The sequence below is a fragment of the Thamnophis sirtalis genome, unplaced genomic scaffold (genome assembly GCF_051295495.1).
Source record: "Thamnophis sirtalis isolate CommonGarterSnake01/CBP01778 unplaced genomic scaffold, rThaSir2_p1.2 scaffold_5, whole genome shotgun sequence".
In the NCBI taxonomy this organism is placed as follows: Eukaryota; Metazoa; Chordata; class Lepidosauria; order Squamata; family Natricidae; genus Thamnophis; species Thamnophis sirtalis.
The window spans coordinates 115663336-115724283 of NW_028261385.1; the positions used below are offsets into that span (position 1 = coordinate 115663336).

Below are 60948 nucleotides of genomic sequence, written 5' to 3' on the forward strand. Positions count from 1 at the left end.
CAATGGCATTGAAAAAAGTGACTGATGACCATTTTCACACTTAGCAACCATTTTCACACGTAGCGACCGTTGCAGCATCCTCATAGTCACGTGATCAAAATTTTGATGTTTGGCAACAGTTACCATTTATATTTGTAAATTGTAGTTATGTTGAAATAAAAAAAATATTGCAATACTATTTTTCTGTTGTATGAAAAATTTTGTTGCTCCGTATAAAATTTTTAATCAAGCCCCCCACCCCCCAGGTCAAAGGTGTCCCTCTTTACCAATCTGAAAATCTGGTCACCTTACAGTAATTGGTAGCATGTAGAGAAACATTTACCGTATTTTTCGGAGTATAAGACGAACCTTTTTTCCTCAAAAAACAGGCTGAAAATCTGGGTGCATCTTATACATCGAATACAGCATTTTTTGCCTCCTGAAGTCCCATCCCTTCACCAAAATGGCTGTGCATACCCTTATGGAGGCTTTCAGAGAGCTCTTGGGGGCTGGGGAGGGCAGAAATAAGCAAAAAATGGGCCATTTTCTGCCCCCCCCAGCTCCCAGCAGCACTCTATAAGCCTCCATAAGCAGTTTTTTTTAACAAAAAATGGGCCTGTTTTTGTGAAAAACAGGTCATTTTTTGCTGATCCCCCACCCGCCTCTCCCCAGGAGCACTCTGCAAGCCCCCCCCCCAAGGCTATTCATGCCTTTTATTTGGAAAAAAGGGGCCCATTTTCATGAAAAACTTTTTGGGAGGTTTCCATAGTGAAAAAACTTTTTTTTCCCTTTTGGAAAGCTCTTTAACTGATTGATGAGAATTACATTGATCAAGTGCTGTGCCAGCAGAAACAAGTCTTATGACAGTGCTAGGAAAACACCAAAAAAATAAAAATTCCCCCCCCCCCCCCAAAAAAAGACTGCCAATGAAACCAGTTTTTTTTCGTAAGCCTAAGAACAGGAAAGACAAAGTCACTGGAATAAAAACCATCAAGGCAATGTGGAAAATTATAAAGGACAGGCACTCACAGAACCATCAACCACCTCAGAATTACCTAAACAACTTGAGTGTTTAAAGTTGCAGGCCCCTGTTCTAGAAGGTGCTGTGCAACTAGATGTCAGTTTCCAGGTGTACATATATAACCATTTGTTGGGTATCTGATAATCTGAAAAATGCAGATTGGTATAACTTTCTTTCTCTTTCTCTGTAACTCTCAACATTTATTCAGTAAAATACCTTTCATCATTTCACCATGGGCTGAACCTACTATTTTAAAAAACTGAAAAATATGCAGTCTTTTGGCTGGCAATACCCTATCATGACAAATATATGACTGCTGAGCAAAGAGAAGTTCAACATATGTATTACAGTCCTCAATTCTAAGTAATTGGGCCTGTGATTTGTTTCTCCTCTGGCCATATCCCCTAGGTTGGGGTACTAGTTCCAATACCTAATGGATTGAGATAATGTTCTGGCACAGAATTTAAAATAAAATCCCTATTTTATTTCACTTTTTATTTTGCATATTATAACCTCTCCATTTAATCCAACATATCCCACACAGTCAGCATAAGCTATTTGTGGGAACCCTTTTCACAATTTTCTAATATACATTTTCTCCTTTATCATCTTAGCAATAGCAATAGCAGTAGACTTATATACCGCTTCATAGGCCTTTCAGGCCTCTCTAAGCGGTTTACAGAGAGTCAGCATATTGCCCCCAACAATCTGGGTCCTCATTTTACCCACCTCGGAAGGATGGAAGGCTGAGTCAACCCTGAGCCGGTGAGATTTGAACCGCTGACCTGCTGATCTAGCAGTAGCCTGCAGTGCTGCATTTAACCACTGCGCCACCTTGGCTCTTCTCAACTTTCGATCTTCCTTCCATATTATTCATCTTTCTCAACTTTCCATCTTCCTTCCATATTATTCTTCTCTTATTCCAATCAATAGATAACATTCCTAATGTTATTTATTTATTGATAACATTTGCTGCCTCCCAACTCTAAGTGACTAGAATATCAGAACTAGAACTAAATGAATGAATATTGAATCCCATCATTTTATGTTTTTTCTGTTCTTTCTACCCATTCATATTCCCATTCTTAGCACTTCTCAACATTTGTAAAGAAAGAGAGAAATCTTACCTTTTGCTCTCTACTTTCTCCAACTGTAGCTTAGCAGACAGGCATTCTGGCAGAGGATCTACTTCTGAAACTGCCTGTGTGAGATCTCTACCAGAAAAATTGAGTTCTATTAAACTGTGTATGCCAACCAATTCCCAAAGACTCTGGGTAGCTCACAAGTAAAAATATTTAAAAGGAGAGAGAGATGAAAGTAAAATAATAAATGTTGGCAAGGATTATGAATACCAGAGGGAAGGAAAAAGAAACCAATCCACCCATGCAATCCAAGAAGGCTTCACACACTCTACCAAACGACTGGATGAAGAGCCAGGTTTTTAAGGCCCTTGGAAACACTGGTAGGAGGGGGAGGGGGGCAGCCAAGGGAAACCTTACTCCAGAGGGCAAGTGCTGCTACAAAAAAGGCATACTTCTGGGGTTGTTTAATTGAATTGGCTGGGCAGATACCATGGGAGACAGGCAGTCCCACAAGTAACCAGGCCAACTGCCATGTACGGCTTTATAGATAACAATTGGCCCTTTGAATTGCACCTAAACACAAATAGGTAACAAGTATTACATGAGCATATTGAAATATTTTAGTATGTTTGTACATCACAAACACAGCAATATATTCAGTACAGATAGGTTTTTATTGTCTTGCAACATAAAAAGCAGCAGCCTATTTAAAATGATAAACATACCAATTCTTCCCCAAATCCCTAAGTGAGAGAATAGGAAAGTAAGAATCTTCCTTAATTATCACCAGTATATTTGCAAGCATCCTGGCTTTCAAGAGAGAAATTCTATTAAATTATTACCGTTAAGTTAAACATTACAACACCAGGGGACAAAGGTAGACTATCGTATTTTCACCCATATAACCCGCGGGTTATATGCGTTTTTTTACACACACAGCACGTCCCCGCGGGGTATAAAAGTGGGCGGGGTATACGAAAAATATTTTACACAGATTAACTACCGGTAAAGGGAGAGCTTGGGACCACCACTTTCCTCGCGGCAGTGGGCTGGCTCGGCGGCTCGGGCTCCTTTTCTCCCTTTTCCTGCTTGGGTTTCGGGACGCCTTCATGAAAACCCCGCCCCTGGCTATGGGCAAAGCGACCAGGAAGAAGCAGGAGGCGAGAGGAAGCGCAGGCGGTGCTCGGTAGCCCGGATTCTGCTTCGCCGCCAGTTCAGCAGCTCCTCGCCTTCTCTGGCTTGGAAGTCCGGGAGGAAGGGAAGGGGAGGCGGCGGCTGGCCTGAAAACGGAGCCACAGCCGTGCCGCCGCCGCCGCCGCCTTCCCTTCCTGCCGGACTTCCAAGCCAGAGAAGGCGAGGGAACGTCCTGAGAGGGACGGGAGGCGGCAACGGAGGAGAAAGCCTGTGCCAGCTGGGGAGGGGTTGGAGGAACGGAGGAGAAGGGAACGTCCTGAGAGGGACGGGAGGCGGCAACGGAGGAGAAAGCCTGTGCCAGCTGGGGAAGGGTTGGAGGAACGGAGGAGAAGGGAACGTCCGGAGAGGGACGGGAGGCGGCAACGGAGGAGAAAGCCTGTGCCAGCTGGGGAGGGGTTGGAGGAAGGGAAATATCTTCCCGATTCCCCCATCTCCTTGCCCGTAGAACTGAAACGAGAGCTGCCCAAATATCTCCCAGCCCTTCAGGGCTGCCGTAGCGTGGAAGAATTCCAGTGCCTGAACTGGATCGAGGAAGGGACTTACGGTGTGGTGTACAGAGCCAAAGACAAAAAAACAGATGAAATTGTGGCCTTGAAGCGATTAAAAATGGAGAAGGAAAAAGAAGGTTTTCCTATTACTTCCTTAAGAGAGATCAACACCATCCTCAAAGCTCAGCACCCAAATATTGTCACTGTTAGGGAGATTGTCGTCGGTAGCAACATGGACAAGATCTACATCGTGATGAACTACGTTGAACATGACCTCAAAAGCTTGATGGAAACCATGAAGCAGCCTTTTCTGCCAGGGGAAGTGAAAACTTTGATGATTCAATTGCTCCGAGGCGTAAAACACCTCCACGACAACTGGATTCTGCACCGGGATTTGAAAACGTCTAACCTGCTCTTGAGTCACGCTGGGATTTTAAAAGTTGGAGATTTTGGACTAGCCAGAGAATACGGTTCTCCCTTAAAGCCGTACACCCCGGTTGTCGTGACGTTATGGTACCGAGCGCCCAAGCTCTTACTCGGAGCTACAGTAATTTTTTATGCTGATTTTTTGGGGAGTGGAAAAAATTTACTTGGGCTGGGATTATACAACTCAGTAACTGCTGTAGGCCAAAATGGGGTTTGCAGTAGAATCTATCACAGGGGTCTCCAAACTTTGCAACTTGGGGACTTGGGGACTTCAACTCCCAGAATTCCTTAGCGGGACATGCTCGCTGGGGAATACTGGAAGTTGAAGTTCACAGGTTTTGAGGTTGCCAGGTTTGAAGACAGATACTGCTGTCAACATGACAATAGGTGCCTCAGGATGTTATTATGAAAAGTTGGATCATCATGCATATAAATTGCATCATTTTCACCCTGTGTCTTTACCCAATCCCATGGACATAAGCAGACAATGGATTTACTTAATGACTGCAATATTTGATTAATGACTGCAGCAGTCACTTGACCGGGTCCATTCTAGTCGTAAGTCAAGGACTACCTGAAGTTGTATTTGTAAGCCCATTATAAGGGTAAGACAATTACATTTTTACATGCTTATCTGATTTTATAGCATCTTGGGGTGAAGTCAACCGATTAGGTGGTAACCTAGTCTCACTACTGCAACGTGCTGTACATGGGGCAGCCCTTGAAGAGCATTCGGAGACTTCAGCTTGTCCAGAATGCAGCCATGCGAGCAATCTTGGGTGCACCTCGGTTTACCCACGTAACACCTATCCTCCGCAAGCTGCACTGGCTGCCTATTGGTCTTCGGATACGCTTCAAGGCGCTAGTCGTCACTTATAAAGCCCTTCATGATATTGGACCTGGGTACTTGAAAGACCGCCTGCTGCCAATTACCTCCAATAGACCGATTAGATCCCACAGATTAGGCCTCCTCCGAATTCCACCCGCCGGCCAATGCCGACTGACGACTACCCGGAGGAGAGCCTTCTCTGTGGCTGCTCCGACCCTCTGGAACGAGCTCCCCGTGGAGATTCGAACCCTCACCACCCTCCAGGCCTTCCGCAAAGCCCTTAAAACCTGGCTGTTCCAACAGGCCTGGGGCCAAAGAGCTTTTGCCCCCCCCTCAAATGGTATGGTTGTTGTGTGCTTTTAAATTATATATTGTTCTTTTCGTCTTTTTTATCCCTTATCTGTACCCCCTTCCCTGACTTGGATTGTGAGCTGCCCTGAGTCCCCTTTGGGGAAAAGGGCGGCATATAAATGCAATAAATTCAATTCAATTGAATTCAATTCAACAATGCTCTTGCTTAGCAACCAAAATTTTGGCCTCCATTGTGGTCATAAGTTGTTTTTCTTTTTTCTTTCTTTTTCTTTCTTTTTTCTTTCTTTTTCTTTCTTTCTTCCCTTCCTTCCTTTTGTCTCTCTCTCCCTTTTTCTTTCTTTCATCTCTCTCTCTCTTTCTTTCTTTCTTTCTTTTTCTTGGGAAGAAAGTTTATTATTTTTCAGTGCACATAAAACTTCAATAGTGCTAAGTCTCTAACTTGAAACCTTTCATACACTCATTTCTCTCAGTATTCTATAGGATCTCTGCTTCGGCTTAAGCTCTGCAAATGGAAGAGAATCACAAATCATAGAAGGAGAAGGAGGAGACGCCTAGAGCACCTGTGGAGGTCCGATAAATCCGAACCGAACCGAGCACTTTTAACAACCTGCACCAAGGATTACATCAGGGCACTTAGGGCAGCAAAGAGATCTTATATTGCCACCTTGGTTGCGTCCGCCGAGTCTCGTCCAGCCGCCCTGTTTAGGATAACCCGCTCCCTCTTAAATAAGAGGGATACGGGGGACCCCTTGCAGGGTAGGGCTGGAGATTATGCCCAGTTCTTGGCGGACAAAGTTGCTCGGTTTCGGTCGGATTTGGACTCCACCTTTGCAGAACCAGCCGAGAACCAGCCGAGGCACGAGAGGACGATTTGGTTGACCATCGCTGGGTTGAGTTTCAGGATGTTACTTCCGGGGACGTGGACAAGGCCATGAGGGCTGTGAGTGCCTCCACCTGTGTACTGGACCCGTGTCCCTCCTGGCTGGTTGCTAACAGCAGGGAGGTGATACGGGGCTGGATCCAAGCGGTTATTACCGCCTCGCTTCGGGAGGGGCACTTCCCCGCCGCACTTAAAACGGCGGTGGTGAGACCCCTCCTGAAGAAACCATCTTTGGATCCAGCCGTACTTAACAACTACCGTCCAGTCTCCAACCTCCCCTTTATTGGGAAGGTTGTTGAGAAGGTGGTGGCCTACCAGCTCCAGCGGTCCTTGGAGGAAGCCGATTACCTGGACCCCTTCCAGTCCGGCTTCAGACCTGGTTACAGCACAGAAACCGCTTTGGTTGCATTGACCGATGATCTCTGGAGAGCCAGGGATGGAGGCCATGCCTCCATCTTGGTTCTCCTCGACCTCTCGGCGGCTTTCGATACCATCGACCATGGTATCCTTCTGCGACGACTGCGGGAGGTGGGGGTGGGAGGCACTGTTTTGCAGTGGTTCTCCTCCTACCTCTCGGACAGGTCGCAGTCGGTGTTGGTCGGGGGTCAGAGATCGACCACGAGGCCCCTATCATATGGGGTGCCGCAGGGGTCGGTCCTGTCCCCCGTACTATTTAACATCTACATGAAACCGCTGGGCGAGATCATTCGGAGGCACGGGATAAGATACCATCAATATGCGGACGATACGCAGCTGTATCTGTCCGCCCCGTGCCAACTCAATGAAGCGGTGGACGTGATGAGCCGGGGTCTTGAAGCCGTTAGGGACTGGATGCGGGCTAACAAGCTTGTACTCAACCCAGAAAAGACCGAGTGGCTGTTGTGTTTCCCTCCCAAAAATTTGGTTAGTGTTCCAACACTCAGGCTGGGGGGTCAAAATTTACACCCCTCAGACAGGGTTCGCAACTTGGGAGTCCTCCTGGATCCACAGCTGACCTTTGATCACCACCTGTCGGCTGTGACCAGGGGGGCATTTGCCCAGGTTCGCCTGGTGCGCCAGTTGCGACCCTACCTGAATCGGGAGGCTCTCACAACAGTCACTCGCGCCCTCGTGACCTCTAGGCTGGAATACTCCAACGTGCTCTACATGGGGCTGCCCTTGAAGAGCATCCGGCGGCTTCAGCTAGTCCAGAATGCGGCCGCGCGAGTGATCGTGGGTGCACCGCGGTTCGCCCACATAACACCTATCCTCCGCGAGCTGCACTGGCTACCTGTTGACCTCCGTGTGCGCTTCAAGGTGCTTCTTACTACCTATAAAGCCCTCCATGGTAGTGGATCTGCGTACTTGGGAGACCGCCTCCTGCCAATTACCTCCTCTCGACCCATAAGATCTCACAGATTAGGCCTCCTCCGAGTGCCATCTGCCAGCCAGTGCCGGCTGGCAACTACGCGGAGGAGAGCCTTTTCTGTAGCAGCTCCGACCCTCTGGAACGATCTCCCCGTGGAGATTCGTACCCTCACCACCCTTCAGACCTTCCGCACAGCCCTCAAGATCTGGCTATCCCGCCAGGCCTGGGGGTAAAGACCATAGTTTGCCCCCGCCCGAATGTTGAATGAATGTTGTTTGATCTTAATTACATACTGTATTTTTATGTTATTGTATGTCTTCCCCTCCCATAAGTTGTTAGCCGCCCTGAGTCCCCTCAGGGAAAAGGGCGGCCTATAAATAAACGCAACTCAACTCATAGAACCTCCGTGCTGGCCCATACGGCTGAAACCCACCCCTGGTATGTATGCATGCATGTATGTTGATCTATTGGAGAACCCCACATGACTCAGGAAAAATAAGCATTCCCTTTAAAAAATGAAAGAAATCCATATTTAAGGAAAGAAGAAAAAAATCATATCACCCGTCATCTTTTAATTTTTCTAAAACCTATACTTTTTATTACTACATATAAAAACTATGCATGAACCAGATCATATTTCCCTAATGCTATTTATATTCCCTAATATAAAATAGCCTATACAAGTATAGAAATTATTGGTTTTTAGCCTAGGTAAATTACACAACTATTTGCACTAAGTCAGGCTGGGGATTAGTCTGAAAGCCAATGTTATTTGGATAATTCCTGTTTATGCAAACAAAGTGTTTATTATATTTTGAATGCTGTATGCAAATATGATCTTTTTGATAATGAACTCAGAGAACTAAGGAAAGCTTGAAAACCAAAATTAAGGACATCAAAGATTACAAACATTTTTAAAATTATTGTTTATTAAAGCAAATCTATGATGAATGAAAAGTCAGAAAACTTGGATCATATATACAAAAGACAAGCATATAAAAAGAATTCATTTTTTTAATAAGGGTCTTAATAAAACCAATTCTTCAAGGGGGAGAGAAATAGTGCACAGCGATGAAATATAGATAAATTGATGAAAGAAAGTAGCAAAAGGAAGTAGGGATATCTTAAGAAATATTAGAAAAAGCAAGAAGGAGAAAAAAAATCTTAGGGTTAGGGTTATGCACAAGTAGGGCATATAAATGACTGGACAGAATAAAGGTGGTTAATGTTTTTCCTCTTATTTCTACTTAAGAGAGGGGAGCTTCAACAGTCAGAAGAACAAAGTTCCACAAGTCTTCAAGACTCCATATTTACATTTTTCCTCAGATGTGTTTGTCTTTGCCAGATAAGGGCTTTTTTCTTCCAAATGTAGCAGAATTTAGAGACACTTTATAAGGAGCAACAACCAACAGGGCAGCAGCAGGTTTTCACTGACTTCTCTCTTCACTGGTTCCTTGGAAAAGAGTCCCTTTGACTGCCTCAAAAAGAACCTCAGACAGACTTCAAGATTGTTACAATGAAGCAGCAAATCCTAAACTATGTCTGTTGGTCATTTCTGCAGCCAGTTCTTTCCTCCCGTTTCTTATTGCCTTTGTTGAGCATTTGCCTGAAAGGGGACTGTCAGGATATAGGGAAGAAAAGCGCCCCAGGGTCCAGACGGGGAAGACATTTCGATAGGAGCTGTAGCTGATAGCACAAGTCTTGTTAAATACACCTGCATTATTCTCCTGTAAGCAAAACAAGAAACAAAATGTAAAGCTTCCCTCTCATCTTTCCTGTGCATTTCATAGCCCAAAAGATCCTGCAGGAACGGAAAATAAAACATGTGAGTCACCTTCACCCAACATACATGACCACATACGGGAAGCTTCTAACAAGTTGACTTGCCTTGTATATCAAAAGAATAAAAAGTCTGCATATTTTGAGGATAATTTAGGAATTCAAAAAGGAGGGACTTGCTGCTGTTGAAATGGACTTAACCAAGAAGGGTATCAGAATAAATCAAAACTGAACTCATGATATTATTGCAAAGTACAAGGCAGTAGTGGCAGATGCTTTTTGTTTTCCATCCATATTTAAGCATTTCATCAACTTCATGAGAGTTTGGGGACAACCCACTTTAATGTATTTTAATTCATATATTAATCATTATTTAGCATATAGTAATAGCTTTGGGGATGGTGTGGTTATCCACTGACTGAGCTGCTTTGTTAGGCAGGGAAAATAGCAATAGATGGAAGCCAGACCATCTGCCTTCCTGCTCAAGAATGGCTGTCCATTAAGATGATGGACAAGGTCAAAGTACCAAGTTCTCAGGAATTCTTCTTGTTCCAAAGATTTTATTTCTTTTAAAAAACACAAATATTTCATCATTCGTCAATCATTAAAACATTGAAGTACAATTTTTTTTGTATGCCCCTCCCTCCACCCCCCCAACCCCCTCCTCCTCCCCACCCCACTTCCCAGAACCCGTACACGGTATGGATTTTTAACTAACACAGTCTAAAATCTATTGAGAAAAAATAAATAAAGAAATCAATGACATTCTACATTGACCTTAGCTTCTTCTTGCTGAACTAACTTTAAACAATTTAAATCATTTCTGATCTTAAGCATAGGCTAACTGGAATTTCTTGGTCCCGTATTTATTTTGTATATAGTCAATCCATTTTTTCCAGTCTCGTTTATATCTCTCATTTGAGTGATCTTTAAGATATGCCGATATTTTAGCCATCTCGGCTAAGTTGGTGACTTTCAATGTCCATTCTTGGATTGTAGGCAAGTCTTCCTTCTTCCAGTATTGCGCCACCAACAGTCTTGCTGCCGTTATTAGGTGCAGAATCAGGTTAGTCTCTACCACTGTAAAATCAGTACATGTACCTAGTAAAAATAACTGAGGAGTAAACTTTATCCTTCTTTTAAAGATATTTTGCATAACCCACCATATTTTTATCCAGAATGCCTTAACCTTTTGGCAGGTCCACCATATATGATAATATGTAGCATCGAGAGAACCACACCTCCAACATTTAGGCTGTACATTCGGATACATAGAAGCCAACTTTTTAGGATCTAAATGCCATCTATAGAACATCTTGTAAAAATTTTCTCTCAGATTTTGAGCTTGTGTAAATTTCACATTTCTTACCCAGATTCTTTCCCATGTCTCCAACATTATTGGTTCTTCAATATTTTGAGCCCATTTTATCATACAATCTTTAACTAATTCTGTTTCCGAATCCATCTGTATTAATACATTATATATCCTCTTTATATGCATTAAGCTTTGATCTCTTATTTGTTTAAACAAATTATCCTCAACTTGGATAAAACCAATTTTTTAATCTATTTTCCACCTAGTCTGTAATTGCCCATACTGGAACCATGTTTGAACTACCTTCTCCTCTTTTAATACCTCTAAGGATTTTAATTGTAATACCCCCCTTTCCGAGGTAAGAAGCTGTCTGTAAATAATTCTATCCTGTTTTTGTGCTATATTCATATTTTCAATTGCGTGTCTAGGAATTGCCCACATGGGTATCTTGTCATTTAATTTATATTGGTATTTTTTCCAGACCTGCAGTAAAGCATTTCTTAAGATATGACTTTTAAAATTCTTATCCAATTTTTTGTTGAATAACAGATAAGCATGCCAACCATATACCAGATCGTGTCCCTCAATATTCAATATTCTATCATTGGTTAAATGAGTCCAATCACTAATTACAGATAATGCCACTGCATCATAATATAGTTTTAAATTAGGTAGTTTCAATCCTCCTCTCTCACGTACATCTTGCATTATTTTCATCTTTACCCTCGGCTTCTTTCCTGCCCATACAAATTTGTTGGTACCCTTCTGCCATTCTAAAAGATTTGCATCTTTTTTAAGTATAGGTAACATTTGGAAAAGAAATAAAAATTTTGGTAAAATGTTCAATTTCACTGCCGCTATCATACCCAGCAAAGATAAGTGCAATTTCTCCCCTTTTTTCATCTCCGTCTGTATACTATGCCAAAGTGGTTCATAATTATGCTTATATAATTTCCCATTTGAAGTTAAAATGTTAACTCCAAGATATTTGACTTTTTTAACTACCTCACATCCTAGCATCACTCCTAATTCTTCCTTTTGTTTAGTATTCATATTTATAGCTAATATTTTTGTTTTTCCTAAATTTATTTTAAAGCCAAACACTTGACCATATTGATTAATCGTATTCATTAAGACCATACTGGATTCCTGCGATTGTTCCAATATTATGACCAAATCATCCGCAAAAGCACAGACTCTATATTCTTGCTGCCTAATCTTGATCCCTTTTAAATCATCCAAGCCCCGTATTTTATTCAACAGTACTTCCAAAGTTATAATAAACAATAATGGGGACAAAGGACAGCCCTGTCTTGTACCTTTTCCAATTTGAAAAGAGTCTGTTAAACTTCCATTGACTATAATTTGTGCTGTTTGCTGTTGGTATATTGCTTTAATTGACTGTAAAAAATTATCTCCTATCTGCATTTTTTGCAATATCTTCAGCAGAAATTGCCAGTTAACTCGATCAAAGGCCTTCTCAGCATCCAAAAATATAAACGCAGCAGGGATCTGGTTGTTCTTTCCCAAATATTCTAATGCATTAATAATTAATCTGACATTACTTTTCATCTGTCTCCCTTGTATAAAACCTGTTTGGTCCGTGTGTATCAATTGTTGAATAACCAACATTAACTTATTTGCTAATATTTTAGTAAAAATTTTATAATCTACATTCAGTAATGAAATAGGTCTATAATTTTTAGGTTGAGTAGTATCTTGATCTTCTTTGGGTATCAAAGATATAAACGCTGTCTTCCAAGATGGAGGCACTTTACCTTCCGTTTGAATCATATTAAATAATTCTCTCAGAGGTTCTACCATTTCTAACTGTAAGTTTTTATAGTAAACCGCTGTCAAGCCATCTGTACCTGATGCTTTCCCTGACTTTAATTGCTTAATTACCTGCAAGATTTCCCCCGAGGTTATTGGTTGATTCAATTTTTGCCTGTGCTCTTCTGTAACTGAAGGTATTTTCTCTTTATCTAAATATTTGTCTATATCTAAACCATTAATTTTATCCCCTTTATACAGTTCTGTAAAAAATTCCCGAAAGGCCTTTTGAATCTCTTCCTGTTGAAACACCTCCTTCCCTCTGTAAATCAGTTTAGATATATTTCGAGTTTTCCTTTTTTTCCTAATCTGATAAGCTAACCATCTGCCAGGTTTGTTTGCATTACAAAAAGTATTGTGTTTTGCATATAATAAATTAGTGGCTACCTGGTCAGAGATCAACATGTCAAATTGAGATTTTAATATGTTAATAGCTTCCTTAACCTTTGTATCATCTGGGTTCATTGTTAACTCCAACTCTTTTCTCTTAATTTCCTCTTCCAGTTCTGTTCGTTTTAACCCTTGTTTATTTCTATGTGTTTTATTTATATTCATCAGCACTCCTCTCATATACGCTTTGCTTGCATCCCATACGAATTCCATAGATGTACCCTTATTCATATTCAAAACAAAATATTCAGATAGTAATTTTTTACAATCATTAATATACTTTTCATATCTAAATAAGTTTTCATTCAATCTCCAAGACCTTCTTGCCTGCACTATCCTTCCCAACTCCATCCAAACTGGGTTATGGTCCGAAAGGACCCTAGCCGCAATCTTTGTCTTCTTGACCCTAGAAAGCAAATCATTAGTGGTTAGTATAAAATCAATCCTTGAAAGGGATTGATGCCTGTCCAAGAAGAAAGTGAAGTCATATTCCTCTGCATTTCTTTCTCGCCAAATATCTCTCAATTCAAAGTCATCCATGATGTCAAAGAAAGGTTTGGGTAACTTTGCTCGCATCTTAGTATTTAGGTGGGAAATCTTCTTATCTCTCTTTGTGTCTATCAGTCCATTCCAGTCACCCAATAGTATACAGGAACTATAGTCCCACTATACTAATTTAGCATGAAGATTTCTATAGAATCTATCTTGCTGTTGATTGGGAGCATAAATTCCCAAAAGTAATGTCTTTTTCCCTTCTAGAATTAAGTCTAAAGCAATATATCTTCCGAAGGGATCTGCTTCTATTAATTCAGCTTTCATATCTTTTCTTAAGTATACAACTATACCATTCTTCTTTTCCATAGCAGAAGCTGCAAAATGTTGACCAAGTTTTGAGTTAATCAAATATTTTTGATCAGTTGACTTGATATGAGTTTCTTGCAAACAAATCACATCATTCTTAAACTGTTTGAGATAATGAAATATTTTCTTCGTCTTCTGTGGAGAATTCAGTCCGTTGACATTCCATGTTAAAATCTTAGTTGTCATCTTTGATTGGCTGAAGCATTTTTAGAGCTTCCTGCATGGCCTGTTTAACCTTAGGTCTAGCTCCTTCCACTGCTTCCAGACTTGTTATTGTAGTTCCTTGTTCGATGGCCGGTGATTGTTGATGCTGTTGCTTTTTAGCTTGTTTCTCCATTCGTCTAGTAGTCATGCGGCTAGGTCTTTGTTCCATAACACCTTGCACTTTTAGAAGAGAGAGATGCTCCATATTATCTGGTGGTTGTGTAGTTTGCTGTCTATCCTGTCCTTCTTGTGGTCTTTCTCCAGGTCCAGATGGTGCAGGGTATCCGGCCTTCAATATATTATAATAAAATCTCGGGCTTTCCATACAGAGATGAGGCGATATCTTTGCTTATCAAATGTAAATATAATGCCAAATGGTGCATCCCATCTATACTGTATCTCACGATTTCTGAGTTCTTCGACCAAAAAAGCGTAGTCTCTCCTGGCTCTTAACATTTGAGGTGGTATCTCTTTCAAAACAATCAGGTCTTGACCGCCAATTTGAAGCTTAGTGTTATAAGATGCTTGCAGTACCATATTTCTAAGCTCTCTTATAGTAAAATATATAACGATGTCTCGGGGAAGCTGCTTCTGCTTTGCCAGCCAAGAATTAACGCGGTAAGCTTTGTCGATTTGCCAGTCAAAGTTGGTCCCTGGTCTTCCCATCAGGCGGTCAAAAGCTTCCGATAGGATCTGTTTCAAGTTCTCCTGTTTCTCCTCACGCAGCCCCCTTACTCTTAATGCAAACTCCATTTGTCGGTACTGTATCATAATAATTTCTTTTTCAGCATTTTCCACTTTTTGTTCCACCACCTCTGTTTTCAATGTCAAGTTAGTATTGGCATCATTAAGAACCTCTAGAGTATCTTCCATTCCAGAAGTATGTTCTGTCAATACAGTTACAAGTCTCAGCATTTCATCTCTAATTTTAACAACCTTAGCGTCGATTTTCTCATACAGCTCCTGTTTAAGTCCTTTTATTTCACTTTTGATTTCTTCTTTCATTTCTTTTATTTCCTCTTTTCTCTCCTGCTTTATCACCTCTCTATTATCTCTAAACTTATTTTCCATTTTAATTGTCAGTGCATTAAGAGCCTCGCTTAGTTTGCTCAGGAAAAATTCTTTCGTTAACACATCCCCAGCAGGGGGCGTAGGAAGCGGAGGCTGCAGCTTTGTGCCAGGCACTGGGGATGTGCCCCTGGAAGTAGAGGGTGACGACTTCAAATTAATATTTAGTTTTGAAGCCATTTCAAAATTTATCTGCCTGCAATTAATAAAACTCTGTTGCCTGAATATGCAGCTTTAAGTAAAGAAGCTGAGTTCCCCTTTTACTTTGAAGTTTAAGGCTTGGCAAAACTTTCAGTGAGTAAACATTGTAACAAGACAGTTCAGCAGATTCATCATCATTTAACTTCCAGATAAGCAAGATTAATGAGGGAGTGAAAATCTTGTAGAAATGAAACTAATTAAAAAGCTTCTGCTGGCCGATTGTGAAACAAATGATAAGCATTCTCCTTTGTTTTGAATTCTTGTAATAGTTAACAAAAAGTGTTCGTTATTACCGGAGAAACCAACCTGCTCGGCGCCATTTTAAAAGCCTCTAAGTAAATAGTTTTTCGGAGGAGAAAAAGAAAAGAAGCTAAACTCTTGATAAACAATTATTGCCTACGTAATACGGATCCAGCTCGTGATAAGATTAAATCAATCAAAACTTTGAACTGAGTGAGGGAGACCTACTTTGTCCCGCACAAGGCAGTTTGAAGTTCCCAGCATGGACAGCCGTTCTGCTTTGGGCTAGCCCCCCTCTCCCTGCAAGCACAAAAGCTGCAAAAATCGAAGCGCATTTGCCAGCAAAACAAATTCTTCTTTCCTTCTTGCTGAAGGATAAGAAAACCTGATAAGACGTCAGATGGAAGATCCTCTAAACAGATACGTAGCCAGGAATTCGGAGGCAGCTTGTTTTTTGCTGCCACCACCAGCAGGCTCCACCCAGGAAGCCTTCTCAGGAATTCTTTTAGTGTAGGAATATTATTGATAAGATAAAAGTCTTAACAAACCTTGTAGGTTTTGTTGAATTATGTTACTTCTGAAATGTATGCATGATGTTACTTTTAACGATTGGTTTACAGTGATGTTTCTTTGACTGGTTCATGGCAATGTATGATTTTCAAACCTGCATAAATGGGATGTGGCCATTTTGGAACTTGCTTCTTGGCAATCTTTTTTTTTTTTTTTAAGTCTTATTGCTTTCCATCTATCTGGTGTGGCTTATTGGCTCTGCACGCCGGATAAAAGGACCTAAGCTGAGAAGAGGACTTTGAGAACTAAGCCTTTTAAGCATTAAAAACTGTTGGCATGGCAGTTCCTCAAGAGTAGCCTAAGAGTGGGAAAGAATATACCACTTAGCTGGTAGGCCGTGCAGAAGATAAGTAAAAACATATCAGTAAATCCTACAGAGCAACAGAAAAGGAACTTTTTTGATGCTGAAAAATCCAGGGAGAAGGATTATAAGGGCTAAGTAATTGAGGCACAATGCTTTTAAGCAAAAGACAGGTAAACTGAAAAAAGAGACATTTTACCTGGGGCCAGTCCCCATTAGGCAGCTGTTTCTCAATCAATAGTTTAATTCCCTTTTCCAGAACTCCAACATCTGGATACCTGCAAAGCAAAATGAACCAATCAGATGTAGTAATTAAGAGGCTGGACAGAAACTAGAAGCTAGTAAGTTCTAGTGCTCCATTAATCATGAAAGCTGGCTAGATGACTCTGGGCCAGTCACTCCCAATCTAATTCATCCCACAGAAGACAAGAGGAGGAGGTCAGAGCATAATGTGTATTGCCTTGAATGCACATTATAAAGGCAGGATAGAAATCACCATCTTCCCCTTCTCCTCCACTTGCTTCCTATAAAACTGCTACAAGCAGATTCAGGGAACTTAACTTGCAGTTAAATTTAGAGAAAGAAAAGATAGCAGAGAAAACATCTATGTTCAGAAAAGCTCTTTTTCCATGTGCTACAGTACCCCAAGCACAAAAATCCAGTCCAATCTCTTGTTAGAATTTCCATCAGAGACCTGTGATTAATTACCCAATTCATGGCAAACATTTAAGGTGGCTGAGGGCATTGCTGAAGGGTCTTGTGGTGTATAATAGGTCTTCAGATAGACTCTATTCACAGCTCAGCACACTTTATTTCAAATGATAGAAAATTGAATGTGGGTGTGAGACTATGGAGAAAATGCTGTTTCGGGAAACATCCTAAGGATACTGTTTTGCACAATCAGTTACAGCACCTATATTGGAAGTGGTTGTGTGGACCAGTGGTGTGTTTCAAAAAAAATTGCTACCTATTTTGTGGGTGTGGCCTATTTTGTGGGTTTGGCTTAGCGGTCATGTGACTGTGTGGGTGTGGCCAACTTGATGTCACTCACCAGGAGATGTCATGGCTTGGGTAAAATGTGGTGAAGCTCACTTAACAACACTCTTACTTAGCAACCAAAATTTTGGGCTCAATTGTAGTCATAAGTCAAGGACTATCTCTGCTTTCCTCTGCATGGCAGCCTTGTCCTAGTAAACTCCTTCTCCTTTCAGGCAATTTTTCTGGCACCAAAATAATCCAAACAATGTAAGGTTTCCTGTTGCAGCAGAGGGTTGGACTAGATTACCTTCTAGCCCTAAATTGCTGTGCTGTTTTCCCTCCCTCCCTCCCTTACTTCTTTCTTTCTCCCTTCCCTCTGTGGGAAGCCACCAACCCCCAAAGGCAGTGGATCCTGCAAGCTCTTACCTAGCAGCCATGAGTCCCAAGAGAGCCCAACAGGTGTTGTGGATCTGCGATGCAATGCTCTGGACATATCTGCGTTGTTCACAAGACTCAAAGTCCTCTCCCCAACCACCATCCTCCATCTGCTTGGAGACTAAGAACTCACAAGCCCGGGACACTGCCTGACAGGCCGCTCTAGGAGGAGAAAGGCAAAAGGATGGAAATTCAGAGCCACCCTTGCCAACCAAAAGAGTGATTGGAAGAGCAAGGAAAAAGATTTTATCCTAAAGTGCTCATGAGAAGTTTCTTCCACTGCCAATCTTTCCTCCTAACCAGAAATGAAAGGAGAAAGGAGGTGACTCACCTGCCACAGTAAGTCTGCTGCATACAAGCATGTGCTTCCAATCCAAACCATGTGCCATAAGTGAAGCACACACCCCAGCTTCTAAAAAGGAGAAGAAATCAGTCAGCCAATGCAGACTGCTCAGGGCAGAAGGGAAGGGAGGGTAAAATACTGGGCTGTCTGTTGTTCATTCTCTGCAGCAATGAGAGAGAGAGGGGGGGAGGGAGGGAGGGAGACGGAGAGAGAGAGAGAGACGGAGAGAGAGAGAGAGACGGAGAGAGAAAGAGATGGAGATGTGCCTGTCAGAAACAGGTCCACAGTGGGTAACCTTCTGCTACAATGACAAAGGGCCACTGAGTGCAAACCAACAAGTGAGCAAAACTTTTTTGAGCATGCTAACAAACCGGGTCGTTGGCTCTCTTATAGACTTCGAAAAGAAAGAGAGAGCAGACGTATAGCTCAACTGCAGAATAGTAAAGGGGAATTAGTAGAAACCAAGGGGGAGAAACAGGAAATTATCCAAGGTTTTTTTCAGCAACTATATAGTAAAGAAGAAGTTTCTGAGGACCAAATTAAGGAATTTTTTGACAATGCAAATCTACCCACGATCTCAAATGAAGCAAAAGCGGTACTGAACCAAAAGATAACAATAGATGAATTAGAAAAGGCAGTCAAAAAAATGGAAAACACAAAACTCCTGGCATGGATGGTTTGCCAGTTGAAATCTATAAATCTTTTTTGGAAATTTTAGGACAAGAGATGATAGTAATATTTAATGCTGTCTTGACGGATTCTATCGCACCGAAATCATTGGCTGAGGCTTATATAACCCTTTTGCCTAAAGCTGGAGCTGACCGCACCCAAATTAAAAACTATAGGCCCATTTCACTTTTGAATGTGGATTATAAAATCTTTGCAGCTATACTGGCAGATAGACTTAAATTCTTCCTTAACAAATTTATACACCCTGATCAGAACGGCTTCCTGCCGTCAAGGCATTTGAAAGATAATGTTAGAATTATTTTGGATGCCTTAGAATATTATGAAGCTCTGCCGGATAAACAAGTGGCCTTTATGTTTCTTGATGCACAAAAGGCTTTTGATCGGGTAAATTGGAACTTTATGTTGTCACAACTAGAAAATATGAAGTTTGGAGAAAACTTCTTAAATGCAATTCGGGCAATTACAATTTATGTACGACAAACCGCGACATTATTGGTAAACGGAGAAGAGGCGGGTGATATTGAGATTGGTAAAGGCACAAGACAAGGATGCCCGGTATCCCCCCTACTGTTTATCCTCACTAGAACCCCTTCTTAGAATAGTGAGAAGTAACACACAAATTAAAGGGTTACGAGCTAAAGCTCAGGAATTTAAGGTCCAGGCTTTCACTGATGACCTTGTTTTTATCCTGGAGGATCCTATGGCTTCTGGGATACAACTTTTACGTAAAATAGAGGAGTACGGTAGGATAGCGGGGCTACGTATAAACAAAGAGAAGACAAAACTGTTAATTAAGAATATGACTCTGAACCAGAAAAGGAAAGTACAAAGCCTGTTAGGGATTAACATGGCCCACAAAGTACAATACTTGGGAATTTGGCTCACGGAGAGATGTTCCTCTATCAAGGTAGATAACTATATGAAATTGCTACAGCAGGTATCTAAAGATATGACTAATTGGAGTGGCAAACAACTGTCTCTGATGGGCAGAATTGCGACAGTCAAGACATATGTATTACCAAAATTTTTGTTTCTGTTTCAAACGGCACCAACTAAATTGGACAAATTTTTTTTAAAATCTTTGGAGACAATAGTGACTTGATTTATATGGCAAGGCAAGAAAGCACGAATTAAAGCCCAAATATTGCAAAAACATAGAGAACTGGGAGGCTTCGGAGTACCCAACTGGGAAGCATACTATAATGCAGCAATTATGACATGGGTGAAAGATTGGGTGATGTTGAGTAGAAGGCGCCTATTGGCTATAGAGGGACATGACCTCCCTCAGGGATGGCATGCCTCCCTCTGGCAAGAAAGAGACACCCCCCATAGGTACTTCATGGGACATTATATTCGGAAGATTTTGATGGGGGTCTGGGAAAAGATGAGGAAAAAATACTATCTTAGGGTTCCATGCTGGTTGGCACCATTAGAGGCCTTAACGCATCCCAGTGTATTTAATTAGACAAGAAACATAACATATAAAGACATCATGACAGAAGATGGCAACATGAAAACAAAGATGGAATTAGAGCAGCAGGGCAGGAATTTGGAATGGTGGGAATATTTACAGGTTAGAAACAGGTTTAAAAGTGATAAGGTACGTTTTGGGATCTACCCAAACCCGCAGGGGCTAGATAAGATTTTGTTTGGTGGAGACAAGAAAATGTTATCGAAGATTTACCAATTTTTGACCTGCCAAGATGCTAATGAAGAGATGGACAAAAGCCTTCTAATAGCATGGGAGAGAAATCTTGGCTATGAAATTGAAATGGGCAAATGGTGGGATCTATGGAGTAAGACCATTAAACTTACAATATCTACAGCATTCAAAGAAAACATATACAAGATGGTTTATAGGTGGCACTTCCCCCCAATGAGGTTAGCCAAGATGTTCCCTGGGTTATCTCCATTGTGTTGGAAATGTGGAAGAAAGAATGGCACATTCTACCATATTTGGTGGTCCTGTACTGAGGCCACGAAATATTGGAAAAGGATTAAAAAATGGCTAAAAGAGGTTACCGGGGCAAACATGGAATGGAGACCCGAGAACCTTCTACTAAGCATTAAACCAGAAAACATAAGCAGTTCAATATGGCATTTGAGCCTACATATAATTGTGGCCGTAAGAATAACTTATGCACAATTTTGGAAATCTACTACCATACCGTCGGAAGATGCTATAATTAAAAAGATCTATGAATGTGCAGAAATGGATAGAATGACGGGTTGGCTGAGGGACAAAGGAGAAACGGAACATTATCTTAGCTGGAACTTATGGTATATGTGGGCGACAAGGAGAACAGCAGGGACTTAAAATGGGGAAAGTTAAAAGTGAACATGGGTATTGTAATAGATCCCTGAACTTTGTAATGCGAAGATGTGGCTTAGAGACCTAACAATGAGGTAGGAAAGAAAAAAGTTGGGCTGTGAATGACTGTCACCGCAGGGGAGGGGGGTTTGTATGTTTAAAATTGTATTTGTATCTGTATGTTTTACGCTTAAAAAAATGTATAACTAATGAATGCCGATACAAAAGGCTGTATATTTACTTTATATTGTTATGTATGTTTTGTCTTTTCTTATGTTGTTGTATTTTTCTTTCTGTTTTAAAGGTAATAATGTTTAATAAAAACTATTTTTTAAAAAGAGAGAAAACAGGATCTGTGAAACAAACCAGAGATCTCACTATTTGCAATGACACATTTTCCAATCCAAAGAAATGTCTGGAATAGACAGCCCTAAAACTGTCAAGCTGTATTTATTTAGAAGATACTCACCCTTCCCATGACCCATCAGCTCTCTGCTTTTTCTGACAATACCTCAAGCCCTTTTGCAGTATCTCTCTAAGTAAAAAGGAGAACACAATGGGAAACCATTTCAACATTTCCATTCTCTGTTCTCTCCTTCTTAAGCTATCAAGATTTTCTCTCCCCTTAAGGAATCATGATCTATTTCCTCCCCTGCCCTGATTCTGCACTTTGTCCTCTAGCAGACTTTCTCAAAAAGAAGGTCCAGTAAAATGAAATAAAATAAAGTAAAATAAAAGTAAACTCTGAAAGAGTCTTTCCTTCTACCTTCACTCGCCTTTGTTTACCTGATTTCCAGGGTTCTGTGTTCCGGGAAGCACTTGTGGAAATGCTTCAGCGCCTGCATCACAGCTGAGGTACATTCCACATATGTATAGTCAACCATGATATCACCTAAACACCACACAGCAACAAGTAGGTCAGAATGATCTGGATGTTGGATGCGGAATATACTATATACCATGTGGTGCCCCACCCACCACCCTTTGGCCTCTGCCTCCAAGCAATTTACCTCCTTGCAGCAAATGGGGGAAATGGGGTTTGCAGAGGCTGCAATAGGCGTGGCAATCCCTGCAGCCTGAAACAGCTGATGATCGGGAGGGTCATGCTTAAACTGAAATTGAAAGTGAAACTTGCTGTTTGCTGCAGGAGGCAAATTGCTGGGAGGCAAAGGCAGATTTTTTTTTCTTGTGCTAATCAGGCTGTTTGCTGCAAGGAGGTAAATCAACAACTATAAATGCCTATAGAATGTTCAAATTATTAGACTTATTTTTTAAAGACTACTTTATTATTGTTCTAGACGACTTAACAAAAAGAAGAACCTTTTTAAAATAAATGCTTGACCTGAAGAGGCCCAATGCTATTGTATCTTTTTTTAAATAGCAGAGAATAATGTATACTTCCAGAAAGCCACATCAATTTTAACAGCGTCTGTAGAAGTATAGTCTGAAATATAACACCACAAACAGTGTATATCGTCTGTACTGTTTGCTGTTTGTTGCAAGGAGGCAAATTGCTGGAAGGCAGAGGAAGATTTTTTCCCCTTGTTTCTCTCCCCAAAAGCTAGGTGCATCTTATACTTCAGAGCATCTTATACTTAGAAAAATACGGTACTTTTCTTTCTTCCAGTGAAATTCTGGCACGTTTTACATGGTGAAGCCATCAAAAGGCAAGAAAACTGCTGAGCAGTGGGAAAGTGAGGGGAGGGCGGTAGATTCAACCCATCTTTATTCTATAAAGGCAACCATCCCTTGGACAGAATAAACCGTAGCAGAGACTGACATGAATTGTGTAGAAAGGGAACCGAAGGCCTTCTAGAGAAAGTAAAGAAGCCATATAAGTTTTCACTCTTACCAAATACCTCTGAAGGATTCAACAACTCCAACAACCAGCCTCCGCGCATAGTTTCATAGGTTGAAAAGCCACCATCCGCATTCTGCATGTTTAGCAGCTAAAGAGAGAGAGAGGACAAAGAACAATCTGACTTGGTCAAAGAGGAGTCCAGGAAGCTGCAAAAAGGTTCAGACTTTATCTGCCTTGAAAATCGTCTCTAATGGAGCCATCACTCCATCTAGATCAGTGGTTCTCACCTTCCTAATGCCGCAACCCTTTAATACAGTTACTCATGTTGTGGTGATCCCCAACCATAAAATTATTTTCATTGCTACTACGTAACTATAATTTTGCTACTGTTATGAACTGTAATGTAAATATCTGATATGCAGGATGTATTTTTATTGCTATAAGTTGAACATAATTAAAGCATAGTGATTAATCACAAAAACAATATGTAATTATATATTGTGAAATATTTATTTCTAATTACAAATAAATGAAATTTTGTCTTGAAGCATGGTGTAGCACAGGGGTAGGCAATCTTAAAACACTCAAAGAGCCAACTCAACATCACTCCCACCCAGTCACATGACATCCCCCCCCCGCCGAAAGGCCTACCCAGGTTTCATGGCTCAGTGTTTTCTGTGGGAATAGGGTCTCTCTCTCTTCTCTCCCCCTCCCTCTCATTTCTGTTTTTCTCTATTTTTCCTCTTCCTTTCTCTTCTTTCTTCCTTTCCTTTCCTTCTTTCTTTTTCTTTCTTTCTCATTGAACATGATAGCAAATCCAAAATAAAGTTATTAATTGTAGGAAATTGCTTCTCGGCATTCTATTCATAGTGAACTCTACGTTGATAAAAACTGGCAAGATTGTACTAATAGCAATAGGATATATATTTTGATTTCTTTTGAGTTTGACAATATAATATGTTATCTAAATTATAAATAATCTTATTTTCAGATGCATTTTTTCGCCTTCTCTTTTGCTTTCTTTAAAAAATATCAGACTTGCTTCCAATTTGTGCCTTCTGGCAAACTGCAGTTTTCTTGGCAAGAGATCTAGCTTGCCATTGCTTTCGTCATAGGTCTGAGAAAGTTAGTCTTTCTTTCTTTCTTTCTTTCTTTCTTTCTTTCTTTTTCTTTCTTTTCTCTTTCTTTTTCTTTCTTTTCTCTTCCTTTCTTTCCCCCTGATTTGTTTCCCTCTCTTTTCCCTCTCCCCCTTCTCCCTCTATTTTCCCTCTTTCCCATTCCCTCCTTCCAGCTCTTTCATTTCTCTCTCTCTCTATCTCTCTCTCTTTCTCCCTTTTTCTCTTTCATCTCTTTCTTGCACGTGCAAGCAAAATACCTTCCTGGGCCGGGATCACGGTGGCGGGGACAGCGACTCCTTCCGCTGCCGCCACTGAGAAGTGAGTAGCTAGTTGTGCTGCGCAGGAGAGCCATGCTGCGCAGGAGACTCCTCAGCGCCAGACTCCTCAGTGCCAGGTCCCCTTCGTGTTGGCTCAGGAAAGAGCCGGAGCAGCCACCTCTGGATGCAGAGAGGGAAGAGTTCCAGGGCTCTGCGCAAGGAGAGCCATGTGCAGCACAGGAGAACTGGAGCTCTTCCCTCCCTGCACCCAACCAGCTGCTGCTGCTCCCCATTCCCCTCCTTCCTGAGCCAACACGAAGGGGACAGCAGCTCACACCGACCTAGTCTGATGCTGGAGTCTCCTGCGCAGCGTGGCTCCCCTGTGCTGTGTACCCAGTTACTCACCTCATTGCGCAGTGTTGTCCCCTCCGCCTTGATCCTGGCCCAGGAGGGTATTTTGCTTGTGCACGCGCTAGAGATGAGCAGCTAACAATTTCCCCCTCGGATCCTGGCGGAACTAAGCAGAGCCAGCTCAGCAGAGCCAGGTCTGTGCCGGGGGCAGGGAAGCGATGTCAGGTGGAAACTCGGCCACCGCCGCAGCCTCTCCTCAGCCGTTACCCTTCTCACTGCCCAAGCCTTCCCCTTTGATGCAGCTCAACCCTGGCGAAGGAGTGCGCCCTGTAGGAGCTCCCTGGCAGGAACACTTGCTGAAAAATGCCTGCTGGGAAGCCTGTCAGTCTTCTGGCACCTCTCCTTCCGCCGTGTGGGGAACCCAAGCCGCTCCTTTCCTTTGGGACAGCTTCTCACTAGCCTCTTTGTGGGAGGCTCCTCGGTGACCCCTGTGAAAAGGTTGTTCGACCCCCAAAGGGGTCGCGACCCACAGGTTGAGAATCGCTGATCTAGATGTATATTCAGCCCCATACTTCCCTGAAAATCACAATTCCTCTGTGAATTCAGTCTAACTTATTGTTTGTGGGCACACCTTGTACTGCTGCTTTTTTTAAAAAAAAATATTTTGTTTCTACAAACTTTACATCTTTGCAACACATTACATTTTTTACCTATCTATGATGTCTGTTTTATCTATACAAATAAATATTTTATAACTATGACTATATATAATATTCTATATGTTCTATGTATAGTAGTTTTTACTACATTTATGTTGTTTTGTATAATCTATATAAATAAAAATGTAATGATTGTTTGTTCAAAATTGCTAATCTCTGAAAGTGCTTCACCGATTGCTTTGAAATTTTGACACAACGTTGCATTCGAATGGCGTATATTATATATGTATATCACATAGATGTCACACCTGTGACAGGTAAAAACATTACTTTTTGTAAAAAATGCTTTTTTGAAAACCAATGCCATCTGGTGGACGTAAAAGAACACACGCTATACTAAATATTTCATTATTCCATTTCAATGTTTCCAGCGCCATCTGATGGATGTAAAAGCAACACACGCTATACCAAATATTTCATAATTCCATTTCAATGTTTCCAGTGCCATCTGGTGGACGTGACAGCAACACATGCTATACTAAATATTTCATGATTCCATTTCAATGTTTCCAGCGCCATCTGGTGGACGTAAAGGCAACACACACTATACTAAATATTTCATGATTCCATTTCAATGTTTCCAATTGCATTGTTATATTGAATTTTCATAGATTTCGATTTATTTTCATTTTGATTTAATTATTTTGTGTGACATTGCATTGGAATTGAGCTGTGTCATTTATCATAGCGTTCATTTAGTGAGTATACTATATTCGGAACAATTCAACCTCTCTCCAGCTTCACCTCGACGGTCCCTTTATAAGTGTTGCTGGGCTGCGGCCACACCCTTTCCCCTTTCCACCCCTCATCTGACGAGCTTTGGCCATTTCCACCAAGGGGAGCCAAAGCCCTTCGGCCTCTGCCTCCCCTCTCTCCCTCCCCTCCCGCCGGGCCTTTGCTGTCTGCAGCGGGGTGCCACCTACACCATCCCTCGGCCGCCTCCCCCCGTCCTTAAGCCAGCCTACCCCAGGCCAGCCCAGTGGAGCTCCAGAGGAGGCGGAGGCGGAGCTAGCTGCACGCACTTTCCACCCCACCTCACAGCGAGCCAGCTACGGCCTCGCCAAGGCAGTTTTGACGGGGCGGTGGCAGCCTAAGGTGAAGTGGGGCTGGGGCAGCCCCTGGGTGCCCCGTGAGGAGGCACACCAAGGACTTCTCCTCCTCCGAGATCCTAGACATCTCACTCTCCTGAGCCACCGACTTGGGGAAGCCTGAGCGCAGCTCCTCCGAGGAGATGCTCAACAACTTCCACAAGGTCGACAGCCCCGGCACTATCTCCCCCAACCAGCCTCGCCCGGCCCAGCAGCCCCAAGTCCTGACCAATGGCAGCACCCACCCGCCACCCCACTACGCCCAAACTGGGTCACAGCAACGCATGGCCGGGTACAGCTAGTATATAATATATTAAATCTTTTATAACTGATTTTATATATTTGTGCATTTACTTTATTTCACACATTTTTTTCATTCTATATGTAATATTCTATATATTCTATGTATAACAGTTTTTACTACATTTACATCATTTTGTGTAATATTTATTTGCTATAGTCTATCTCATATTTCAATCTTTTAATCCTTTTCCGGTTTTGTAGTTGTCTATTGTTTTGTTCATCTTTCTTCCGTTCTTTTTTGCTTTCCTGCTTTTCCCCTCCTTTCCTCTAGCCAATAAATCCCATACGGAGTAATATTCAGATTCGTCTTTCTCTTTTAGTTTTTTCGTGAGCCATCGTTGATATCTGTTATAGCTTTGAAGTCACCAATTAGACATATATCATATTCTATTTCTATTATTTTTTGGTGGATCTTCTTATAAAATTCTTTTTGGTTTTTATTTGGCGCGTATATTGCTGTGAGAAGAATTTTTCTTTGTTCTGTTTCTATTTCTCGCTTCCTTTATATGTTATTTGTTCTTCTCTCACTTTCTTATATACTTCATCTCTTACCGATTTTCTAGTAAAGTGGGAGCCTGTGTCTCCTGGCATAATTTGTGTGGATTTGATACACCTCGTCTATGTCCCTTCCTTCTTGTTTCTTGTTTGCTTTTTTGTAATATGTTCTCAACAATCTCTGTGATTGTTTCCTCTAAATCCTCCTCCTTTTCTTCTACTATATTTTGAAAGCGGAGAAAGAAGCCAGCTTTTTCAAGTTCCAAAAACACTATTTTTTCCCTAATTGTCTATTTAGTGTAGTCAGCTTCTAATCTACAATCTCTATTCTCTTCTCTGTTTTTTCTACCTTTGTTTCTACTTTTTGAATTTTTTGTTCATTTTTTGTTATTTCGCTTTGTATTTTCCCTATTGTATCATCTATTCTAATCTCTCTTCATTTCTCCCATTTCTAGTTTAATTTCTTCATGATTTCTCCTAGTTACTTCGTGATTGCTTGTAATTGATTGTTGTGTTTTTGTAATTGTTTCTTTTGTTTTTGTAATTGTTTCTTGTGTTTTCAGCATTGTTTCTTGTATCATTGCTAATGCATCTTGCGTACACTGAAGGTTCATTGTTGAGCTCGCTTTCTCTAGACCCAGTGTGCTCTCAATTGTATGCTGGTTTGACTTCCTGGGCGGGGCTTACTGATGGAAGCAGCTTAACATAGCTGCTCTCGAGTTCCTGGTCACGTTATCTGTTTAGACGATCGTCTATCAGATGTCTGAAGGTATCTTACTCTTTGGGCAAGAAGGGAAGAAAATTAGTTCTGCTGTGCAAGTGCCTTTTGATCTTTGCAGCTTCTGTGTCTGCGGAGAGAGGGGGCCCAGCCGAAGGCAGAACTGTATCCATGCTGGGAATCTCCGGCTGCCTTGCAGCACGAAGTAAGCATTCTCCCACTCAAAACAAGGCTTGAACTATTTGATTTTAATACGAGCTGAACTCGTATGCGAGAACTTTAATTGTTTATTCAAATCCTAGCTTCATTTTTACAAGATCTTCTTCCGTTAATCTAGCTATTTAAAGAGGCATTTAAAATGGCGATGAGCCTGCTGAATTCTTGCGTAACAATGATTATTTTCTTAATCTCCTTGTTAAGTTCTACGGAGCTTTAAAACTTCAAAGGAAGGGAGTGATTTATTACTTTGCCTCACAGCCGGCCAGCAGAGTTTTACTAATTAGTTTCACTTTTACAAGACTTTCTTTCTTCCGTTAACTCTGCTAATATAGAGACACTTAAAATGGCGATGAGTATGCTGAACTGTTTCGCTACAATGTTTATCTTCTGAAACCTTTTGCAAAGTCCTAGAGAGCCTCATAAATTTCAAAATAAAGGGGAGATTTAGTACCTCTTTCCATAGCTGTACAGTGGGCCAGTAGAGTTTTACTAATTGCTTGAAGATAAAACTTGGAATGGCCTCAAAACCAAATCCTAATTTGAAACCCCCTCCATCAGCCCCCAGAAGCACATCGCCAATACCTAGCACAAAGTCGCAGCCTCTGCTCTCCATGCCCCCTACTGGAGATTTGCTAACGAAAGAATTTTTCTTGAGGGAATTAAATGAGGCTCTCAACACTCAGACAATTAAAGTGGAAGACAAATTTAAAGATTTTAAAGAGGAGATAAAAGAGGAGATAAAAGAGGAGATAAAAGAACTTAAAGAGGAGTTGTATGATAAAATTGATGCCAGCGTTGCTAAAATTAGAGATGATATGCTGGGGCTTGTAACTGTACTGACAGAACATGTTTCCGGAATTGAAGATAGTCTAGAGGATCTTAATGAAACTAATATAAACTTGACATCAAAAACAGAGGTGGTGCAACAAAAAGTTGAAAATGCTGAAAAAGAAATTATGATACAGTACAGGCAAATGGAACTGGCATTAAGAGTAAGGGGGTTGCATGAAGAAAAACAGGAAAACCTGAAACAGATTCTTTCAGAAGCTTTTGATAGTCTGGTGGGAAGACCGGGGGCTAAGTTTGACTGGCAAATCGATAAAGTTTATCGTGTTAACTCTTGGGTCGCAAAGCAGAAGCAGCTCCCTCGAGACATTGTTATATATTTCACTACAAGAGAGCTCAGAAACACGATATTACAAGAGTCTTATAACACTAAGCTCCAAATTGGGGGTCAAGACCTGACTGTTTTGAAAGAGATACCACCTCAAATGCTAAGAGCCAGGAGAGATTATGCTTTTTTAGTTGAAGAACTTAGAAACTGTCAGATACAGTACAGATGGGACGCACTATTTGGCATTATATTTACATTTGATAGGCAAAGATATCGTCTAAACTCCGTATGGAAAGCCCGAGATTTTTACTATAATATTTTGAAGGCTGGACATCCTGCACCATCTGGACCCGGAGAAAGATCACAAGAAGGACAAGACAGACAGCAAACCACACAACTACCAGATAAGATGGATCATCTCTCTCTCCTAGAAGCGCAAGGTGTTATGGAACAAAGACCTAGCCGTATGATTATACTAGACGAATGGAGCAACAAGCTAAAAGGCAACAACCTCAACAATCACCTGCCATCGATCAAGGAGCTACAGCAACAAGTCCAGAAGCAGTGGGAGGAGCTAAGCCAAAGGTTAAACAGGCCATGCAGGAGGCTCTAAAAAAGCTTCAGGTAACCAAAGATGACAACTAAGATTTTAACATGGAATGTCAATGGATTGAATTCTCCACAGAAGAGAAAGAAAATATTTCACTATCTTAAACAGTTTAAGAATGACATAATTTGTTTGCAAGAAACTCATATTAAATCAACCGATCAAAAATATCTGATTAACCCAAGACTTGATCAACATTTTGTAGCTTCTGCTATGGAAAAGAAAAATGGTATAGTTGTATACTTAAGAAAAGATATGAAAGCTGAATTAATTGAAGCAGATCCCTATGGAAGATACATCGCGTTAGATCTAATCCTAGAAGGGAAAAAGACATTGCTTTTGAGAATTTATGCTCCTAATCAACAGCAAGTCGGATTCTATAGAAATCTTCATGCTAAATTAGTACAGTGGGATTATAGGACTTGTATACTATTGGGTGACTGGAATGGCGTTATAGATACCAAGAGAGATAAGAAGATTTCTCGCCCAAATACTAAGATGCGAGCAAAGCTACCTAAATCCTTTTTTGACATGAAGGATGATTTTGAACTGAGAGATATCTGGCAAGAAAGAAATGCAGAGGAATACGATTTTACCTTATTTTCTGATAGACATCAATCCTTTTCTAGGATTGATTTCATACTAATCACTAATGATTTGCTTTCTAGGGTGAAGAAGACAAAGATTGCGGCTAGGGTCCTTTCGCATCATAACCCAGTTTGGATGGAATTGGGAGGGATGGTACACGCAAGAAGGTCTTGGAGATTGAATGAAAACTTATTTCGATATGAAAAGTATATCAATGATTGTAAAAAATTGCTAACCGAATACTTTGTTTTTAATATGAATAAAGGTACACCTATGAAATTCGTATGGGATGCAAGCAAAGCGTATATGAGAGGAGTACTGATAAATATAAATAAAGCACATAGACATAAACAAGGGGTAAAACGAACAGAATTGGAAGAGGAAATTAAGAGGAAAAAACTGCAGTTAACATTGAATCCAGGCGATACAAAGGTCAAGGAAGCAATTGTATGCTGGTTTGAGAGTGAAGACGTTGGTGATGCTGGATTGGATGCTGCCTTCCTATTCATTTTACTAATTGTTGTTGTTGTACTTGTCATTTTTGATTTTAATTTCCTTACAATGTTTTCCCACAATAGCATATACTTCTCTTTGCCCACTGCCTGTTTCCACTCTCTTACCAGCCTCTTCAATCTTTGAACTTTCCCTCTTCCATGTACATTTCAATTCAATATCATTCAATCTTACAATCTAACAATTTAATTTCTATATATTCGGGTTTGTATGTAAGTCAATACACACAATATTCATGCAATATTCAATATATTTAACCTAACACGTTCTTGATTTGATTCAGTATATAACCTTATATCGTCTGTTTAATAACTACAAACTGCTACCCCCTACTTCAACACTATATTACTATTATTATTTTTTTATATTCTCAAGGTATACAGTATGTTTAGGCTAATAGATCCTTAATTTAATTCTTATATACTATTATATATTATGTCATCTATTTATAACGTTGATAATTTCAGAGTATCACAGATAGTTCATATATCCTCTATGCTCTCTCTTCCAATTATAATATGGTTCAATACAATTCAACAATATTTTATCTCACCACAGTTCAGTTTAGCTTTATATTTCTTCTTTCAATGTTATCCTTCAAAATAAAAGATATTTTTTAGTCCAATTTCAGAGATCACAACAAAAAATATATATTTTCATGTTGCATCAGCAGATTTGTCCTATATATTGTTATTCAGTTCACCATCCACTAGATGGCAGTGTTACTCTTCTTTCGTATAGGCTTTTTTTTTTGCGCTCTTCAATCATCCGATATTTTCTCTCAAGTATTCCAAAGTATTTCTCTCTCCTTCTTCGCTGTTATCACTGATTTATCTGGCTCCAATTTCTGTTTATTGTCCAAATCACTCCAACAGCCCTCTCCTCCTCTGCTTATTCCGTTCCGTTCTTAAATCACTCCAAGTCTTCTATTGCTACAGGAAATCACATGCTTTCAGCTCTCCTTATAGCTGCCAATATTGAACTGTATCCAGCTCGCTTCAAAGCTTTGAAATTCTACCTCAAAGAATCTTTAGTAGAATTTACATCGTTTTAGTTTAGTTGTTTTACTTATTCTCACCGATGTTGCTGTGTTGCTATCTTCTCTCCCTCATGTGCTGCTGTCACCACTCAAGCTCGGCCATGAATGCCAATTTCTTCTCCGATGATTTCAAGGGGTTTTCCCTTGTCCGATAGGGAAGTTGCTTGCTTCCTCCTTCGGCGCCCAGGCTCCCCCTCGCTCCTGTTGATTCCTCCAGGTTCAACTCATCCTTTTCCCAGATCTTCACCACAGAAAAGCTAGCGGAGATCCCATTCCTTTACCCACATGGAAGTGATGTCTCTGCAGGAAATCTGTACTGCTGCTTTTATTTGGCTATTATTGTTTCTGTTTTACTTTGTTATTTACCACCTAAAGTCATAATTGATCAGGGCAGCCTAAAAATACAATTAAGAGAAAACATAGCACTACTTCTTGTCTGGAAATCTCTACATGTAGTCCTCGGGTTATTACCCTAATTGGAAATGGAATTTCTGTCATTAAGCAAAACAGTCATTAAACAAAATATTGCAGGACCATGCCATTTAGCAATGGTCATTGGACAAGGATTTCCCATTTCTTTGCCCTGCATGAATTGCCTCTGCTTTAACCCCCTCCCCCAGCTATCCCCTCAGTATCTCTGCCCTTTTGGTCACTCTGCACAGCATGGGCAAGATGAAAATAAGTGGGGAAGATGGATTCTCAGGAAGAAATTTACTTTTCTGTGCTCACCACATTTACAGCATCAAAGAGACGACTGGGGGGGATGTGTTCCTTGATGAATGGGCACTTTTCCTGTAACAGTATCACAGATTTCAGACCTTCTGCAGTACAGTCAGCAACGATCCAGCCACAGTCACGAGTGCTGAAGGGAAATCCACCCTAGTGGATATTAGACAATAGTGGTTTAATTTGGTTTGGAGCACAGAACACCGAAAAAGAACACAAAAGAAAACAAATTTGCAAACTAAAATGGCAACATTCACCGAGAAGAAGTAACGAATTACATATCCTAACTAACTAAAGTTTATGAAATATGGTGAAAATCAAAGACAGGTAAATACTTGTAAAAAGCTAGTGATTAGTATGTAAACTATTAGGAGGAATTAATATGTTGAATGAGGTGGGAAAGGTAACCTTGAGAAATATGTGTCATAAAACAAAAAGAGAAAAAAACAAGAATGTATGCTTACATGAGTATTAATTGAATTCAAAATAACCAATACAAAAGATGTACATTGAGATTATAAAGGAAAAGTCAAAGAGTTGAGAGAAAGGGGACAACTAAAAATGTATGCTTGTATGCTTGTATTGAGTTGACAAAATTGTAAAAAGGAATAGTAAATTACACTGCATCTATGAAGTAGTGTCAGAACAGGGAATCAAGGATGGAAAGTTGGAAAAGTGAATGGTGGTATTAGGCTCAACAATTTTTCCTTTTTTTCTCATTCTTATGCTCTAATTTCTCTGCCTTACTATTTCTTTCTCTCTTAAACACATTGCTGTAGCACTCAGGAAAATATTAGAAACCTCCAACTCCTTCTTGGGGTAAAAATTACCAGGCAAGATATTCTATCTGCCTCTGTTTAGCATATGTGAGCTGCAAGTCTAGATATTTGTTGACCTGAATCTAGAAGATGGGAGCAATGAAACTCTGCTTCTCTAATGATGATGCAGATTTTTGCAGCATGGCTCTGGTAGATTTATTTTAAATGCCTTGAGTGAATGAGAGTCCATAATGTATCATTACAATCAATTCCAATGCCACTCTCACCCTATTTTGCCCTCTGGAGAAAAGAGAACAATTCTGCCACATCTAGAAGAAAGGGAAATGCTAAAAGATGGCCCAATGACTACAACCTTTCACTGAACACTCTTATCCTTAATCCTACAGTGTGACTGCCTCTGAGGTCTTACACTGTTAGATCATTCAGTGTACAAGCAGGAATGCAGAAGGCTCCTTCCAACAAACCCCCAAATCCACTCAACAATTACAAACCTGCTTTGCTTCTTTCACCCTTCTTATTCACCCTAGCTGTTCTGTTCTAGGGCACAGAGAAGTTTTCACAGCTAATTTAAGATCTTGTTTCCACTTTCTGTTACCTTGTACAATCATACCTTGTTCATCTGACGGTAGTATTTTTCATAATTAGGTGGATTATCTGGAACCTGGAGGAGATAAAATATTATAATGATATGCATCTTGCAGGAGTAAACCACAACAGTTACTTAGTTCTAGCTATGGGCTTGAGGAGAGAGAACCAGTGGTTAAGGTGGTAGAATAGGAATCTGAAGATTGAGAGTTCAAGTCCCACCATAAGTGTGAAAGACGCCTGGGTTATTTTGGGCCCATCACTCTCTCTCAGTCCAACCCACCTTACAGGATAGTTGTTGTGGGGAAAAACTTGAGCTATTTACAAAAAAACAAAAACAAAGGCAAGATATAAAAAACGAATAATAGAATGAGAATGGATAGGAGTTATCATTTCCTTTCTCCATAGTTCTATTTTCCAGATTCAGGGTTTTCATTTTTAAGAAGAGCGATGGACTTAGAATTTTTTATCCACCTATCAAGTACTTTGTAAGGATCTGGGATAGGCAGATGTTGTTGTTGGGACTATCAGAAATGATTAGTTTGTTCTCTGATGTGATTAGTTCTTTTTATACTCAAATGTTCAATAGATACCATGTCTACAGTACATAGCTCAGTGGCCGCTGGGAAAAAAATCCTTCAAATATAATCAGGGACTAGAATGTGACATTTTCACCTGTGCTATTCTGAAGTGCTGATGTGCAAGTATCAGACAGTTGTCAAATTCGGGCTTCTCATGGGCACCAGCCTTTAAATAAAAGAGTTTAATCAAGTAAAGCAAAGACATCATTTTAGATTCCAATCAATCTCTGTAATTTTTTATTTAATACTTTATTACCATTAATTTCCATTTAGGGTTTATTGCTAGAATACTATTTACACTCACTGCAAACCATAGCCAATATAGTTATATTAATTATATCCAGTTTAAAAATGTAAATAAAATAAGGAAGGAAAAGAAGCCAGAATAAGGCTATTAGCATACTGAATAGATAGAGTAGAAAGTGATGTAATTTCATTTGTTTTGTTTTTCTCTCACAATTGCAATTTGAAGCTGAAAGAGCTGCTTTGGGGCAGATTTCTTATTTAAATTATGATATAGGAAAGTGCAGCTAGTTAACTATTCCACAAAGTTCATTAAAATTAACAAGAAAAACTTGTGAAAAGCTGTTACCTCCAGAAAAGCTTGGATAGCAAATGCTGTATCCCAAACCTGTGATCCATTGGTGCCCTAAAAGAGAAGATAGTTTGAAATGACACTTTTTGAAATATACATCATGCATACTGTTTCAGCCAGCAGACTACATAAAATCAATTGCAGCTGGTCTCCCTTCCAAGAGGACAGTATGCTAAGGGATACTCTTCCAGGAACCTTTCCTGTAGCACAGGGGTGTCAAACTCGCTTCATCACGGCGTTTTCATGTGACATATCAGGACATTTTCCCCCTTCACTAAACCGGGTGAAAATGGGGCTAACACGTGATAGATGTGGCCTGTGGGCTGCGTTAGACACCTGTTCTAGCACCAATACCTTCTACCTGGAACCTTACTGTACTCTTCAAGACAATTTCTCTCTCCTGCAATAAAAACGTCGATAGTCCTTTGCTATTTAGGAATTACTTTCTAAATGTATCCCTTGCCACACATGGGGCAACAAAAAAAGGTGTTGGTACTTACCTGATACACCTCTTCTAGTAGAGTGGAGATAGCATCCATGTATGGATTAACACTGTCCGTTCTCTGATTGGACTGAGTCTGATTACTAATTAATTAATCACCTATATAACCCGTCCCTGTGAGTGACTCCACCCAGCTTACGATGAAGAAAAAGACTCCTCGTGTTATCCAAAGATCAACTTTAGTGAACAATTCAACTCAGATCCTGACCAAAAACACCAATAAAAAAACCAACATAGACCAACTGATCAATCACCTCCCCAGTTCTTGATGGGAAAACAGTCTCCGTACAGGGCGGGGCTGGATGCTATCTCCACTCTATTGGAAGAGGCGTATCAGGTAAGTACCAATGCCCTTTCTCAATAGAGGTGGAGATAGCAACCATGTATGGGACATACCCAAGCTAGTCCCCGTTGAGAGGGAGGAGACTGTAGGTCTACCTGTCAGCATGCACTGCTTGTAGAACTCTACGGCCAAAGGCAGCGTCCACCGAAGTGAACTTGTCTAATATATAATTACGAATAAAGGGCGAAGGGAGTGCCCACGCAACTGCCCTGCAGATCTCTCCCAGGGAAGCCTGCGTACTCCACACCATAGTGGTGGCCGAACTCCTGGTGGCCGAACTCCTGGTTGAATGTGCCGTGATTCCTTGAGGGATCGGCTCCTGATTAGATGAATAGGCCGCAGCGATGCACTTTCTAACCCATCTGCCCATTGTAGTGACTGATACCTTTTGCACCAGGGAGGAAGATTGGAAAGAGACAAAAAGATGTTCCGTCTTTCTAAATTCTGATGTCTGGTTTATGTAGATTTGGAGAGCTCGCCAGACATCTAGGTTGTGCTACTGCTCTTCTAATGGCCTTGACGGTGATGGACAAAAGCACTACTTGGCATAGGGCTTGCTTGCTCCAGGGATTGCCTGTCTCTCCTCGCTTTTGTCTGGCAGATTTGTTCCTGCAGGGTTGGCATGGTGTAGGTTCCTTGGATTAAACCATGACATCTATTGGGACTCTAGAGTTAGATCTTCCCAGGGGCAGCACCTGCCCTCTGGGAACAGATTCCACCAAGATCCAAACGGCCCCCACTCTGCTATTGTTTGAAAGAGCTAGGAAGACTTGGCTTTTCACTCAGGTCTTTGACTTGAAGGACCCTTCACTTCATCATGCTTGCCATCTTTTTAAAATTGATTTTATTGTACATTTTTATTGTTATGAGTCACTCAAAGTTGATAGTAGCAAGATGACAAAAAAATTAATAAATTACTATTGTTACTGTTATTTTAAGCAGAGCTCTTGGCAGAGTCTGCAGTAGTCATTACCCGGTGAGACGGGTTCAGACCTCAGCAAAATAAAAACATGCCAGGAATGATTACCTGCATCTTCATGCCATCCAGTCCCAGCCTGCAAGAAAAGCAAAAGCAAGCATGAGAGGCATGGCAAAGAAGAAACAGGTAAGGGACCTGTAAGTTTCACTATCATAAACATATTTATATATCATAAACAGTGAGCCATGAGTAGCATGAACATTGGTCTTCTGGTCATTCCTGGAAAGGCCTTTTGAATAAGAGACAATGGCTACATTAGGACTGGATGTGAGGAAGGAGGCAGGCAGGCTAGATGACCCACCCTTATACTTATTGGCCTATCGCTAAAACTCTGCAGTGATTTCCTAGAGTGGTGAGTCACAACACAAATGGAAGGGGAAAAAATGACTTTGTAAGATTTTCTACCTGGAACTTTAATGTGTACTTCTCATCTCAGGATATCTCTCCCCTACAATAGATAGTCTTTGACTTACAACTGTTTCAAGTAGTTTAATAAAATGCAGTTAAAAACACTATACAAGCCCTCATTAAGAAATTATATTTACACACACACCAGGAACAGGAAGGGTCTCACAAGAGCAGATAGAGGTAAATCCTAGAATGGCAGGAAATGCATCACAAAACAATAGAGATGAATGCTAGAGAGGAATAAAGCTGCACACAAGGCAGACATAACATCTGTAACATCTTCCTCTTTTCATATTAACAACGCACAACATTGTAAAAGTTCAGATGAGAACCAGTACTTTCTACAGATTTAGTCTATCAGGTGGTTGCGAGCATCTGCTATTATGGTTGAAGACTGGCCCTCTTGTGCAGACTGGCTCTCTTTGTACCAAGAGCTTCTCTGACCTCACGGAGGCCGCTGGGCTCTTCTCGCCACTTACTGGGGCAACCAGTGTTTGACGTTGGGTATACTGGTCACTCAGAACTCTCATCAACATTGGTCTGAGGCATCATCACTGTGCATTTCTTATTGTCAGTGGGTAAATGTGGTGTGGGATCTGGCTTGTCCACTGGATATGGAAAATCTGACTGTTCAGCCACAAGCAAATCCAACTGGAGCCACAATTTCCATTGCTAAGCAAGATGGTTGCTAGGTGAGTCATGCCAGATTTTATGATCTTTTTGCCATGGATGTTAGGTAAATCACTGCAATTGTGAAGTGAATCAAGAGATCCTTACATGAATCAGCTTCTTCCATTGACTTTGCTTGTTGGAAGCTGGCTGGGAAGGTCACAAATAGCGACCACGTGACCCTGGGATGATGTAACTGTCATAAATACATGCCAGTTGCCAAGTGCCCATATTTTAATCATGTGGGGATGAAGTGTAAGCATGAGGACTGGTTGTAGATCACTTTTCAGTGCCGTTGTAACTTCATAGGGTCACTAAACAAGTGGTTGTAAGTCGAGGACTACCTGTATAACCTAAAATAATCCATCTATATTCTGGAATTACTTTTTAAATATATTTTGGAGTACATATGGTATCTTCAAAAGGATAGTAGGCAGTATTTAAGAGCCATGTTGCACTTTCAAACTACATAACAGCTTTCATAACATGGTATCATTTAGCTGTGTTGCACCAGACTAGAATTTACACTTTGCAAAGTCAACTCCCAAAATACCTAACCAGAATTGCTAATTCTATAGTTCAACATATCAGGAAGATTCCAGGTTAACAAAGTTTGCTGGACAAGTTTGGATTTCAACAAAGCCTTACCAGAGATAGTCCGAGATTCTAGAAATGTGTCCCTGGAATGCGGGAGACTTCTCTCCTTCGACATGCCAGCGTACGAGCATGTTAATTGTTTTAGATATCTACAAAGGCAAAGAAAAAACTATTATTTTCCTCCTAAAGTCTAAAGTCATCTGAGACTAATAGCTGTGCTCTTCACAAATGTAGCTCTTCATCATTTCAGAAACTCCTGAGAAAACCAGTATCTTCTGTTTAACTGTAGACACAGATGAGAAATATTTAAAAGTATAACCTTTTTCATAAAAATCAAAGGAATATTAACTACTGAGCAAACTACTGAAGTTTGCAGATGATACAACAGTGATTGGTCTCATTCAAGACAATGATGAAACCACATACAGATGAGAGGTTGAACAACTAGCCTTGTAGTTCGACCAGAACAACCTGGAACTGAACACACTCAAAACCAAAGAAATAGACTTTAGGAGAAACCCTACCGTACTACCACCTCTTACAGTACAAGACAACACAGTATCAACAGTAGAGACCTTCAAATTTCTAGGTTCTATCATATCTCAAGACCTAAAATGGACACGTAACATCAAAAACGTCATCAAAAAAGCACAGCAAAGAATCTTCTTCTTGCACCAACTCAACAAGCTCAAACTGCCCAAGGAGCTGCTGATACTGTTCTACAGAGGAATTATTGAGTCTGTCATCTGCACCTCTATAACTGTCTGGTTCAGTTCTGCAACCAAGGAGAAAACTCCACCCCCACCAATACTGGCAGGGCAAGCTGCTGAATATAAACAGGGAGCAAACCCTACACTCCCCAGCACTCATGATGGTACTTGTTGAGTAATGAAACTTGGTTGTGAACAAAAACAAAAAACACAGCCCAAGCTCAGAGAGCACCAAGGATACCACAAACAATGGTGCCACTGATTTTGTGCAGAGCAATTTATGATACAATACAGTGTTATTGAGTTAATTGATACTTAAAAATTACTTACAGGGCCAATGCTGATGAACTTGGTAAATTGGTCATCAGCCTTGATATGATCATATAATTCCTCCACGGCTCGCTGTCTCAATTTTTTGATGTGAAATTGCTCATAGATATTGGCTATTGCTGGAATAGAAGCAGAAAGAGACCTATGGAAGACTCAGTTTACCTTCTGAAAAATCAGAAGCAAATACAACAGAAACTGTATTCAATCAATTTGCATATGATTTGCACAATCAATATAATTTGCACAATCAACCCAGCATATGTTTCCATCGTAATTCAAGCTGCAACTGGGAAACACATCTAATTTCCATTTAACATATTGCTCCAGGCAAACCATGTCTAGTTTTTACACCTTTCTTAATCTTCATTCCCCCTCCCCCCAACAAAGGCTTTCGTTTATAGTTTTGCCATTTCCTGTTAAATGTATAGGTAATCTTCAGGAAATGATGGCAATTGGGACTGAAATTTATATTGCGAAGCGATATGATCATAAAGCCTAAGTCACATGACTACATCACTTAGCAATAGCAATCCCTGTGGTCCCTATTGCGGTTGTTAAACAAGGATCATGGATTTTTAAGTGAGTACTTCCTTGCAACTTCCTGCCAACTTCCATTAATCAAGATCAGTGGGGAAACCAGCAGAAAGTTGCAAGTCCCAGGTGCTCACAAGGCAGGTAGATAAGTGGCTGCTGCCAGGTGGGAGAGAGAGGGAGGGAGTGTGTGGGTGAGTAAGGGAGTGAACAGGTGGTCAGGAAGGAGTGGCACAAATGCAGTGTGGCTTGGGATGGCTGCTGCCATGGGAGAGGATGTGCAAGGGTATGCGAGTGACTAAGGAGGGTGTTGTCAGATAGGAGAATAATATATCTGTTACTATCACTGTCATTTTGGTGAACCATTAGATACAATGAAACGTTAGGAAAAACACCTGTTAGGCTTATCTTCCTTATATCCTGAGGATCCTTTTGGAATTACAAAGATGTTTCCTTGGCAGCGTTTTTTATTCTGCAGTAAAATGGAATCTAGCAAGAACAAATGAGGGAGGCCCTTTGGCAAGAAGCAGGTGTACATACCATAGATCACAGTCAGTAGCCAACTATGTGGTGTGTATAAATCCCCAGAAGCAATATTATTTTTTTGTGCTGGCCAGTCAATACTGTCGTAGTCTTGTACGTAGAGTTCCTACAAAAGAAACCCAGAAGAATAAAGAATTAGCATTTGAAGATCCACAAGAAAACTCAGTGGGTTTTGAACAGAAAAAACTGTTACTTAAGGAACATGCCAGAAGCGCTGACTTCCAAAAGTCCACCATGGGACCAAAAAAACAACAATTGTGCCTGCCCAATATTTATTTAATATCGTATCCTAAAAGAAATTGGACAACCATTTGTCTGAAATGTTATAGTTTCCTGTTTGAGTAGGGGGCTGGACTAGTCCCACTCACTCCAAGAGAAGAGCCTTTAACAGATTAACAATGTCGCTGCCTGGCACTCGGCAGCTGCCTGGCACTCGGCAGCTTCGGGGTCTCTAAACCGGATTGCGCCACTACGGCCCCTCCGGGTCAGCGGCCCCCGGAGGCCTCCTTGGTTTACCGAGGAGCTCCGGGAGATAAAGCGCCGGAGGAGACGCCTAGAGCACCTGTGGAGATCAGACAGGTCCGAATTGAACCGGGCACTTGTAACAGCATGCACCAAGGAGTATACCCGTGCTTTAAGATCAGCAAAAAGAACACACATTGCCTCCTTGGTAGCGTCCGCCGAGTCCCGCCCAGCCGCCCTGTTTAGGATAACCCGCTCCCTCCTAAATAGGAGGGAGACGGGGGACCCCTTACAGGGTAAGGCTGAGGAGTATGTCCAGTTCTTGGCGGACAAAGTTGCCCGGTTTCGAGCGGACCTAGACTCCACCCTTGCAGAGCCAGCTGAGACACAGGGGAAAGACTTGGCAAACCATCTCTGGGTTGAGTTTCAGGAAGTTGCCTCTGGGGATGTGGACAAGGCTATGCGAGCTGTGAGTACCTCCACTTGTGTACTGGACCCGTGTCCCTCCTGGCTGGTTGCCAACAGCAGTGAGGTGACACGAGGCTGGATCCAAGCGGTTGTTGTGGCATCTCTTCGGGAGGGGCACTTCCCCACCGAGCTTAAGGCAGCGGTGGTGAGACCCCTTCTAAAGAAACCGTCTTTGGATCCAGCTGTTCTTAACAACTACCGTCCAGTCTCCAACCTTCCCTATGTGGGGAAGGTTGTTGAGAAAGTGGTGGCCCTCCAGCTTCAGCGTACCTTGGAGGAAGCAAACTATCTTGACCCCTTCCAGTCCAGCTTCAGACCAGGTTACAGCACAGAAACCGCTTTGGTCGCATTGACCGATGATCTCTGGAGAGCTAGGGATGGAGGCTTTGCGTCCATCCTAGTTCTCCTCGACCTCTCAGCGGCTTTCGATACCATCGACCATGGTATCCTTCTGCGACGACTGCGGGAGGTGGGAGTGGGCGGCACTGTTTTGCAGTGGTTCTCCTCCTACCACTCGGACAGGTCGCAGTCGGTGTTGGTGGGTGGGCAGAGATCGTCCCCGAGGCCCCTAACATATGGGGTGCCACAGGGGTCGGTCTTGTCCCCCCTCCTATTTAACATATACATGAAACCGCTGGGCGAGATCATTCGGAGGCACGGGATAAAGTATCACCAATATGCGGACGATACACAATTGTATCTGTCCGCCCCGTGCCAACTCAATGAAGCGGTGGACGTGATGAACCAGGGTCTGGAAGCTGTTAAAGGCTGGATGAGAGCGAACAAACTGGTGCTCAACCCAGACAAGACCGAGTGGCTGTTGTGTTTTCCTCCCAATAATTTGACCACCGTACCATCAATCAGGCTGGGGGGACAAAACTTATACCCCTCAGACAGGGTCCGCAACTTGGGAGTCCTCCTGGACCCACAGCTGAGTTTTGATCACCATCTATCAGCTGTGACCAGGGGGGCATTTGCCCAGGTTCGCCTGGTGCGCCAGTTGCAACCCTACCTGAATCGGGAGGCTCTCACGACAGTCACTCGAGCCCTTGTGATCTCTAAGCTGGAATACTGTAATGTGCTCTACATGGGGCTGCCCTTGAAGAGCACCTGGAGACTTCAGCTAGTACAGAACGCGGCCGCGCGAGTGATTGTGGGCGCACCTCGGTTCGCCCACATAACACCTATCCTCCGCGAGCTGCGCTGGCTGCCTGTAGATCTCCGGGTGCAATTCAAGGTCTTACTTACCACCCATAAAGCGCTCCATGGTAGTGGATCTGACTATCTGAGAGACTGCCTTCTGCCAATAACCTCCCTGCGTCCCATCAGATCGCATAGAGCGGGCCTCCTCCGTATTCCATCCGCCAGTCAGTGCCGACTGGCGACCACCCGGAGGAGAGCCTTCTCAGTTGCTGCTCCGACGCTATGGAACAATCTCCCCGTGGAGATTCGTACCCTGACCACAGTCGAGGCCTTCCGTACAGCCCTCAAGATCTGGCTAGCCCGTCAGGCCTGGGGATAAATTTTCTTGCCCCTCCCGAATACTGAGTGAATGTTGTGTTTTAGTACTTTTTAGTTATTTCACATTTTCTTTTGTATTTTGTCTTTCACTCCCCTTCCCTTACTATTGTAAGCCGCCCTGAGTCCCCTCAGGGAAAAGGGCGGCCTATAAATGCTAAATAAAATCTAAAAAAAAAAAAAAATCTAACAAAGTTGGAAGGGACCTTACAGGTCATCTAGTCCAACCTCCTGACCAAGCAGGAGCCCCTACATCTGCTTCTACCTAGGATCGAACTCCCAACCTCCTGATTGTGAGACGAGAGCTCCACCTCTAGGCCACAGCAAACCGAGTTCCCATGTGCAATAATTTCTTTGGCAGGATCTAGGAAAAGAGCCTTCTCTGTTATGGCTCCCGACATTTGGCAGATTCTTCCATTGAAGGTAAGGTTGGCCCCATATTCCTGGCCTCCCAGAAGAGCCTTAAAACCTGGCTCTGTTGGCTGGCCTAGGGCTCCAATAAGGGTGCTTAATGCTGGGGCTGACTATGCAGAGAGAATATCCCCACCATGTCATATGTCCTCTTGGTTTTTTATCTGTATTTAATCTTTCTTACTTTTAAAATTGTTTTGTATTATCTTTTTATTATGCTGTAAGACTTACTTTTACAGTGAGATGAGTGTCACATACATTTCATAAGTACATTTAATAAATAAATTAGATTATCCCACTGTAATGCCCTTCCACCTGCTCTTTTCAACAGCCAATTTAGCAACACCTCTAAAATATAAGTCAGGGAGAAACAGAAGCTATGGGCCAGGTCCTGCTGTGCTGCCTCTTGGTGGAGATATCTGGACTACAGGGAGTCTTAAACCATTTGTTTAGTGACCATTCAAAATTACAATGGCACTGAAAAAAGTGACTTATAACTTTCACACTTACGACTGAGTCAGCATCCCCATGGTCACGTGATCAAAATTCAACTTTTTAACAACTGGCATGTATTTATGACAGTTGCACTGTCCAAGGGTCATGTGATCACCATTTGTTACTTTCCCAGCTGGCTTCAAAGAAATAGTCAATGGGGGAAGTGAGGTTCATTTAACAACCACATGATTCCAAAGTGTGGAAGGCTTACCTGGCATCCACAAAGGAAAACTTTCTAAGGAATGAGTCACAGTTCTGCTGTGCACTGACTTAACCGGAGAGAAGCTAAAACCTTTGGTGATCGGTAAATTGGCAAAGCCATCCTCATTCAAGAACCTGCAGCCCAAAGACCTTCCCGTCACCTGGAAATCTTAACAAACCTACATGGATGACTGATGCCTTATTTGAGAAGGGGATAAGTGATATTGACTGAGAAATGAAGAAGAAGAAATGGCCCATTCTTCTTGCAGTGGACAATTGTCCTAGCCATCCCCAAGTGAATCATCCTACAAATGTGAAACTGAATTTTTTCCACCAAACACTACATCAAAACTTCAACCTCTTGACAAGGCATAATCAAAACATTCTACTGTAAATGCACTACTGAGCCCAGCTTCTGCAGTGGGTCAATGCTAAGATCCAAATCTATGGTTCGTCTGCAGAAGCAAATCCCTGACCCTGATTCAGAAGCAATTTTCCAATCAGTACTGACTGAGGTACAACCCAGTGGAAAAGTGCTGGAAACAACTGATGAAGCAAAAGAATTAAATGAGGACCATAAAACTGCAGATATTCCAAAAGAAGATGATGTCAGTCATTTGATAATGCAATTAAAGTCATTTGCCATGGAAAATTGCCTAGATATAGTGAGTGGTATGGCCAGCTTTCTCCACTTACCTTCATAACATGAATAAGAAACAAACTAAAATTGACTCTTTTTTTCATGAGAAAATAATACATACATAAATGTATTGATTTTGTATGATACAGTATTGTATGAATGATTTTACTATGTTTTCATTATGTGTGTTTCTGTAAAGTAAAATGAGGCATGTGTACATTTCAGTACAGTTGTTCAGTATGCCACTTTCATTCAGTCCCTTGGGTAAATTTTCAGAGGTTTTATTCTATTTTATGAACAGAGAATTACAAGCTTAAATAGTAAGGCTGTGCATTCTTTGAAAACTATTTGGAAATATGTTTTGGAATATGAAAGAGCACAAGCACAGCATCTCTTTAAAGCAGCACTAAATACAGGGGTGCTTTAATGAGCTGAATGTGTGGAAGCCTGAAAAATGTAGCTGCTTTAAAATGATGCCTTAATCCCATGCATTTCATAATACCGCTTTGAAATAATTTTTGAAGCATGTACACCATATAGATAGATAGATAGATAGATAGATAGATAGAGAGAGAGAGAGAGAGAGAGAGAGAGAGAGAGAGAGAGAGAGAGAGAGAGAGAGAGAGAGAGCGCAAAAAGAGGGGGGGGATCAAAAGGCATTTTCCTACATTTCAATTTTGGAATCCTTTGGGGACTGGGAAACTGAAAATTGGCCCAACCTTGCATCTTAAACAAGATCAGAGATTCCATTGAAATTGAAAGTCATTGGACTAATAGGAAAGTTATGCTTTGGGAAATACCTGTCGAAGGCTCAAGATAAGTTCATCTTCTTCTGCAGTGAGGCGGACAGCATAGCAGTAGGCCATTGGCAGGTAAACCTGGCGGCAATGACACCAAAGTGTGGAAGGGTTAGCTGGCATCCATGAAGGAAACAACCTATTGTGAAGTGGAAAGAAGGGAAAAGCTCGTAACAGTGGACGATTGCCTGCAAAGACAATGTAACAACTTGACTGTAGGAAATGCAAAAAGATCATGACAACAAAACATGGAGTGGCTGCCTAAACACACTTCATCCAGCAGGCTTTGAAAAATTGGCCACTGGCATGCCCATCTCTAGCAATTATCAGACCTCAAAGAGCCTCCATGAAGTTGTCCAGTGTATAAATAATTTCACCTTTGGGGACAGTATCAAAAATACTGGAATCAGGTTGTACTCTTTTGGTCTTAGATGAAAACTGTGATATAGTGGCCCTTTTTACTCTTGCTACTCTAATTGGTAGACAAGTTTAGAAAGCCATTTGGTAGTGCTTAAAGCTCCATACACTCCTTGTGGGGAGGGGGTATTAGATTCTAATCTTAAACATTGTGGTGAATTTTTAAAAGTAAATATAGGAAATTCCTCCTCAGCTTGTAGAAAAGAAAACAGAAGAGAAAGTAAAGGAGGACATTCAAGAGCCCAGGGAAAAAGTCCTCATATTAAATACTGAAACAGATTCCATTAATAATGTGACTTCTTCAGTCTCACCATGAAAATACAACTAAGAATTCATTGTGAAGCTTTCCCTATACCTCTTACCTCATAAATAAATTTTCAGCAGTTTAAACTTACAAGTGGTCTGTTTTGGAAGGAGATAGGGGGGATAATCTGGAACATGGGTTGAAATATAATAAACTGATCTGAATGAATAGGAAATTAACTGACTTGCAAAGAGCATGTGCAAATTCTAAGAAACCTTTGTGTCTTGGAAGGGGGGATGGTAAACAGGGTTGGGAATTTTTTGGGTCAAGTGCATCCATCCATATAACGAACACAGACAGAAGCTGGGTATAATTTTCTTGATGATGATTTACACACCACATCTCAGGAAGCAACGTATTCATTCCTTCCCAACTGTAGACATTCAAGACAGCCAGCCAAAATTTACCCCAGGAAGCGATTCCTACAGCACCACCTGAAGAATTCCAAAACAGAATAATATCAAAACAGCTGACAACTTTATAAAACATAAACAGTTCATAGTTATTACAGAGGAAAAGAAAGGGGAGAAATGATCCATTTAAGAGCTACGGTTCTCCTTTTTCCCTCCGCCTATGTGGTATGTCTTGCCTTCTCAGTCCCGAAAAGACACTGCTACCAAATAGTCTGGCCTCATCCTTCCTCTTTTTCCATTAGCCCTGTTCATAACAACAGTTTTTATGAGTCATTCTTTACAGATAGACTTTTCATATCTCCTGAAGTTTCTGCCCAGGAAAATGTACAACATACAGTAGAAAACAAAAAGTAAAAGAGTGGCTTCAATTTATTCAGTCAGAGAGAAAGCAAGAAAGAGCTAGTGAGTAACTTTTTACCTCCCATAGAACTAATACAAATACCTACTATTCATTGGAGTAGACCAGAAGAACAAATCTACTCACAAGGCTAAGTAAAACAGGGAACTCTTAGGAAAGAAGAGATGGTGCTTCCTACTTAAAGGCTTCCTAGGTGTCAGATCCCTAAAAGTGATACTGCCATTCAATTGGGAGGAGGGGAGCCTCGTAGTTAAATCATTAGCTACATCTGAAACAACTGAGTTTTACAACTTTACAACTGGTTTCCTGTCACCGGGAGACTGAAGGTCCCAACATCTCTCGAGGGATGTTTATGGTAGCCATGTAGGATATATAACTTTGATGTCTAACTAGAGATAGCCATGGGAACGTGTGCTTTATTGACTCCCAGGGCAGAAGAGTTAAGGAAGCATCTTCACACTTGTATATTGGTCAGAATCTGCATTCTGACAAAGGAGAGGGGTCATTATCAGCTTAATCCCATTTGCATGGCCTAAAGGTTTTTAGGTGCTGCTTTGCTTCTAATGGTTTCCATCCTGCTTGATTAAAGGTTCCTTTTGAAATAATCAGTTTCAAGAGTCTTTACTTTCTCAAGTTAGGAGAGGAGCCGTTACACTAGGAAAATTGAATAATGTAAGTAACATTTAATTCACAAGTGGTCACATAATCATTCCCATTTCCTGCAAATAGCAAACTATTAATCAATGAACAGCATTAGGCATGTTAATTACTGAGCAGCTTCAATCATCTGAAAATATCATCTGAAAACCAGAGGAACCTCTTAGTTAGATATTTAGAAAAGGAGGCAGGTTGGCATCAAGCTGATCTTTTTTTCTTCTCCTAGATTTTCATAATAACAAACATGATCACAGAGAATCAAGAATGCATTGAAAAATCTAAAGTAAAAATGTAATATTCCCCCTCAAGTCCTCCTGAACATGGGAAAGCTCAAAACAATGAAATAGGAAATGTATTTGCTATATGTTTAAGTCTTTGGCATCAGCAAATTAAAATGAATGCCAACTGGATATTTTCAGCCAGTTGACCATACTGTTTACTACCCAGGACACAAAAACAAAGAAATTGCATTTTTTCATAATCAGGAAGGATCTAGTGAAAGTAGTATTTGGGCATAATGTAGCAATGATCAAATATTAGCCATTACACTTCCTGTACAACCTTTTAATATGAAGGTTATCCAAGTATATTCTCCAACCACTGATGCAGAAAAAGAGGAAATTTTATGGTCCAGTGTTTGGACCACCTTGTCCAATTTTATGGACAAGTTTTATGATCCAGTTTAATGTGAAATCAGTAGAATATGCAAACAAAATGTGCTATTTGGAGATTGGAATGGTGGAAATGGTGGTCAATGGTGGAAATCATGATGAAGAAAATATAGTTGGACTATACGACTTAGGAAACTGAACTGGAATGGTCAGGTATGAATGACAGGAGCACACATGAAGTTCCAATTAAACTGATTTATTACAATTCATGCTTATGCACAGGAATTTACTCAACTAAACTTTAGCACTATTTTGCCACTAGATAAAGTCAACGGAATTCAAGACAAGGTGGATTTAGTCTGTTTGTGATTATGTAAACACTCTAGGCTGATTCCTCTTTTGACTTGCCTCCAGGTTCTGCCACTCCTTCTCCTTCAAGAACAGAACAATGTACCAGTTTCTGGCAATCTAATTACTTCACTGCTATCAAAATCTTCAAACATTTAAAGTGTTGGACATCATAGAAGATGAATACAAAAATGAAAATAACTATGCTATTGACAGAAGGATGTGGAAGACTCAGCTACAAGAGCAAAAATGTGGCCAGACACTCACTATGGAACAGATCATGAACTGTTCATGTGCAAGTCCTCCGGGAGTGGGCGGCATACAAGACAAATAAAATGAATAAGTTCCAAACTAATCTAAAGCATAAGAACAAAGCCAACTTGTTTCTATGATACAATCTTGAGCATATATCCACCATTTTCAAGGAGCTTGTCAGGAATTGCTTGGAAGCCCTGAACCTAATTTGACAGAGGATCAGAGGAAATGAGGAATAATATCAGAGAAATTGTTAAGAATAAATGTGAAAAAAGACTGCCAAAAATAGAATAAAGAACACTAGATGTCAGAATAAGAAGTGGAAATTGCCAAAAAGAAAACAGAAACTAAAGTAAATATAGGCAAAGATCTCAGGAAGCAACCTAATAAAGAGTTTCAGAAAGCTGTTACAAATGACAAGAAGTGGTATTGACACTAATAAAGACACTGAAGACAGGAAGGCCTGAAGGGCCAGAATAGGGATAAATATTTCTAAAGACAGTGTACCAATATGGTCATTAAGAGGTGAAATCAACTTAATCCATAAACACATAAACCATAATTTGCGATTATTCTGTAAGCAGAGAGTCCTTTTTTCCAAAGGCATCAAATGAGGGTAAAATGAAAAATAAAAGCCACATTTACTTCCAGGCTCCAGCTGGTCATTCACCTTTGCTATGGAGGTTATTTCGAGCCTTCACTAAATCTGGATCATCAGCGCTGACTCCAAGAATACGCATGGCCGTGTAGTTCAGAGCAGTAGAAAATACCTTAGACAAGTCCTCAATGTGTCTAATAGACAACAAACAAGAAAAGTGTTAGGTAGATGTGTTCACACAAGAAAACCCAACTGTACTTCAAGTTCTGTGAATTTTTAAGAACTGATTAAACCAACGAAGGCAAAATAAAAGAGCATGGAGTAATTTTATTACAACTTGATGAACAATGGCTATATTTTAGAGTTTTATTTTAAATGCATAAGAGAGAAATATAATGCTGCAGATTGAGATTAGGTAGAATTACAGTTTGCTTGCAGAATCAATTCACCAGAAATAGGAAAAATTAATACTATAATCCCTAAGCATTCAAATGATAAATCAGAGAAGTAAAGTTTAATGAGCACTAGTGATAACAACTCTATGGATTTGTTTCCTATTCATCCAAGCCATATAAATGCCATATAAATATTAGAAATATGGTGTTATCTGGGCTGTTTTGAGTTTCTTTCTCTCTTCTATTAATTAAACATTCCACCTTCTAGACAATGTGGAAGACAGAAGACAATGTCTTTTAGACAGAAAGTCATTCCTCAACCTCATTTGTGAAAGGAAGCTATTAACGCATTTTAACAATGTAATAAATCTAAAATTTCTTTCCAAGAAATATAACTATAGGAAGGATAGCTTTAAAAAGAAAACAAAGAAGTCTGGACATTTCACTATCTATAGCTACAATTAATGTATCTGTTAGAAGAAGCATTGGAAACAACTGCAGGAACCAGCCAGGAGTTCCCAGCCCATAGGTGGGTAGGAAACATTTTAAAGTAACTCCACCTTAATTGATCTGCTATAAATTTGTCTGGAAGTTATTTTTATAGTTTTCAAGACTACACATTAAACTAGCATTAAGAAGTCTTCCTGAAATTCATATCATTTTCATTTGCTGAGTTTAAGGGGTTTAAGAAGCATAAATAGGACTAAGCAACAGAATTTCCACCTATTCCAAACAAAGCCACTGTCTGTTCTAAGCCCTCCCCTCATTCTCATACTTTTTTTTCTACCAAAGTCATTCCCTCTGCCTTTATTTTATACCATTTTGGTAATAAAATCATAGTGATGGAAGGAACCTCAGAAGTCTTCTAGTCCAACCCTCTGCTCAAGGCAGAAGCCTTATGCTATCCCAGTCAAATGATTGTCCAGTCTATCCCCTCTTGGCTTCATAAAAAATCTGTCAATCTTGACGCTAGAATTACTGAACAGTTATTAAGAAAGTAGTGTTTTATGTAAAGGGAAATCTATGCTTATATTTAAATTAGTGTGGATTATGACAGGACAAATGTTATTAATAAACACAGGTGTGAACTATGTCGGAGCCCCCAAATTAATAAAAATTAGTCAACATGATAAAAGACATATATAAGATACAAAACAGAGTAAGCTACAGGCCATTGCAATAGCAGATAAATTGGATAAAACAAAGTACTGGCAGGGAAGGAGGTAAGGGATAAAAAGCACAGATTATGCTCAAGCTTTTTTGGTTCAAGTTGATGTCTTGTATATTTCCTAGAGATAGAAAAATGTTAGAAATAACTATACAGATAATTCTCAACTAACCATTTGTTTAGTAAGCGTTCAAAGTTACAGAAGAACTGAAAAAAGTGACTTATAACCATTTTTCACACTTATGACTATTGCAGTTTCCCTGTGGTCACATGGTCAAAATTCAGATGTTTGGCAACTGACTTATATTTATGATAGTTGCAGTATGCCAAGACTGAGAAAGATTCTCCAAGGTTTCATAAAATATTTCACTGAAATAGTAGATTTTTGCAAGATAACAAATTTCTACTACCCTTTCAAAATGCAAAGTAATGTAGATTTCTTACTGATTTCTTAAGGCACTAAACACTCTTGGCCAATTCCTGAAACAGGTATCATCTTCTCCTTAGGAATCCCAACCATTTGCTCCTGAAGTAATTGGCTAGGCATTGATGCCCATCAGCAATAAGAGCGTTTGCCTTTTTATGCCTTTGGTTCAAACATGTATAATATGCCACTGTGTAATATGCTTATGAATTCACACTGCCCACACCAAGAGCGGCATATCAGTCCCTTCTGAACCAGGATGGCATTTGCCAGCTGGAAAAAGGAGTGGCTGTAAGATATTTACAATTGAAAAAAACAATCAGGGACATCTCTATTTAGGCTGAGGAGAACTGAAATGTTGCTAGTGCTACTGCCACCACCACTGATAAAGAAATAGCGAAAGTCCTTCTGAAGCAATGGCTTTTGAGCTTTACTCACAGGCCCCATCCTCCATCTGGGAGTTGCACTGAACGCAAGTAACGCACAATCTCCTTCCTACTTTCTTCTGGGAGTGGAATCTTAGCAACATGGCACACAATCAGAAGTCCTGTTGGAAGAAGACCAGAAGGTAGAAAAATGCAGTTAAGGATGGAAAGCCTTTTCAGGCAGCAACAACAAACTGTTGAACTAATGAATGGTCTCTGAGCTTCTGCTGAAATCCAATGATTGGAATGCTTAGACTTAAAAGATTCCAAGAGGCCTGGAGACAGACCTGTCTTTTAAACTCACCACTGTCATGAGCCAATTTGTTCTAGTTATCTATTCCTTTTAAACTATTAGTCAGTAATTGGTAGCATGTAGAGAAACATTTACCGTATTTTTCAGAGTATAAGACGCACCTTTTTTCCTCAAAAAAACAGACTGAAAATCTGGGTGCATCTTATACATCGAATACAGCATTTTTTGCCTCCTGAAGTCCCAACCCTTCACCAAAATGGCCGTGCATACCCTTATGGAGGCTTTCAGAGAGCTCTTGGGGGCTAGGGAGGGCAGAAATAAGCAAAAAATGGGTGGTTTTCTCCCCCCCCCCCCCAGCAGCACTCTATAAGCCTCCATAAGCAGTTTTTTGACAAAAAACGGGCCTGTTTTTGTGAAAAAACGGGTCATTTTTGCTGATTTTTGCCCCCCCAGCCTCCCCCCAGGAGCACTCTGCAAGCCCCCCCCCAAAGGCTATTCATGCCTTTTATTTGAAAAAAAGGGCCCATTTTCATGAAAAACGGGCTTTTTTTGGGAGGTTTCCATAGTGAAAAAACTTTTTTTTTCCCTTTTGGAAAGCTCTTTAACTGATTGATGAGAATTACATTGATCAAGTGCTGTGCCAGCAGAAACAAGTCTTAGGTGCTGCAGATTGTCAGTGATTTCCTTCTTCAGCACATGGATAAATGCACCTGGAAACATCTACCTACCTACCTACTCTCTCTCCCTATCTACCTACTGTATTTCTCCCTCTCTCTCCCTCTATCTACCTACCTTCCTACCTACTCTCTCTCCCTACCTATCTACTGTATTTCTCTCTATCTATCTCTTTCTATTTCTCTTTCTGTATCCCTCTACCTACCTACCTACACTCACCCACTAGCCCCTACCTGCCTACTGTATTTCTCGCTCTCTCTCTATCTCTCTATTTCTCTCTCTCTCTCCCTTTATCTACCTACCTACTCTATCCCTACCTACTATATTTCTCCCTCCCTATCTCTCTCTATCCCTCTATCTATCTACCTACCTACTCTCTCCCTACCTACCTACTGTATTTCTCTCTCTCTTTCTATTTCTCTCTCTCTATCCCTCTACCTACACTTTCTTTCTCTCTCCCTACCTACCTACTGTATTTCTCCCTCCCTCTCTCTCTATCTACTCTCTTCCCCTACCTACTGTATTTCTCTCTATTTCTCTCTCTATCCCTCTACCTACCTACCTACACACACACTCTTCCTACCTACCTACTGTATTTCTCTCTCCCTCCCCCTCCCCCTCTATCCACCTACCTACCTACCTACCTATTCTCTCTCTCTCTCTCCCTACCTACTTACTGTATTTCTCTCTCTTCCTCTCTCTCTATCTACCTACCTACTTTTTTTAAAATTTGCCTCTTCAAAACCTTGGTGCGTCTTATACTTTGGTGCGTTTTATACTCTGAAAAATATGGTAATTAATTCTGAAGTAGCTACAACCAATGTAGCTTAGTAGATTTTTTGCCTTTGATACAAAACACTGATCATCTGACCAATGCATGACCATCTGTGAGAAGGAGCTACTGGGACCTTTCTTGTAATAATACCTGGCAACAGAAAGAGAGGCCCTCCATAATCCTCAGCCCAATGACCATCCTCTGCTTGTAGGCCTGCAAAAAATTTCATCCCATTTAGCGCTGCCTCTTCTGCAGTACAGGCTGTAGGCAAGATTGGGAAGACTTTAGTCTGCAAAAGAGAAAGAATTGGAACCAAAAAGTAATATAAATGACCAGACTGTAGGTCCATAAAAGTCTAAAGGGAACTGGCATATGTATAAAGATGTTCACTGAAGTCTACTGCTTTATTCAAGCAGTACAACGTATGGAGGGGTACTTAACTGCTCTCTCTCCCTGATTCTGGTACAACGGAAAGGATAGCAGCTGACCTTGGATTTGCTCTCTAGGCAAACCAAAAACAGTTCTGATACCAGCCAGAAAAGATTCATAGTGAATTTGTTTACTTGTTCTTTGTTTACTAGTTTTTACAAACAATTGAACATATTCAGAACACCTTGCTCCTCCTATTTTCCCTACAACAACCCTGTGAGGTGAGCTGGGTGGAGAGAGGATGCTTGGCTTGAGGTAATCCAGTAGCCTTTAATGGCTAATGCAGGACTAGAACTCAGTTTCACACTTTCTAGCCTGATGCCTTAAGCACTAGACCAATCCTACTGTATGATAAATCACAGGTTATCTAGCCCTGCTTTCATCTAATCTATTGTTTTATGGAACCAGCCAGTATCTGTATGCTTCCTAAAGGGCAGTATCCTCTTTCACCTTGTGAGAATCTGCTGAATATTGCTTCTGGACCCAGATCCAACACACTGATGCCTGAAACACTGAAAGATATTGGTAAGAGAAATATATGGAATATGAGCCTTCTTCAAGCACTTTCTTGTATATACTGGAAAGTAATATTTCTAATTACAGACGACTAGAAATAAAAGTTGGAATCTGCAGTATAAGTCATGTATTTCAGATGGTATCTTTCTAAAAAGAGAGGCGTAGATTGCTTTTGCATCCTTTCTCCAATTTACAGAGGGCCAGCACTGACATGTATACATAAACCATCTGACTCCATCACATCTTCTTATAGTTTTGTCCTTTCAGAGGTTTTTGTCAAGCAAATCGGTTTCACCATATTTGCCCTTTTCCAAAAGAAATTAATAACAGACAAGCTCCCCAGAAATATGGAGCGCTCTCCCACCATTACCATTTTCCCTTTTGCAAAGACAATGTGCGTCATGGGACAATTCGTGGATACTCATGTTAACAGTAGAGCTCCACAGATCTTCACAGTGCCTCACATGACCCAAAGATGCACTATGAATTTGCTCTCTTCCATGTCTGCTAGAGTACAGAAATATTTTGCAACAGACAAGCTGTCCTGCTCCCTAAAGACTGAACTTGAAGGAAATTGCTGAGTTTTGCAAGCTGTCCATCCCCCTCCTATTTCATATTCACAACAGCATCAGTCACTTACTGTGTCCAGCCCTAGAGAATGAGCCTCCAGTGCAGTCTGCTCCCGCTCCACACCCTCGCCATCTGCTAGATATCGCCACCGCTGCCGACCTTCTTCATTACTCAAACGCCAGCGGGTTAAGTCTGTGGCTGGTTCTGTCTTATATGGGCCTCCTCTTCTCCGTAAATATCTAACGGGTGAAAAGCAAAAGAGAGACCCTAGGTAAAGCCTTCATCCTAGCATTGCAAATGAAAAATGTCCAAGCAGTGTCTGAAACTTGTTTTTTAGGATTCCAGCTTAAAACTAAACTATGGATTATCTGTGGATAAAATAAAACTCGCTACAGCCACATGTAATAGAAAATGTAAGGAAATAAACCCATTGGATAAGTAAAACAGAACAATTAATCAGTAGAACAGCTTTCTTCCAGAAGTTATGAATGCTCCAACAGTGGTAGTTTTTAAGAAAAAACTGGACAACCATTTGTCTAAAATGATATAGGGTTTTCTGCCTGAGCACTAGAATACCTCCAAGGTCCCTTCCAATTTTCTGTTAGTCTATATCTGTTTAATCTCAAAATCCAATAAAAAATTAAATCAGGAAATAAAACCTCTACTGTTTCTCCCTGTATGCTTCCAATGCGAAGCTGCTTGGTTTGTGGAGGATTCAGCCCCATTCCTGCATCTCAGCATTTGCATCCCTTCTATTAATCATACCATGATATGCAAACAGCCAATTATGGGCTATTCATCTAATGGTAATTCAATGTGCTTTGGCTTAGTTCAATATTTATATAGGTAGTCCTCGACTTACAACAGTTTATTTATTGTCCCAAGGTCATATGATCATCTTTTGCAATCTTCTGACAAGCAAAATCAATAGGGAAGCCACATCCAATTAACAACCAGGTTATTGACTTATCATCTTCAGTGATTCACTTAACAACTGGTCATAAAATGGGACAAAATTCACTTAACAAATGTCTCACTTAACAAGAAATATTGAGGTCAATTGTGATTGTAAGTTGAGGACTATTGTACTCAGCTAATATACTCAAACTGTTAAGAGTAAAAATGCACCAGTAATTACTTGCACACCTTCTGATGGCGTGATACTGGGGATTGTGTCAATTTCAACAGATGATGTGGGAAAAGTTACAATGTTTTAATTTAATTTAAAAGGGCTTCTATTTTTGGACAAAGTTCTAAATCCTTCAAATAGATGAACCAAAGAAACATCTCTGTTGACATCAAATTCCCCTCAAACGGCTTTTCTCTGGGACTGCTATTTAAAGAGCTGCATTGGTGACCTTTTTACATGTTTGAGAATGATTTGCTTTGCAATAGCTGAGAATATATGAGAATAGGGTTAAATTGTTGGGTCTTGATGTTTTCTGAGCTCAGAGTACCAAGAATCCAGGCTCCAAGCTGATGTGCTGCAGGCATTCTTACTAAACCAGCCTTTTTACATCTGATATAAAAAGGCTGGTCACTAACTCCCTCGGCACCTCTATTTTAAGGGATTATTTTTACCATGTATCTTTTTATTCTGCCATTTATATGGGATTTGCCAATTTTACTATTTTTAATCTAGAGAAGGTTTATGGCTATTGCAAACCAATTCAAGTTTTTCTATGATATAGTAGAGAAATATAATACAGAAGAAGAAGAAAAAGATGTATAAAATACAAGAATGAATTTGATAAATATGAAATATTATCAAAATTAACCTTTTTTTGGGAAACAAAAGGACAACCAAACCACAAACAGCCTCTGTGTGATTTAAATTGTTTAACAGAGAAAGAGCATAGAGCAATGATGTATGTATCACATCATATATACATAGTACAAATATGTTTTTAATTATTCCCATTTTGTCAAAAAAATTAACGGGTAGATGATCACAGAAGATTCAAATCCCTTCTCAGACCATGGGAAAATGTGTCATTTTTTAAATCACCAATTACGTCCTGGACTTTTCATTCTTTTCTTTTTTTTCTTTTTTTTCTTTTTGCATCGCCACAAGTAAAGCATCCTAGTGATTTTTTCAAATAAAGCTAAAACTAAAACGACCAGGAAGCTCTGGAAGAATCCTAAAATAGGAGAGATGCCAAAATACTCACGTTCCATCCATCCTGACACTCTGAGCTAAGGTTGAAGCCTGCAGGCAGTAGCATAAGCACCGGCATAAAATAAAGTACAGCCAAGGCTGGACTTATTACACACCTCACAGCTCGACTGTTTCGGCGGCACGCTGGGATATGAAGTCTTTTGGGTGAATCGTGGCCCAAAGCAGTTCCTTCTTGAGAACTACAATTCCCAAGAAGCTATTGGAAACATCCGATCTGAACTGATATAAGCCCATGAAAGTACGAGCCAATCACGAGAGTTGAGGTACAATTGAAGGCGGAGTCAGTTTCCAAGTAAAGCTTGCTGTTGGTCTCCTATGGGAAAGGAGAAACCTTTGCAGGGAGTAGTCACAGAAAAACGAGTTATTGGATGTGGAACAATAACAGGCGCTGGTAGCTTTAACGGAGCAAGCGAGAGGATCCAAAGAAATGCAGGGACTCAGCAAGTCAAATTCCGGCGCTTTCACCATTGAAAATTTAAAGCCGAGGCCACGGAGGAGCGCCAGCCCTTCCACGCTTTGATCTGGTTTTCCTCCTTAGAGCTTAAATGTGGCCTGCTGCAGAGCTTCCATGCGAAGGAAGCGAGTCTGGCTCAGATCAGTGACAAGAAAATGGGGATGGGAAGAAAGCCGCAAAGAGCACAGAAGGGACGCTTCCAAATTAAGTGCAAAAATAATGTGTTGGGGCTACAGCCCTTTGCAGGGTGTGAGGCAAAACTTCTTTCAAGCCAGACAAACCAATGTAACTCCAGATATAGATACATATAGTTGTAGGGCATTGACACCAGGTGGAAATCTTCCGGTGAAAAATCCCATCATGCTGGGGATCTCTGTAGAATTTAAAGTGATTTAAAGCTTCACAGCAAACCAAACGTGTTCTTGGATTATGCCTAACTGTGACAGATTGTGGCTGGAGGGAGGCAGTTAACGATTGAAACAGTTTGAGTTAGTGAAATTAGCCCGTAGTGTCATCTAACGAACTTACTATTTGCTTTTGCTAAATAAAGAGGCTTGGCTGGTTCATCTCTAACAAAGTTGGTCATTATTGCTGAGATGTTCAATTAGCGCCAGTAGGCAGAGGACTAGCTGCTGCAGTGTTTGTGCAAACACGAAACCCTTAAATGAATCCTGAACTGTAATGTCAGATCTTAAATTCTGCATTCTGAATGTTGTTTCCTATTGATGAAACTGACAGCCATTTCTATTTAAAAGAAGCCATTGTAGACATCCAATAATTCTGTATGTTGATGGTGATGAGGTAGATTGTTCACCATATCACATAATGTCAAATTGTATGCCAAGAACATTTGTTGAATAAGAGTACCCATCTCTTTCCATAAAGTTGAACTGAAAAGACATATAAGTACATATATGGTCCTTGACTTATGACCACAATTGGGACCAGAATTTCCATTGTTAATCAAAGTGGTTGTTAAGTGAGTTGTGCAAGTTTATGACCTTTTCTGCCATGGTTGTTAAGCAGTTAAGTGACTCATGGTCATTAAGCATATGCAATTTACTCTGTTAACTTTGCTTCTTGGAAGCTGGCTGGGAAAGTAGCAAATGATAATCATGTGACACAAACACCCCCCAATGCTCCAACCCTCATCAATATATGCCAATTGCCAAGCTCCTAAATGTTGATCATGTGACTCTGTGGATGCTGCAATAGTTGAGTACTGATTGTAAGTCACTTTTCAGTAGTGTTGTAATTTCAAATGGTCAGTAAACAAATGGATGTAAGATGAAGACTGCCTATACTTTCACAACAGGATGAAGTCCAAAAAGTAAGAATTACACTAACTGCAATAGGAACTTCTAGCTCTCATTTATAAGCGAGTTTAAGGCAGAGTCTGAACATTTTGAATCTTTTCTTCCTTCAAAACTGCCTTTTGAAAGATAGCTGCTAACAAATTCCTATCTGCTAGTTGTGATTCCATCCAAAATTTTGGGTCTAATATTTAAAAAAAACCATGTGACTGATCAATTTGGCTGGTCTCAACATCTCAGAAACATTTTTTTTTGGTATTTTTTTCCCCTGAAATGATGTTTGGCCAAAAAGAAAGATTTCAGTGGAAAATTCCCTTGCTGCAGTTATGATTTCTACTCATGAGTTGACAAGCTTGTTTTACTGGGATATGTTTCAGGTTGTTTTGCTGAAATATGTTTCCTCAGAGCAGAGCATCGTTCTGTGGGAGAATCATTCTGTGACAGAAAATTGTCCTGCTTCACTTTGTATGTTGAATAGAACATACTATGCAACATAACTGGTCTAAACTAGGATTCGGGAAATTCTTTTGACCAAGGGCCTGATCCTACCTGTCTTTGCAGGTATAAGATGGCAAGACTGCAGGCCAAACAGCACAGTAGCCATTGGACAGTGCCAGCCTGTCAGAAAGCAGGCTGACTGATAGGCCTTTATGGCCACCTAGGATATTCACGCATCCACGGCCCTTGGCTGAAATATGGCACTGATAATCTGCCACCCACTTGCCTGTTCATTCATGGCTCATGGGCTGTATAAAAACAAATGGCAGGTCAGATTTAGCCTGGGGATCATAGTTTGAGGAAATAAAGTCTTCAGATTTAGTGTGAATATAGTTATTTATTACACAGTATAAATATAAGTTGGAAACTTGTTTTAGTGCATTCCCTCAAATAGAGCATTTTGACATATATCAAATTGCTGGATGCCCCATTCATGTTGTCCTAATTGTTTTAACTATATATTTCAAAACTTTCTAGTTCTACATGATGGATTGGTTTGTCTAGTTCTTCATGAGCTTGATTGTTAAGGGGTTAGTAATAGTATAATATTAAGTGACATTGTTCTCATGGTAAGACGCTGAGCCTGCACTCTGCTGAAGTCGGCAGCTTGGCAGCTCGATTCCCATGAGCAAATAAACCATGTAGGGACAGGAAAGGAGCCTCCCTTGATTATCTATTGGCATCCTGGCATCCTACGGATAAGATAACACCGCCTGAAAACAATCCTTTCACAGAGGCAGCCAGCCGCTTCAGTGATCCCTGGCTAACACGTGCCATACACTAAACAAAAAAAGCAAAAGCAGAAGGATGCACCAATCACCCAACTTGAAAGTAATTGGTGGTATGAGTTGACTGAGACCAGAAGATTGACATTCTCAGTAGTATCCCACTGCCTCTGGAAAAGCTTTCTTACTAAGCATAGGTGTATTCTTATCCCAATGTTTTAGAATATAACAAATAGTCCTTTAAGACAGCATACTGACTTGTTTGATAGCAGGTATAGAGTTATAGTTTTTCTCATGTGTTGTAAGCCGT

The 60948-nt window shown here is 40.7% G+C and overlaps 1 protein-coding gene and 1 pseudogene across 1 annotated transcript; one reads left to right on the top strand and one right to left on the bottom strand.

The window, feature by feature from the left end:
• The first annotated feature begins 2425 nt into the window (after window positions 1-2425).
• On the top strand, window positions 2426-4863 carry LOC148045594 (cyclin-dependent kinase 11B pseudogene; annotated as a pseudogene).
• Window positions 4864-8469: 3606 nt separating this feature from the next.
• LOC148045595 (lanosterol synthase-like) lies at window positions 8470-57762 on the bottom strand. The gene is made up of 22 exons (XM_087716675.1): window positions 57641-57762; window positions 55540-55708; window positions 54105-54243; window positions 52265-52373; window positions 49912-50033; window positions 46937-47033; window positions 45882-46017; window positions 40884-40992; window positions 39813-39931; window positions 38824-38921; window positions 37147-37174; window positions 35272-35328; window positions 34774-34845; window positions 34124-34174; window positions 32738-32887; window positions 22931-23027; window positions 21865-21970; window positions 21548-21613; window positions 18066-18146; window positions 17726-17896; window positions 16521-16599; window positions 8470-9286 (listed from the first exon to the last, which is right to left on the bottom strand). The coding sequence occupies exons 1-22, from the start codon at window positions 57649-57651 to the stop codon at window positions 9071-9073; spliced, it is 2283 nt and encodes a 760-aa protein (XP_087572801.1). The 5' UTR covers window positions 57652-57762; the 3' UTR covers window positions 8470-9070.
• Window positions 57763-60948: the final 3186 nt, after the last annotated feature.

Bases quoted from the DNA above. Each gene is read 5' to 3' on its own strand.
- LOC148045595 (XM_087716675.1), bottom strand. The intron at 23,028-32,737 runs GTGAGCACAGAA...CTCTCTCTTTAG, and splicing joins TCTTTGATGCTGTAAATGTG to CTGCTAAACATGCAGAATGC. The intron at 21,971-22,930 runs GTAAGAGTGAAA...TGTGGTGTTTAG, and splicing joins GAATCCTTCAGAGGTATTTG to GTGATATCATGGTTGACTAT.